The 66,351-nt window shown below is 39.9% G+C and overlaps 4 protein-coding genes across 11 annotated transcripts; 2 read left to right on the top strand and 2 right to left on the bottom strand.

Annotated features, from left to right (window-relative positions):
• Positions 1-6,155: 6,155 nt before the first annotated feature.
• On the top strand, positions 6,156-16,699 carry LOC127349830 (phospholipase A2 inhibitor and Ly6/PLAUR domain-containing protein). 7 transcript variants are annotated; one of them, XM_051375794.1, is made up of 7 exons: positions 7,321-7,393; positions 8,172-8,287; positions 8,521-8,607; positions 8,711-8,819; positions 14,803-14,861; positions 15,449-15,562; positions 15,708-16,699. In XM_051375794.1, the coding sequence occupies exons 2-7, from the start codon at positions 8,236-8,238 to the stop codon at positions 15,869-15,871; spliced, it is 585 nt and encodes a 194-aa protein (XP_051231754.1). In that variant the 5' UTR covers positions 7,321-7,393; positions 8,172-8,235; the 3' UTR covers positions 15,872-16,699. The 7 variants fall into 7 exon arrangements, 5 of the variants coding, with proteins under 5 accessions (XP_051231754.1, XP_051231755.1, XP_051231751.1 ...); XM_051375795.1 differs by lacking the exon at positions 14,803-14,861 and adding an exon at positions 9,463-9,476 and having other exon boundaries at positions 8,711-8,878; positions 15,463-15,562; XM_051375791.1 differs by lacking the exons at positions 8,521-8,607; positions 8,711-8,819 and adding an exon at positions 14,478-14,567 and having other exon boundaries at positions 14,688-14,861.
• A 469-nt stretch (positions 16,700-17,168) lies between these two features.
• Positions 17,169-19,714, bottom strand: LOC127349819 (interferon-induced protein with tetratricopeptide repeats 5-like). Its single transcript, XM_051375770.1, has 2 exons — positions 19,696-19,714; positions 17,169-18,696 (listed from the first exon to the last, which is right to left on the bottom strand). Exons 1-2 carry the CDS (start codon positions 19,698-19,700, stop codon positions 17,388-17,390), a joined length of 1,314 nt encoding a protein of 437 aa, XP_051231730.1. The 5' UTR covers positions 19,701-19,714; the 3' UTR covers positions 17,169-17,387.
• Positions 19,715-20,826: 1,112 nt separating this feature from the next.
• On the top strand, positions 20,827-33,716 carry pomgnt1 (protein O-linked mannose N-acetylglucosaminyltransferase 1 (beta 1,2-)). The gene is made up of 21 exons (XM_051375756.1): positions 20,827-21,298; positions 21,557-21,659; positions 21,882-21,997; positions 22,404-22,469; positions 22,616-22,729; positions 22,846-22,963; positions 23,885-23,983; positions 24,138-24,265; positions 24,689-24,759; positions 25,251-25,326; positions 25,766-25,849; positions 26,063-26,104; positions 26,343-26,401; positions 27,638-27,710; positions 28,245-28,373; positions 28,889-29,014; positions 29,459-29,523; positions 29,645-29,689; positions 29,790-29,925; positions 30,125-30,234; positions 30,550-33,716. The coding sequence occupies exons 1-21, from the start codon at positions 21,179-21,181 to the stop codon at positions 30,629-30,631; spliced, it is 1,962 nt and encodes a 653-aa protein (XP_051231716.1). The 5' UTR covers positions 20,827-21,178; the 3' UTR covers positions 30,632-33,716.
• A 6,730-nt stretch (positions 33,717-40,446) lies between these two features.
• On the bottom strand, positions 40,447-59,128 carry LOC127349827 (tetraspanin-1). Of its 2 annotated transcripts, XM_051375786.1 has the most exons (8): positions 58,879-59,128; positions 58,470-58,533; positions 53,806-54,012; positions 50,783-50,857; positions 43,657-43,755; positions 42,293-42,436; positions 41,296-41,379; positions 40,447-40,745 (listed from the first exon to the last, which is right to left on the bottom strand). In XM_051375786.1, exons 2-8 carry the CDS (start codon positions 58,524-58,526, stop codon positions 40,686-40,688), a joined length of 726 nt encoding a protein of 241 aa, XP_051231746.1. In that variant the 5' UTR covers positions 58,527-58,533; positions 58,879-59,128; the 3' UTR covers positions 40,447-40,685. The 2 variants fall into 2 exon arrangements, with proteins under 2 accessions (XP_051231746.1, XP_051231747.1); XM_051375787.1 differs by lacking the exon at positions 50,783-50,857.
• Positions 59,129-66,351: the final 7,223 nt, after the last annotated feature.

Raw genomic sequence — 66,351 nt, 5'->3', positions numbered from 1 at the left:
CTAAGAAAATAATATTCAACTTATGCCAATAGATACACTGGACACTAGATACAATAGAACACTGGACCTTGTTAAGTGTTAACAACTCTTTTTGTTGGTCAAACGTTGGAGCCTTAGAAGAGAAAACCCATCCTGTTTACCCACATCTTCAACAGACAAAATTTTGTCTTCCACCAGTTTACGTTTTAGGAAAGTCTTTATATTTTGTTTCAAATGTTTATATGTCACCTCAATATCAAAGCACATAGCAATCTTCAGTAATTGGCCCTTCCTACTGATCCAATAACTAAAGGAGGTAAAATCCTCCATAACAGATCCTGTAATACCCCAACTTACCACACTAAATACTACCTAGCTCAACCCTAGGCTTTGAGTGGTTGATTGTGGGGGTACTTTTACACTCTAAATCAGTGGGGTGGGAAGACAACTGGTTATACCAGCGGAATAGAACTCCAAAAAATGAACTACCAGGGACTGACCAAGCTCTCTCTCCACCAATTAAGACACAAAACAAATACCTGTGTGAACCTCCCACAACAATGTACACTAGTGAAATAATTTCACAATCAAATGTGGCATGTTACTTACTAGGAAAGTCACAAATCAACTGCCACTACTATCAACTATAGGCAAAAAAAGTTTTTTAGTCAAGCCCCAATTTTGTCACAACCCAGCTCAAAGTCCAGACAAAACAAGGGAGACCACAAAGATAAGATAAGATTATTATAAAACTAATTTATTTAACCAATACTGAAGTATAAAAAAATACAGTTAAACACAAAAATCTGTATTATCAGTGGTGTGATGAGTGCATTGATGTGGACAAGTATAGTGCAGGCAAAGTGTTTTGTTGAAATGCAAATGTAAGAGAACCCAAAACACAAGCAGATAAAACCCTGCCAGCTGGGGGGAGAGAGAGGTATAACTGGCATATCCAGTCCTCTTAACAATCAGAAGGAGCAATCAGAGTTGATTCAGGTGTGGCTCATGCTCTTCAAAAACGTTACCACTCCCACTGCCTCCATCACAAGAACAGGAAGAACACACACCAGGAACTATCAACTTAAAAAAAAACATATATGGCACCAAACCACTGTGCTGGAGCTGTCAAAGTGCTTCACTTTGCCAATCAATCAATCAGACTTTATTTATATAGCACTTCTCACACAATAAAAATGTAAGTGAAAGTGCTTTACACATTAAAAATCCCAAATTGATAAACAGTGTTGGCTTCTTGCAATGTAGGATTTTTATTTATTTTGATCACTCTGATTAAATACTACTATTAATTTTCCTCATGCAGATCAGGCTGAAGAGCAGCAAATGTGTGATGATGATGTTCTGAACCGAAAAGCGCTGCAAACTCAGAATAAAAAAAAACAGTGTCGTGAAAAAATGCCTGGTCACCACATTCATTTCCCACTTCTCAGTGCCTGCACAAATAACAATAACCCTCCCTGTTGTATGTACACATGAATACATATAATGAGTTATAATGACATGGGTGATCAGACTGAGTAGACCATGTTTAATGACTTCACATGTTTGATAACATAGAGTAAGCATTTTGTCTGTTCAGTGAACGATTTACTATTTTGTGTATAAGTCTTAGATAATTGATAAGTAAAACTAAACTTTTTGAAAAAATATTAGTTAACTTGAATCCCAAACTGCATTTTGGTTCCTGTTCTTGACTGAATATTGTCAGATATTTGATTGATATTATGGAACCCTTTAAACAGATCAGGTTGAAAAGGGGAAATTGTAATGATACATATTTGCATGATACAGGTCATGTTACTTAACTAAAACTGTGCAAGTGTTGTTCTGTTCTGTTCGTTTTCCAGATCAAGGCTACTTGTTCTCACTTCCACAGATTTAGTACTTTTAACATTTGTATTGCAAATTCATTAATGTTTGCTCAGATCCAAACTAACATGTTGAATGTTATGACGCGTCTAGTGGCGGCGGCTGAGGTTAAAGGCTAAAGAGGCGGGGCCAATACGTCATCGTTTCAGAAAAAAATCCGTTATCGCCGTCCCGACGACTCCTGACAATCTGGCGTTTTCGAATTTTCCCACTCTGGGACCCGTTTTAAAAAAATACCGTTTTCACACCCCGAAAACGCCGTATCCGTCTGGACCCGAGGCCGATACGACAAAGTATTTATCCGGATTCGAGAAAAACGTATTTGTGAGGACATGCCCTGTGTTGAATGCTGAGACTGTAACCCTACAAGATAAAAAATACCAAAACTCATAAATGCACCATGTTAATATAGTAAATGTATTACATATAGCAGCTTAACTCGCAGTCTGTCACCTCTGCTGGCTCTGACAAACTGTCTTGGACCATAATTCCAAACTCGAGGCTTCAAAACGGTGCTCCACAAACCATCACAATAGGCTCAAACTTGAGATACGCAAGTCAGCTGACCGATCATTTTATTCACTGCTACAGATACCTGATTTTATTTCATTTATTTATTTCAGTCGAGATGTAAAGAGAATTTCAACAAATATAACAAAAATGCTTCTGAAATACATTACCTATACTAAGATATATATCAGGTTATGGTGCACAGTGCCTGCGTCATTAAATCAAAAGGAAACCATAAGTAAGTAGTTTCTGATTTGCATTTACGTGCAAACAACGTTCACGCTTTCAGAAATACAGGTTTTTGGACAATGAGTCACAGATGTCTTGTTTTGGATCTGACGGCTCAATTTGCATTTCACATCAGATAATGTTTATGCAGAGACAGTCTGGCATTAACCTGGTATACTTTTGGTTTCTGATGATACCATGGTGCACATAAAAAGCTGTATTATTTCCCAAGCTGTAATATAAGTCATTCATGCAATTAAACTTGCATTGGTACACAGCAACAACATGAAGTGAAATAGTGCTGGTGCATGGGCAACCACTCTTAGCCCTCAAATAAGAAAAAAAGGGAAGAGGTGCAACAGAAAAAGTGTTACATTATGGTTCCTCTCTATGAACAATTTCTATGTTGTGCATGTATGGAAGAAGAAGAGACTTTTCCCTTAAATGACAAGTTTTTAGTTTAAATCAACAGTACAGAATGAGCTGGGGAAACATTTCACAACAAATTTCTTTGTAAAGATTTTTTGTAAAAAATAAAGTGAGTTTACAATAATTGCTGAGACTATATTGTTATAAGACATTGTACACATCACCTATGGCAACCTTCAAAGCCACAACCAACATATTTCCACAGAACAGAAGGGCACAAGGCCTCTCTCTCCCTATTTGCCATATTCATTCAAATGAAAATGAAATCTATCCAGGATTTCTTTCCAAGCAGGTTATGTTTTGTATATTTCACTGTATGAACACCAGTAAGTACAATCAATGACGAGTCTTATTGCCATGTCTCCATCTGATAACCACACTGTCTTGTCTAGTCAACACCGACTCCATTATGTCAACATCAAAAGTCAACTTATGCAAAACTATGAGGAAAAATAGCCACAGTAAAATAAGCTGCCAAGAACTGTGTAAACAAACAAGTGCACACTGTGTTATAAGTTTAATCAATGACTCACACGAAGAGAAGCAAGTTAAATATAGGAAAATCATTTTGGTCAGCTGTGAGTTGATGTATATTTGCATCGATTCAGCATATACATTTAGTTTAAAGGGGACATATTATGCAAAACCAACTTTTTAATCATTTGATTATGTACATTTGGGACTCTGGAGGGCCTATCAGCAGCAAAGTGTGAAAAAAAATGACTCAGTCATGTTTTTGTGGGCTGCCTCAGTCAGAATACAGGAGAGAAATCACGCAGGTTCAGAAGTGTGTAGTTTGTGACGTCACATGCTCTCCCTGTTGCCACCCACCTCTCTTTACTTCCTGTTGACTATCGGAGCTCCGCCATTGCTACTATAAAAGGCAAGCTAGCTGAGAACAAGCAAGTCCAGCCTGCAGCCTGCAGCCTGCAGCCTGATGTCTGGGCAAAGGCCTCAGCAGACAAACTGTTCAGTCATTGGCTGCACAGCCCAACACTAATTTACATATGTAAATTTATGTAAATCTATGTAAATTATTTTTGACGGCAATGTTCGGCTAGAGTCAGAAAAACCAGAAGGTGTGTGAACAACCTCGGTCAGTACAACAGTGGACTGGCTGACAGACTGTTCCTGAAAGAGGGATTGTACCAACTGTCTGTGGAGAGACGGCAGAGGAAGTCACTGGAAGGATTTTTAAGAATTTATGCTGTTTTTCATTGTTCGTGTAGTGCTAGCACATGCTAACCGCTGTTAGCTACAGGAGCCTCAGTGATGCTAACGTAGTTATTGTTTGTTATTGTTTGTTATTGTTTGTTAAATGTTTGTTAAATGTTAAAAGATGAACATGAAACTTATAAGGTGAAGTTAATGTATTAACCAGCTGGTGCAGATGTCTCCATATTCTCCCCTGCTGATATTTTTATAGAGATTCACACGAAGTTTAAAGCGCCCAGTATACTCGACGCACTCGAGCTGTCGCGCGACACCGTGGCGTCAAAATGACGTAGAGATTTTATCCCGGTTGCGCCGTGTCGTGCACCACTTTTTTTTTTTCAGCTTCGCGCGACAAACCGGAAACAGGAAGATGGACGATCTGTACGATCCTTCAATAAAGGAGCACAGAGACGCCGGAATTCATGGCGAGAAATCGGCATGAATGTTGGAATAGAGGAGGACATATTCTGGAAAATTTGTTTTGTTTCAGGTCAGACTCCCGCTCTAACATGTCCGGTGGTGAAGTTTTGGGTTTAGAAGCAGTTATTGAATTAATATTGATAAACTCAGTAACAGTGAGGAGCTACCTGCCGGCGCCGAAGGGGAGGGGCCAGAGCGTCATCCGCATGAGCCGCGTCATCCGCGTGAGCCGCGTCATAATGCCGACCAATCAGAGCAGACTGGGCTTTTCGGGAGGGGGGTCTTAAAGAGACAAGCCTAAAACCGAGCGATTCAGACAGAGGCTGAAAAGAGGTGCTCAGTTATAGGCAGTATGAGGAAAAATAATGTGTTTTTTGAACATTAAAACATCTAAACCTATTGTAGGAGAGCCATAATAATATGACTCCTTTAAGCTATCAAGTACCTGGATAATAAAGTGAATTATGTTTCTGGAAATCTCAATCCAAAACAATTCTTTGGTACCACCTGATAAAACCTGAGGTGTGTTTAAAAAGAAAAGTATTTTCCCTGCCTAGCAGCAGGGTGTGACAGTGACCATCAACTGTGTTGGTTTTCTCCTCCAGCCCAAAACGTTGGTCCAGAACATCTACTGCCCCGATATGGCCCCTGATGATGCTGTCTGTGTGTTAAACAAGATTAACCAATTTTTACTTCACATTCAAAATGCAGATTTTTAAAGTCATGGGAAACTATCCAGTGCCTCGTCAATGGGAGCTGAATGTATATCCTTCTGGGACTCCCCACCACTCCAGAAAAAGACTTTTGGGTGAGAAGTGAAACGTCTGGAAAGAATCTAAAACAGGTTTGGTTGCCGTTGACATAGCACCTCTAGACATACCATGACCTGGACAACTGAGAATCTTCACAGACTCTTTACAGAAATTGTGTGGAGTAAAATGCTAAGTATTTATAGTTCCAGAAAGTTCACTGCTTTTCCTTCCTTGGACCGCTTTTGATAGGTACTGACCTCTGCAGACCAGGAACACCCCACAAGAGCTGCAGTTTTGGAGATCTGCTAGCCATCCCAATTTGTCCTTGCTGCCTAATATATCCCACCATATTACTCATTCATAGATACTACAAACCCCAGGAGAAAAGAGTCCATCCTTGAAGATCTTTCTCTTGTAAAAAATTGGAATTACAGTTATACTTTTAAAACATAATCTCTCCTGTCAGGGTTGTCATTTTGTGACTGGTTCATTTGTGCAGTAGATACATCGAGATACGCTCTATCGAGATATCGAGAAACTGATTCTGTCCCTCACTCTCATCTGGATACTCTCCAGCACAGGTAACTCTACCCACTCCTTAATGCAGATATTATCAATTTAAGGCTCCTTAGAGTTTAATTGAAAATGGAGTCAAAGTAATTTGAGGAACAAAATCAGGAAAGAAACATGAAGTAGTTTATAGTGGCAGAGAGAGTTTGATAAATCACCAAATGGATGCTCTCCAGCACAGGTAACTCTACTCCTTAATGCTTAAATCACCAAATGACTCAAAGATGCAGAACTCTGCACACTTTTCAGAAGTTGTTTTTACTTTATCTAAAATATGAGCCTCAATTTTCACCTGAAGACTTAAATACTTCTGTTTCTGTTTCATTTGATGATTTAATGACAGCAGAGTGATTTCAATTACATTTGTCCGGATCAATATTTTTTTTCAATAACTATTATTATATATATTCATATATTTTTCTTTTTCCCCTCATTGCAGCTGAAGCTCTTCAGTGTCTGCACAATGACAGAAATTACACAGTCCTAAAGTCATGTACATCTGCTGACGAGATGTTACACCTGTAATAGTGTTTTCAAATCCCTCTTGGATGTCTCCATTCTCTGCCTAAGCAAATCTGCCATTTAGAAACCATGTAAAAAAATTAAATAAAATGGAGATTGACAATTACACATTCTGAATAGTGTGTGAAACGTGTGTGTTATTAGATGCAGTGCTGAAAGAGGAATTAAGTTTAATTATGTTATAAAATGCAAATGGCACTGATTTGGTGGAAAAAAAATAATTTTAGTAACAAAATATAACAAATAATAGAAAGTAAATTAACTTAGAATTAATTAGTGAAAATATTGCTTGAATAGTGAATAACTTCATGTTAACTCATAAGTAAGTTGATTATTGTTGGTAAGAACAGTCTCTGCAATAATATAAGCAGCTGATCAGTTGATCTCCTTTATTATACAGACTACGTGAATCCATTGTTGTCTATGTCAGTGCTTTGTCGCCAAACTGTCTGCTTGTTTAGTAAAAACTTTAGTAAATGCTATTCTTTATGTTCATTCTAATAAAGTGTTTGTGATAAATGAGAATAAAATGGTTTGTATGTGCTGTTATTAAACACTGTGGTGGTGTATGAGGCTTGTTGACGGCCTGTTAATTTAATAAAAGTATGAGGAACTTCAAATGAGCCACAGTACAATAAGCTCCCAGGAACTCTGATGTTATTTGTTTAAAGAACTCCTCCTGACAAAGAGAAGGAAGTTAATACAGGAAAATCAAAGAGAAATAATAAATTCAATACCAAAAACAGGAACAGAGTGTATCTCAACTTCTCCATTTGGAGGCATATCGTGACTTCTTTAATCTATAGTATAGTATAAAGGAGGAGGGGGGACTGGTAGACTTCCATCTAGTTAGAATTAGTCGTCGTGCTAACAGTGAGGTAAGTGCTATAACATTTGACTGATATGAAGTGATATTATATTCTGTTGATGGGGCACCAAATACCGCCATGTATGAGTTGGGATCTATTGTTTTGTTACAGATATGTGAGTATACTTGAAATATAGAGGTCTTGAAATTTTTTAAAAGAATTACATTACCTGAACATATGACCCATTGTCGCTTGTGATTGGTGACATTTTCGAAAGTTTAGCTTAAGTAAGGTAGAGATAACGTGTAACTTTGAACTGTAGCAAGCAGTCATGGATGCAGATAGATGAGGAATGAGTGCGACTAATGATGAGTTGATGATTCCAAATTGTTAAGACGGTTATTTAGATTCAGAGACAAGGGTGAGCAGATCAAGGATATGGGTGAGACTGGTAAACTTGAGTGTACTTCCATAGTAGACCAGACAGGGCCTTTACCTGTTTGTAATTTGGAAAACCAGATTGACAATTTACTGATATTTGCTACCCAGTAATAGTATAAAAAATTGTGTAGAGCTAAACGCCCGGATGCTTTCTGGCTCTGAAAGGTATGTTTCATGGATCTGTGCAGTTTTCTTGGTCCAGATGAAAGTTAAAATCATCTTATCCAATTTTTTTAAAAAAGACTGAAAAAAATGATTCTATATATAAAATATATTATATATACGGACATTAAGATTTCCTGCTTGCTTTGCTTTGCAGAATATGCTGTTTTCACAGCACTGTATAAAGTTCTTTTTTTCTTCTTCATGTCTATCTCTTCAAGTAGCTTTCTCTTTTTGATCACAGGTTTACATACAATATTTAAGGCCTATTACTGCAGTTCAACCAGCAGTCTGCACATTTCCTCATCATGATGAAGCTGATTCGGTGCCTCATTCTCATCTGGATGCTCTCCAGCACAGGTAACTCTACTCACTCCTTAATGTTTAAATCACCAAATGACTTATAGATGCAGAACTCTGCACATTTTTCAGAAGTTGTTTTTACTTAAATAAAATATGAGCCTCAATTTAAGACTTAAATACTTTTAAATTTCATTTGATGATTTATTGACAGCAGAGTGATTTCAGATAATTATATTTGTCCAGTTCAGTTAATTTTATATTCATATATTTTGTTTCCCCCCTCATTGCAGCTGAAGCTCTTCAGTGTCTCCACAGTCAGACAGTCCTAAAGTCGTGTGAATCTGCTAATGAGATGTGTGCAACAATTGCATTTGAGAGTAAGTAAAAAAAGTAAAAATGCATTTTAAAGTCCTTTAATTTTAGATTAAATGTCTGCTTTATTGGTCTGTGTGTTTTTAACATTAAATAAATTTTGCTTAGGTCAGTTTGAAAGTGCAACGATTGTAAAGAGCATCATCAGAACCTGTGCACCGCCCTTTCTCTGTGCTAAAACCGACCAGATATTTTCATTCAGTGATTCTATCGAAAGGTTGGCTGCATCGGTTCATTGCTGCAACACAGATCGCTGCAACAATCAACCTCTACCTTGTAAGTATTTTTAAATTGTATTAAACACCCTAAATATTCAGCAGCCTGTTGATGGTATTGAACATGTGATGCAGCTTCTGTTGCACACATCTGAACTCATCTGGTGTGAATTAATCTTCAAAGGTGTGGGAGAAATATTTCACTGGGGGAGGGTGGGATGCATTCCTACCTCTCCAAAGAGACTTCTCCTACACTGAAGCCCTGGGGCCTCATTTATAAAGTCTGCTGTGCACAAAAAAGTTGCCTAAATGACGATAAAATGTTGGTACAGATATTTCCCCACTCAGTCCTCATGAAAAAAACACATATGAAATATAAAATGCACACAGATTAAATATAAAACACACTTCAATACATTTCAGTATGCAAAATGTACGTATGATAGTCCAACAAAGGTTCCTTAAACAGGTCGGTATATTCATGATTGACCATTTGGTGGCATCCAACTAAAACCTGATCCACTCTGTTACTCAGCTCCTCCTTATTTTGTCACCAACCCCACATCTCCCACCATCTTTCCAACAGACAGTTCTTGGTTTCTCAGTAACTTCTGTGTTTCATACATGTCTCCTGTTCTGTTTCAGACCCTGATTTACAGGTGAAAAATGGCCTGGAGTGTGTCAGCTGTGCTAATCCAAGCTGTAATGAGACAGTAAACATACAGTGTGTGGGAGCCCAGGACCGCTGCATTAAAACAAATGGCAAGACATACTGCTGCATATTGACCATAGACTGGCTCACAGAATCTGTCACAGCTGCTTTCAGGTGTTTCTTGTGGCATTTAAAAAAAAATTGTTTCAAAATTGTGGTCTTGTAAAACTGTGACTTTGTCATCCACAGTGACATTTAATGATGACACCTTGATCTTCCTCGGCTGTGCGTCTGTGGACCTATGTGAAGAAACTGCTTCTTCTCTCTCCGGTATTCCTAACGTAACAATTGCATCAAAATGTTGTGGAAGCAGCTTCTGTAATTCAGCCTGGACTGTCAAACTGAGTGTGGCTCCTTTGCTGCTTGGTCTCGTTGCCCTCGTTGTCTATTAGATCCAAGACCAGAGTGTAATAGAGCTGAGAGGTAAACTGAAAGATGAACAAATGAATATCCTTCAGAGCAGGGCCAGTTAACTTACCCAATTTGTGTGGTTTGAGATGTGTGGTGGTCAGCACTCAGTTTGATTCCTAAATTATTTCTTATGTTCTGTTTTGATGCTATTTTCGGTAATATCAGCTCTGATGCCACAAGAGTACATTTAATGTATTTAAAAGAAAATCTGCTTAAAACTCAGCAGTTTTTCTTAACAGGACTGAACGTAACAGTCCTGTTAAGAAAAATGCAAATCTTCCATTTAAAAACCATGTAGAAATAAATAAAATGGCCTGAGCCTGACACTTAAATACTATATACATATATTTTAAATACTTACTATACTTACTTACTACTGTGTTATTATATACAGTGCTGCAAAAAGATAAATCATTTAACTTAATTAATAAAATCACAGTAATTAGGCAGAAAAATATCAAAAACTTTTTTACTTTATAATTGAGTGAGTAAGAAATAATACAATTAAGTAAAATAACTTAAGTCAGTCAAAGGATTCTAATAAGTGAAAAGACTGCTTGAATAGTGAATAACTTCATGCTAACTCATAATAAACTGTCAGCTGATCAGTTTCTCTCCTTTATTATACAGACTACATGAATCCATTGTTTTCTATTTCAGTGCTTTGTTGCTAAACTGTCTGTTAGTTCAGTAAAAACTTTAGTAAATGCTATTCTTTAATGTTCATTCTAATGAAGTGTTTGTGATAAATGAGAATAAAATGTTGTGTGTGTGTGTGTGTGTGTGCTGTTATTAAACACTGTGGTGGTGTATGAGGCTTGTTGATGGCTGTTCATTCCACTTCATTTTCCTTCATTTAAAGTAACAAAATGTAAACAGTATGTTTAATGCTAAAAGATATTCAGGGAAAGAATGAATAATTCTGTGAGTACAAATCACTAATTTCAGAAATAGGATTTATTAATTGATGTGCATGAATTAGGCTTCCAGAGATAACAATTACAGGTATGTGAGAAGGTGAGGTAGTATTTCATTGTGATTGTAGTTAAACTTTATATCTGTGGTTTTATGATCAAATCATTGATGCTCATTGTTCAGCTCACCGTCATCATTCAACTGAAATATATTTTACTTGCAGCAGATGGAGCTGTTCAGTGTGGCAGCAACATTAACTGTTAATCCAGTGAACATTGTGCTATTATACAGGGTACGAGTAGAAAGTGTAAAGAAATCTCTTTCAAATTGTCTAAATAGTTTCCTGAGGTGAGCCCTCCATGTAAATCAATCCAAAAATCAATGAATTCAGGTTTAAAATGTTTCTTTTATTCCTTGCTGCCTCTGTTAATAAGTTCCCCCTGTCAACACTGTCATCTCTCACGGTGCTGAAACAGTTTTAACCACAACTGCAGCATCACAATCAGGAAGAATACACTGAGTTCAGGTTACAGTGTTAGGTTCACCAGGCTAAAATGAATGCAGTCTAATACAACAGTTCTGCAATAAATCCTCCTCATGAAGGTTATAATGTTTGTTGAGTGTTGATTTAACTGTATGATCTTTTTGGTGGCTGCAGTTTGTGGTGCTGTTGAACTGTTGAACTGCTGAACTGATGAATAAAAAACATACTTAACCCTCCTGTGAAAATGACATGGATGGTTCCCTGCTATGCTCTTTGCAAGTCAAATTAATTGTGACTATATTTGTTGAATTATGTGTATTATATTAAAATTTGTAACACCTGTGGTCTTCCCGGGTCAATTTGACCCGGCCACATTTAGTGGTGCAATAGGTCACAGTTTGCGCTTTCCAGCACAACAAACACACACAGAGACACACACACACACACACACACACACACACACACACACACAACACACACACACACACACACACACACACACACACACACACACACACACACACACACACACACACACACACACACACACACACACACACACACACACACACACACACACACACACACAAACAATTCAAAGCAACTTCCAACTCTCAGATGTGCATCACTTTGGATAGCAGAATTTGTAAATTTGTAAAATATACAAACTCTGATGTGCATTCGGCCACCAGACAACACACAATTGCAAAGCTACACATTTGTAAACATGTTCATTTGACACCTTTATATAGAACTATATATATATATATATATATATATATATATATATATACTATATTTGTTGAATTATGTGTGTTTTATTAAAATTTTTAGCACCTGTGGTCTTCCCGGGTCAATTAGACCTGGCCACATTTAGTGGTGCAACGGGTCACACTATTACGCTTTCCAGCACAACACACACACACACACGCAGACACACACACACACTCAAAACAACTTCCAACTCTCAGATGTGCATCACTTTGGATAGCAGAATTTGTAAATTTGTAAATACAACCTCTGATGTGCATTCGGCCTCCAGACAACACACGATTGCAAAGCTACACATTTGTAAACACGTTCATTTGACACCTTTTATGTGGTACATCTTCAAGGAACTACACCACATCCAGTTGCCTTTAGACTCAGCTGACTCTGACATCCTTGATATGCCTTTCTCAGATTGGGGACAAGATAAAACTGAGCTGATAAGTACAGCATCCTCGGAGCATTTCACATTTCACTCTGAGACAGCACAATGAAGAGGACCTTGCTTTGCAAATCATATATGTTTACTGAACTTACTGATTTATAAATACAATTGCATCAGTCAATATTGACCTGGTGATATCCTGGCTAATATTTGACACATACCTGTCAGTGGTTATTCAAAATAACTAAACATTTCTGCTTATTTTGTTCAAAAACATGGTATAATTTCATATAAATTAGGTTTGTTGTCCATAAATAGAGGTGAAAAAGAAGTTTAAAACTTGTGGTAATGAGTTGGAATGAAGTTGGCTAAAAATATGGAACACAGAATGGTGTGATCATTTTACACTTTATGGTTTATAAACAGTCGAACTAGATGGGTCAATTTGACCCGGGAGGACAACAGGTGTTATACTATTTGCTGCCATTAAAAAAATTGAAATGGTTTCAAAACAATATCCTGACTAAACTTTGACAAATACCAGTCTGTGATAATGCATCAACATATGTGCCTCTGTTCATAACCATCGTGAAAAAAATTCACAATTTGTGCTTTTTTTACTCAAAAATGATTTGTAATTTTATGTAAATTGGGTCTATCATACCATAAATTACAAAAATAAGTGTAAAATATATCTTAATGTGTTGGAAACAAGTTCACTAAAAAGGTCAAAAAAATGGTGATCATTTTATACCTCATGCTTTATAAGCAGTCAAAACAGACCAGGTCAATTTGACCCGGGAGGACAAAAGGTGCATAGTAAACGGGAAGACAATACAAGGCTTAATATCAAACATTTTTACTGCACCAATTTGAAAAATACAACAATAAAAGTCCATATTTGTACAACCAACAACCGACATTAGCTCACCTTACCTTCTCTGTAGCTGAGAGTTTGATTGACAGCCTGGTGGTAGCAATGAGGGGTGTTGTGGGAATCAACACATGGCTCATTTGAATATTTAAATTAGCCATGTGTTGATAGGTCACTACACGAAACTGTAACCAATGAAACTCTTTATTTTGACACACATTTTTAGCCAATAAGTATTAAACTAACAAGGTAATGTGTCAAAAGGCGACCTTTTTTGAGGACAAATGAGTGTGGGCTTAAGGCTGATTTATTATTTATTTTTTCACCATGTCCCTTTAGGGGCTCCGTACGTTACCCTTCACAAATAAAGTTTTAAAAAACAAACAAAAAAAATCTGTTACCGTTCACTTCTGTTGTGGCTCACTTCCGTTTTGACTTTTGTATTCGTGTTGTGACTTTTGTATTCCGCGTGACACCTCCGGGCCAACGTACATCGAGCTGAAGGGAACTGTGACATTGGGTAATAATTAAACTGGTTCATCACCATGACCATCACCATGAGCGACTCCTTTTACAACTCGAACCATAAATTATTATCAAGTTCAGACAAAGGTTTGAAAATGAAGTCATTTTATTAACTGTAATAACTATACATTGACATTTTAACAGTCAAAAACTATCTGCATTTAACTGATAGGTAGCTGGCAAAGTGAGCAAACAACCACAAATCTCTCATCTGGTTCAACTTAAAGCATTTCCCCTTTTTTTGGGGGGGGTTATCGTCCTCCTCTTGTTTCACTATATAAGGTCCACAGTACAACCACTGATCTGCACATTTCCTCATCAGGATGAAGCTGATTCTGTCTCTCGCTCTCATCTGGATGCTCTCCAGCACAGGTAACTCTACTCCTTAATGCTTAAATCACCAAATGACTCAAAGATGCAGAACTCTGCACACTTTACAGAAGTTGTTTTAACTTTATATAAAATATGAGCCTCAATTTTCACCCGGAGACTTAAACACTTCTGTTTCATTTGATGATTTGATGACAGCAGAGTGTCCTGATCAATCATTTTATATTCACTTGTTTTAATTTTTCCCTCATTGCAGCTGAAGCTCTTCAGTGTCTGCACAAAGACACATCAGTCCTACAGTCGTGTAGATCTGCTGATGAGATGTGTGCAACAATTGCATATCAGAGTAAGCCCTTTCCACATGAAAGTAAAACATGTAAAAATACATTTTAAAGTCCTTTTCTTTTAGATGAAATGTCTGCTTTATTGGTCTGTGTGTTCTTAACATTAAATAAATTCTGCTTAGGTCAGTATGGAAATGCAACTCCAACAACTGAAAAGAACATCGACAGATCCTGTGTGCCGTCCTTTCTCTGCGCTGGAAACAATCCGATATTTTCATTCAGTGATTCTGACAAAAGGTTGGCTGCATCGTTTCATTGCTGCAACACAGATGGCTGCAACAATCAACATCTACCTTGTAAGTCTTTTTAAATTGTATTAAACACCCCAAATATTCAGCAGCCTGTTGATGGTATTGAACATGTGATGCAGCTTCTGTTGTACACATCTGAACTCATCTGGTGTGAATTAATCTTCAAAGGTGTGGGAGAAATACTTCACTGGGGGAGGGTGGGCCGCATTCCTACCTCTCCAAAGAGACCTCTCCTACACTGAAGCCCAGGGGCCTCATTTATAAAGTCTGCTGTGCACAAACAAGTTGCCTAAATGGCGGTAAATTGTTGGTACAGATATTCAGTCCTCATGTAAAAAACACATATGAAATATAAAATGCACACAGATTAAATATAAAACACACTTTAATACATTTCAGTATGCGAAATGTACGTATGATAGTCCAACAAAGGTTCCTTAAACAGGTCGGTATATTCATGATTGACCATTTTACAGATAATTGGTGGCATCCAACTAAAACCTGATCCACTCTGTTACTCAGCTCCTCTTTATTTTGTCACCAACCCCACATCTCCCACCATCTTTCCAACAGTCAGTTCTTGGTTTCTCAGTAACTTCTGTGTTTCATACATGTCTCCTGTTCTGTTTCAGATCCTGATATACAGGTGAAAAATGGCCTGGAGTGTGTCAGCTGTGTTAATTCTAGCTGTAATGAGACAGTAAACGTACAGTGTGTGGGAGCCCAGGACCGCTGCATTAAAGCTGGTGAGCCATACTGCTGCATATTGACCATAGACTGACTCACAGAATCTGTCACTGCTGCCTTCAGGTGTTTCTTGTGGCACTTTCATTTTTTTGTAATGGTAAGAAAAACTCTGTTCTTATAGAACTGTGACTTTGTCATCCACAGTGAGACAGGATGATGACACCTTGATCTTCATTGGCTGTGCGTCTGTGGACGTGTGTGAGGTTTTTTCTCAGCAGGATGTCCATGCTGCTTCTTTTTTCTTTGGTATTCCAGTGTCCAACAGTTCATCAAAATGTTGTGGAAGCAGCTTCTGTAATTCAGCCTGAACTGTCAAACTGAGTGTGGTTCCTTTGCTGCTTGGTCTCGTTGCCCTCATTGTCTATTAGATCCAAGACCAGAGTGTAATAGAGCTGAGAGGTAAATTGAAAAATGAACAAATGAATGTCCTTCAGAGCAGGGCCAGTTAACTTACCCAATTTGTGTGGTTTGAGATGTGTGGTGGTCAGCATTCAGTTTGATTCCTAAATTATTTCTTATGTTGTGTTTAGCACTGATGTTAGGAGGCTACATTTAATGTATTTAAAAGAAAAGATGCTAAAAACTTAGCAGTGTTACGTTCAGTTCTGTTCAGAAAAATGAAAATCTTCCATTTAAAAACCATGTAGAAATAAATAAAATGGCCTGAGACTGACACTTACACATTTTAAATACTTACTATACTTACTTACTACTGTGTTATTATATACAGTGCTGCAAAAAGATAAATCATTTAACTTAATTAATCAAATCACAGTGATTAGACAGAAAAACATGCAATATATTTTTACTTTAAAATTGAGTGAGTAACAAATAATAAAATGAAGTAAAATAACTTCAGTCAATGTAAGAATTCTTCCAAGTGAAAAGATTGCTTGAATAGTGAATAACTTCATGCTAACTCATAATAAACTGTCAGCTGATCAGTTTCTCTCCTTTATTATACAGACTACATGAATCCATTGTTTTCTATTTCAGTGCTTTGTTGCTAAACTGTCTGTTAGTTCAGTAAAAACTTTAGTTAATGCTATTCTTTAATGTTCATTCTAATAAAGTGTTTGTGATAAATGAGAATAAAATGGTGTGTGTGTGCTGTTATTAAACACTGTGGTGGTGTATGAAGCTTGTTGATGCCTCTGGATTTTAAGGGGTGTAAGAAATCATCTAATAGAATAAACAAGTGTCAAGAACAAAAACACACAATTTGTCAGAAAATATATTAAGTATGCATAATTGTATAAACGCAAACTTCTTGCCTTGCATTTACTGAATTTGCTGTTTGAGTTCATCAGTTTTTAATATAATATGAAACATCAATAGAATATGTGACATATGGTCATCAGTCCCTTCAGGAAAAAGGTCGGGAACCACCGTCACACACAGCAAAAGACAAAATCCAGTTGAGTAAACAGGTGTGACTTTCCAGAACTGTCTAAAATGTAAGAGGATGTACAGACACATTTTCAGGACAACAACTTATATATTTAATAATCATAATAATAATCCATTTAATGTATAGAGCGCTTTTCCAAAAACTCAAACACGAGTTAAAGGGAAAAGAAAAAGATAATAAAAACAACACACTACAACACTCAACAATAATTTATTATGAAAATCATTAAAAGCAGTTCTGATAAGGTGAGTTTTGATCAGTGATCTGAAGTTGGATGGATCAGTACAGTCTCGGATTTGTTTGGGGAGAGAGTTTAATTTAATTATTATTTAACTACAATAATTATTCTTGATTTAGACCTGATGTTGTTCCAAACACAGTACAGGGAGACGCTCTCTCTGTATTACAGGCTCTTAGTTTTGCAGGTTATCCAGGAACTCCTCTATTTCTCCACACATTCGGTTTCTGTTCCTTTCTCTAATCTTCTCCAGTATTCTGATGCTGTTCTCACGAAAGTAAGATTGAAACGGTATCTTTGCTGCCCTCATGTGATATTCTATGGACCTGTAGCTCTCCTTTCGAATGAAATGTACATACTTTGCATAGTAGTTGAAAAGCATCTGTGACCCTTCAGGATCCAGATCACTTCCTAGCAGTTCTTCGTATATCTGGTCAGCTTCATCTTGGTGATTCGAGTGTCCGTATATGTTTGCAAGAGATATTTTTCTTTTAAGTGAAGACTGAGGGTAAAGAGAGATCACTTCCCGACAGAGACTGATTGCTCTGTTGATCAAGCTGTGCTCCAGGGGATTGTCCTTGTGTAGAAGGATCCTCCTCTTGTAGCAGATTGCAGTGCACCTTTTCAGATAACGCTCATCTGGATGTCTTTCCAGAATCTCCTCTGCCAGATCAATAGCCTCATCCATAGATACATGGATTCTGTACAGCCTCAGTAATGGTTTGATGCCACTATAGCTGCTGACGGGCTTTCTTAAAACTCTTCTGGCCAACTCACGTGCTTCAGCTTGTACTTTTTTCCCTTTCTTAGCGCAGGCCTCAATGTGAAGAGCAGCAAGGTACAAGTTCTCTGGATCATGTTCCCTGGCGACTTTCATTTTCCCCAAGATGTCAGCCTCCAGCTCTTTGTTGTGGTGGTCATAAGCACTCACTAACGCTAAGACATGGCTGGTGTGCCACTCCACCATGTCCGGCTGCATCCTGATGGCTCTCTGGAAGTAATCTGCAGCCAGCAGCTTTTTGTCCGCGCTGAACTTCATCAGGGTCCAGGCTTTTTCAGCGTAGATCTCTGGATGGAGCTCGTCCTGGGATGGAGATGGATATTCATTCATCAGTGTGTCGATCTTTGACAGGTACGCCTGACTCTCTGCTTGTTCTCCCTCGTGGTAGTGCAGCCAAGCTAGGTTCCCGTAGTTCACCACTAACCAGGGACCCTCGTCTGAGACGGTGTTTTTCACCTGGCGGAAGGCCTCTGCAGCCCTGCCGAAGAAGCGTTGGGCATCCTCAGTGAGCCTCAGCTGGTAGTGGGTGTACCCCTGCAGGTTGTAAATGTGACCCAGCCAGCTGTATCCCTCCTCGGTGCCGATGTCCTCCAGTTTGTCTCTGAGACGGAAAAGTTTGGACCTGCTGGGATCCAGATCCCAGGTGAAGTGACACTGCAGGGCCTCCAGTCGGGCCTCCAGTGTCGACTGACTCTGATCCGCACTGATGGAGATTAAAAAATGAGAAATATTCCATCAAAAACGCAGTACACTTCTTTCTGTGGCATGTTATGTTAAGATAATCACTGTTCATCTCATTGAGGAAAGAAGGAAGAAAGGAAGGAAGGAAGGAAGGAAGGAACGTAATCAAGAATATGTCATTAGCAGAGGGCGTTGCACAACATTTTAGGAAATCAACATTTTAGGTTCTGAGGCTATTTAATTTAGCTCAAAATGCTTCAACGGTGCCGGTTCCCTGTTGGTGGCAGTTCATAGGAGCAACAAAGATAAAGTCTAATCTCAGGTAACCCAATACTCTAACATTCATTGACAGTCTGTGACTTTTTGAAAGGGTTTCATATTATTTCAAATATTTGTTGAGAAGTTGCAAAAGACACATTATCGATAGTGCCACAGTAATGTAGCATAGGTCTGTCTGTCCTATATCTCAGCATTTCATTCATTTCTGTGAAGAAAAGTAAATGATATTTTTAAAGTTTAGATTATTATTTATGATCTAAACTTTGAAGACCTGAACTCTCTCTGAAAAACAGCCTCATCCTGCATTAAAAACAGTCTGCAGTTAAAACAACCAAAGCACTAGCAGTTAATGGAGGTAAATAAGGTGGGAAATACAGAGGCAGAGGAGGAAATAAGGGAGCAGGAGAGGAGGAACTTAAGTGCAAAGAAATTGAGCAAGAAAACCGAAGCGGAGACAGGAGGGGAGGAAGAACAGATGGAAGAGTAAGTCATAATGAGGTGAAAAAATAAGAAATAAAAGACTGAATTGGGAAGAAAATGGATAATGAGCAAGGAGGGAAAGAAGAAAGAAGGCTGAAAGGGACAGAGGAGGGAGGAGGGAGGAAGGAAGAAGGGCGATACTGTTATAAAAGCAAAGAAGGAAAGTAGAAAGAATTGAGGATAAAAATCAACTCAGTGATCTTTTACATTTAAAGGTTATTGATTACAGATAAAAATATGATATGCAGAAGCAGATACACACCTCATCCTCCAGCTGTTACCTGTAGTTATCTAAATATGAGTCTGTGGTTTCTGTTCTATATGTAGCTGCTTTGGGTGCGGCACAATAAAACCAGTAATGTTCAACTTCTATGGCGTTGTAAATTATGTCATGTTGAGCATTGTATGTGGACCCAGTGGACTTTCTGTTCCCTGTAATAGAAACCTACGGCCACGTGTCTGTCGAGGCGCTGCATTCTATTTATTATTCATGCATCTTTTATTATATAACTATATATGTTCTTATAACTATATCAATTTCACACGGGCCAAGACTTTTTGGTCCTTGAAAATCCTTTAACACTGACATTAGAAAACTCAAATATCACGCTTCATACAAATGGAACAATCTGCAGAAGTTTTGTAAAACTGGACGATATAATCAATATAAATTCCTTAGAATATAGATAAGAGAAGATACAAAGAACCGTTATTCCCAGTAGGGGAAATTCAAATTGAGACAGCAGCAGGGAAATGTATGCAAATAATAAAGGAAAGAGAATAAAAATAAAATAAATGCAATTATAAAAAAGATAAATAAATACACTTCTGAGTAACACAGAGCCGTGTTAATGAGTGTGTTTTCTTTGAACTGATACCGTCCCTTGTGTTGATGTCCATGGCCTGTTTGATTTATAATTTGTCCATTTGTTTATTATTTTATATGTAGGCTACTGTAATCAGGGGGTCACTTGTATCAGTGGTTGCTTGGAAAGATATTTTACCTCAAAATCATCTAATGTGACACCTAGTAAAGCACTGAACAGAAATATTGAAAGGTGACATCAGAAATCAATGAGTTGTTTTATTTTGAAATCTTCAGAAATATTATGGCCACACAACCACGTGATTAAATGAATTTCCATTACATTTTACATTTTTCATCCACTCTTAATGAGCCTGCCTGTTTAAATAAAGGTTAATAATTTAACAATGAATCCCTCAGCTCTTCAAAGATCGATGCAATGGTGTATCTGTCAAACAGCAGATGTTTACAGTCTGCAGCTACCAGACAATAATCAATAATCAATAATGCAGTTTATTTTTTGTCCAGTTGGGGTCAGTAAAGAAATTTTTTTTTTTTTTTTTTTTAAAACGAAGAAGAAGAATCTGGATGACGCCGGTTGCCCTGCGACAGAGACACGGTGCATGTAGCATGTAGCATGTAGCACGCAGCTAGAAGCCACTTTAACAGGATATCGCTGCTGTCTGCGACATAAAAGCGACAACGCGAGTTCCTCTGCGAGCAACTGAGTTACCGCCTCCACAGAAAGGCGCCCAGTGGCGGCACTGTGGGCCAGAAGCTCCCGGTTACCGAGCTGGTGTCCGCCGGTTAGCCGTCGGTAGCTGCTGTCGCTGTTTCCAGGTAACCAGGTGACCAGGTGACTATGTGACAGCCAGCGCGTGGGTCGGTGGCTGTTGTGTGGAGCAGTGCATGACCGCAGGTGGAGGAGGGCAGGTGGAGGATGGAGACCTGGACCCCCAATCCCCGAGCCAAGCCCTTCATCCCCCGCCAGCAGAGGAGCCTCTACCTCACCTGGAAGTACAAGCTGACCAACAAGAGGACGATCCGCAGGTTGTGTCAGGTGAGACACCTTCCTCTATCTCCTCCACCTGGGAGCGTTTCCTGTCTCACCTCTGGATGTATTTGGGAGTTTTTTTTGGGGGGCCTTTTTTCATTTTAAAGCTTCAGCCCTGAGGAGGGATCACTACACACGTGTCCCTGTACAAATAAACAATCCTTAAATGAATGAATGAATGAATGAATGAATGAAGGTTGAAGACATTGTCATTGGAAACAGGTGAATGTGTTTGTGTCTCTCTGATCTTCTCTCCCACCACAGGCTGGCGCTGTCCTCTTTCTGCTGATTACGGTCATAGTCAACATTAAACTCATCTTGGACACCAGGAGAGTAGCGAATGAAGACGCAGCAGCTCAAGAATACGGTGAGAAACACGTCCAGCGTTACATTATTTCTTTCACTTTCAGACGAACCAGTCAAAGTGTAACCTCCTCGAAACTCCAGTAATACAGATTGTGGCATTATAATTAGACTGAGTGTTGGGAAATGTACTATTACTTTGGGTAGGCAAGGTTTCCAGAGCAAAACTATACATCTGATCTTTAGGAGGAACTAATCTTGGTCTCACGCTCCTTTCTTTTTTTAGAGGACGCAGTACCCAACATGGAGACGCCACGCAGGCCGCCTAATGGACGCAAGGTTCTGGACATCGAGGTGTACTCCAGCCGGTCCAAGGTCTACGTGGCGGTGGACGGCACCACTGTGAGTTCATCTGATTGTCCCATAAATAATCCCGACCATATATATATATATCATGATACAGCTAACTTTCTGTAAATTCATAAATAGTTTAGATAAAATGGCAACAGATTAAAAGTTAGCTCTTCATATTTGATTGTTATTCTCCTTTTATTTATTTATTTATTATATTTATATATTCAGTTTAGCATGTAACAGAATAAAATATTAACGTCTCAGTGTCTCCCACATAAGACTTTACGTGAGTGGGACACTCGGGTATATTAACGTCCAGCGTTTAAGCATTTTGCAGAGAAACACAGAGCGACGCAGACGGACAGATGTTTGTTTATAATCGGTCTGACTCTCCTAGAAACCGTACAATATTCTCCAGCGTACAGGTAAAATACAGATCTTTATCATCCTGCAGGTGTTGGAGGATGACATACGGGAGCAGGGACGAGGCATCCACGTGATAGTTCTGAACCAGGCAACTGTAAGGATTCACTTTATATTCCTTATGTTCAACGTTAACAACTTAAGTTCATTCCCATTTTTATAGGTTTTATTTGTAATTCTAATTGTTTGGCTGTGCTGGTAATATTTCTGACTGTGGTGTGTGTGTGTGTGTGTGTGTCTCAGGGTCATGTGATGGCCAAGAGGATATTTGACACCTACTCTCCCCATGAAGATGAAGCCATGATCCTCTTCCTCAACATGGTGACCCGGGGTCGAGTCCTCATCTTCACCATAAAGGTCAGCCACTCGTCCGATATGAGTTATTCACGATGCATTCATGCGTCATACAGACAGGTGACACATTTAAAGAAAAATCTGAATGTGGAGAAACATGTTTTTTTTTGGTCCCGCAGGACGAAGGTACGTTCCACCTGAAGGATGCTGCTAAGAACCTGCTGAAGAGTCTGGGCAGCCAGGTGTCTCTCAACCTCAGCTGGAGGGACATGTGGACCCTGGTGGTGAAGAAAGGAGGTAGAGCGGCAAAGTTTCACTTTTAAGTAGACGTAATTCTGTCGAATGGCTTTATGTTCAGCCATAACAGTCACTCACTCAAGTGGTGTCTTGTCATTTTATTCCCTGATGTTTTGGGCTCTGCAACTCCTGCTTCTACAATGGAGGTGAACAGAAGTTTGTTTGTGGTCCCCAGTGCATTGAACAGTAACATTTAAATAACTCAACAGTGATATGTTTGTCTAGAAACTGTCCCTAAACAGCTTTCTTGACCCACAGCTTATTTAAAATCAGGCTGTAGCTTTCAGATCTTTTTGTCGATACAAGAGTAAATCAAAGTTCAATTTAAGTTTACCTCGTTTTCAATTTTATCTAAATGATGTCTTCAATGCCTTCACATTTTTTTAAATAAAGTTTTCATAAACAGTGGAGCAAGAGGAGCAGCATTTTTTTAGCTTTGTCTTCCTGCAGTTGTGCTTTTTATTACAAAATTGCATTTAATTATTTATCAGTTTTCAGCATTAAAGCAGGCAAATAGAATGACTCATGCAGTTTTATGATCGGGCAATTGAAAAATAAATATAGATATATCAATAGTTAGTTAAGGATAGATATCTTCTGTATCTAGATGTCTTTTTCCATTGTTAGACATTTATCCAGGTTTTCCCCTGCCTGTCTAACTCAGTGGTTGTGTATTATTGGCTGCAGCCTTTGTTGGGAATTCTGACGTTAACAACAAGCCTCCTCCACTTTACACTGCTCTCTGTTTACATACTTCATGCGTAGTTGACAATAAAAAAAAAAAGAATAAGAGCTCAGGGAAGGAACGTGGGCTAGGAATTAGTTCAAATGTATTCTAAGTTTAATCATTTAATCAAGCTTGATTTATGAGATCACCTGATCACCTGCTGGCTGTATGTTTTTGTGTGTTCGGGGGTTCAGGTCAGGTGTATGGAGAGAAGCACTCAAAGTCTCCAGCTCTGTCCACCTGGGGAGACCCGGTCCTGCTGAAGACTGAGGTGCAGCTCACCGCCTCTGAAGGTAAAGTACATTTCTGTTAGGCTTGGACAAGTGTACAATATGTGTAATCACCCAAATCACTTATAAGAAAGCACACACCTTCCCAGCTGCTAGCACTTGGTGGAGATTTCTTTATAAACGGCTAACAAACTGAACGCGGTCGTCCGTCCTGCAGAGGCAGAGTGCCACTGGGCAGACACCGAGCTGAACAGGAGGAGGAAGATCTTCTGCGGCAAAGTGGAAGGATACGGCAGCATCTGCAGCTGCAAAGACCCGGCGCCCATCGAGTTCAACCCGGACCCCGTAAGACACAGCAGCATTCTTTTAGATCAGACTTTGTTTTATTGATCTGCACGTAATAGAGAAGGACTGAAGAGCCTGAAAAGTAAATAGGGATCTAAACATGACTCAAGCATCTTGGTTTCTTTTTGGTATGATATTTTATAGCCGCACAGTAAATGTAGTTGGAAGTTTAAAGGAATAGTTAATAGACATTTTCCTTTCATTCAGTGTTCTGATGATGACGCCAAGCAAAACCTGTTGCAGTATTCATATGACTGATGTTTATTAGTGTTCATTTTTTTCCCTGAGTAAGATGAGGTGACGAGGCGACACAGACGCATTTGAAGCATGTGTAGAAAATAAATTGAAATCTACATTTTAGCATCAAAATTAAACTTGAGGACATCACATTGTGAAACTGACAGTGATATTTTGTTTGTCCAGCTGCCCGTCAATAACGTCTTCAGTGTCCCTGTGGCCGTCATAGCAGGGAACAGACCCAACTATCTCTACAGGTAAGATCTGAAAAACTAATGTTCAGTGTATAAAGTATAATGGAGGCCTGAGGTTGTATTTTTTTATTTTATTGTCATCTTTAAAAATATTGGTTGCTATTTCATAGATAAACTGCATTACAGCATCTGAGTTTTACCTTCAAACTAATGAAGATAAATGAGGCGTACAGACGGTAAATATTCCGAGAAGTAAATGACTCACTGCTTTACTTGTCATTTTAAATTGATTGTATGGAAAATAACCTCGGTTTATAAACGGGGTGACTGCCGTAATGAGCTGCTATTGCGAATGTGGGATGAAGAAAGATGGCAGCCCCTCCCTTAGAAATACATTTGGTAATTATATGAAGGGAAATTACAGTCTAGCTGTCCACCTTTTTGTTAAATAGGAACAAATCAGTCATCCAGCGATACAGAACCAAACAGGAAATTGCGCTCATTTGTTTCTTGTGCCTAAAGTAAATTTATGACCACTTGTCGTCTGTTTTCAGGATGCTGCGGTCACTCCTTTCAGCTCACGGCGTCAACCCGCAGATGATCACAGTCTTCATTGATGGATATTATGAGGTACCAGGTTTATTGTCCTCGTTCTCTTTCCTTACATCCTATCTGGTTGGTCAGAGCTCCTCTTACACTAACACTATAGCACTATGGTGGTAAATACTCTGTACTTTAGATATAAATATATGTTATTTTTAATACTTAGCCACAAGGAACTTTCATTTTGTGTTGATTCTGGTGGCCCCTGTGGACAAAAGTGGTAGCGTTTCTATTGCCTTTTTTCATTGATTTCAAGGGGAAATGCGACTGAATCCGACCTGGTGATGGGCATTAAGAATAGCTATATAGAAATAGTCTTCTCATTCTTAGTTTATGTAGGTCATATAAAGGCATCAGTATTAAAGGTTGCATATACAAAATTCATTTTGATGTTTGCTTTACATTATATTCCCCTGGTGGCTTAATAAACCCCTCATACATTTTTGTGTGTGTGTTCTCGACCCAGGAGCCTATGGATGTCGTAGAGCTGTTTGGACTGAAGGGAGTTCAGCACACACCCATCAGCATCAAGAACGCCAGAGTGTCCCAGGTAAAAGGCACTTAGCTCCTCATTTAAGGGTTAACACACAGAGTTATTATTCATTCTCACTGATTTGTAAAAGCTAAAGCCATTTTTACAGTTTCCACCGAACTGTAAATGTTTTTTTTTTCAAGCCAGTAAAGTAACTTGAGGCCTCCAGCAGTTCCACCTTTGTTAGTCTGTGTTTGAGAATCAATGGTCTGTCTCTGCTCTCTGTCGCAGCACTACAAGGCGAGTCTGACTGCGACCTTCAACCTTCACCCAGTGAGTACTTTGGTTTCCTTTTTGTCAAGACAAACTACAAAAAGTTATTCTTTCATGTCATTAAAGAGTGGCAGTAAGATGTGTGGTTTTACACAGGCTGTAAAAGAAGGGTGGCTTTTTCCTCTTAAGACCAACTACTTTTTTACTTTATTTACAATATTATTTTATTATAACTGTCAGTTATAGCTGGGCTTGTGAGTTGCACTGAATGGACACTGTTATTTTTGGTTTTCATCAGGAGGCCAGCTTTGCCATCGTCCTAGAAGAAGACCTGGACATCTCCATCGACTTCTTCAGGTACGTCATCCAGAATACACAACAGCTACTTAAGAGGCTGATAAGGTTCCACCGTTGCTATGGTAATCAACATCCAAAGCAGTATTCCCCACAGACTTGCAGAGAGACACACAAAGAGAGAGAAACGGTATCTGGTGTTATGTTAATAATGTCATCAAAGACATTAGATGAAGCATTTCTATTGTCATTAATATGGATTATTTTTCATGATCCTAAAGAGAAGTTTGTGTTTATATTGAGCCCATTATTCTAGACTTCACAGCATCAGGCCCATAAACCCTCCCAGCTGTCAGAACCCCCACTAGGTGGCAGTAGATCCTCAGTGATACAGCTGCTATCAGCTCTGTGAGGAACTCCAGCCTCCCTTTGTTGGACAGACTCTCCTTTGAACTGTGTGTTTTGCTGCTATAAAAGCTCCAGCTCCCCTGCTGCGCGGACCGGCCTGTTTTTGAAGCGCAGACTTCAAATAATGCAGAAGCACTCGCAGACTTTATCTCGCTCCGTTTTAATGTCAGTTAGCTCTCACTTAGAGAGCTCTTAAAACCAAAGCCTCCTGCTGACATAAACAAGTTGTTATTGTTTGTTTACTCCTATAAACACAGCTCTTCCAAGTTGCCTGGTGGTCCTTATGAAGTCCTGAATTCAATTTTACAAATAGAATATGAGTTTATCTTACATTTATTGATTGATTTTAGGAAACTTCCCAGTGGAAGGAGAAACTTGACTTTCTTTCTGAACTTTCTTGAATGGGTAAAAACGTGTTAATATCTTGTAGAGCCCAGTGTGTTGGTTGGCCAATATTGGCCTAGAAACATCAATATTGGTGTCACTGCAACATTTATCCAGCAGAGTGCACTGAGATTTCCAACACTGGAACAAGCGGCACAGAGTAAGCGAGAAGAAACAGCTCTCATCAATGTCAACTAGAATCAATTGACAATGTATATGTTAAATTATTTTAGTTAAATATTCCTGTAGGAAGATATTTAACTTAAATAGTCTTTAATACAGTTATTTGTTTAAGACAGCAGCATTCTTGGTACCTTTTGTATAGATATATCAGTGATAAATTGGTGCACAATCCTCATAGAAAGTATTAAATGTCTCACAAAGGTCTTTATAAAGTATTAAGAAGTACGCTGTGATCACTTTACTGCCCAATTTTGTATCGCGGTATTGTCGTTATTAATACAGATGTAGCTGCTTTTGTCTGTACTGATGTTGCTTTGTCTGCAGTTTTCTGAGTCAGACCGTCCACCTGTTGAATGAGGACGAGAGCCTTTACTGTATCTCCGCCTGGAACGACCAGGTGAGCGCCAACTGCTTCACCCACCTCCTCCCAAAGCCTCCACTCTCCCCCCTGTCTATCTCTTTAATGTGACTTCTCTGTCCACTCTTTTGACCTTCTCTTTTACACGTAGTTCAGACAGCAACAAGCCTGACGACTTACAGGATATTGTCATCCTGTTGAGATACAGGGGGGGTGTCTGTGGCTGTTTACAGTTGCGTAACTGTCGTCTAAATGTCTGGGATCCTTTTTTATACATTTCAGGATTGTTTGGAGTGACCTTAACAAAAGAACATGTGATGAGGTGATCTATCTGTTTTCTAACCCGAGGGTGTAATGTAACATTGTACACAGTGGGGTGGGGGGAGCACCACAGGATCTGCTGCTAAACATAGAACACATCTCCCATTCTCTGGTTTCTCTCCCAGTTTAATATTCCTCCTGCCTCAGTGGGGTTTCATTCATTTCCTACCCACTGATGACCCACGGGAAGACTTGATGCCCACAGAAACGCTGCGTGTGTCACTGACAGCTGTCGTTGTTGTTGTTGTACAGGGCTACGAGCACACAGCGGAGGACCCGGCCCTGCTGTACAGAGTGGAGAGTATGCCCGGCCTGGGCTGGGTGCTGAAGAAGACCCTCTACAAGGACGAACTGGAGCCAAAGTGGCCGACACCTGAGAAGGTGCAGGAGTTTTCCTTTCTGAATTTACAGAACTCAAACCTGTGATTCTGAGTGTTTTCCTACACTAGTTAAAGGTCGCGTATATATTACATCCTTGCTGACGAGTTTTCAAATCAAACCAGATAGATTTCCAACCTTCCCGTCAGGAAGGCGGACTAAATTACTCGGATTTAGTTATCATTGTTATTTATGTATTCCTGTATTGACTAGAGCTATAAGATGTGATGTTTATACAGCATGTTGTGCTGCTTTCAAGTGGCCAAATGAATGCAGCTTTAAGTATATCACATGTGACCAACACTTACACTACGCTCTATTGTTAGAAGTAAAACAACACACAACACAACAAGGAATATAAGGAAGGAAATCAGTCTAGAAATGATGGTATAATTTGGTAAATAGGCCACAACAATGCAAAAAGTATACACGAGGAGTTCAGTGAAAAACCACCTGCATGGTACTTTTAAATGTGTGTGAGACTGAAGATGTAATGAACTGTGTTTTATGTCTCGTAGCTATGGGACTGGGACATGTGGATGCGAATGCCGGAGCAGCGGAAAGGCCGAGAGTGCATCATCCCCGACGTGTCGCGATCTTACCACTTCGGCATCATCGGCCTTAACATGAACGGCTACTTCCATGTAAGAGCTCAAAGAAAAATGTTTTTTTTAAAAATGTTTTAATGTTGCCTGTCCCATTCTCGTACAGTAAATGTGATAGCGTCCACTTGGACTTAAGGATGGACTGAATCGAAAGCTCAAGGTCACTGCAACCTCACAAAACACGTTTTGGCCATAACCCACAAATTCACATGCTAGTTATAATAATTTCAAACGTGTCTAAAAGGCTCCGGTACAAGTTGTAATGATAAAACATGATTTGCATTAAAACCATAAAGGTGTATAGCACCTAGACTACAGCTAACCACTATAATTTGGTTTAAGCTTACAAAGGAGATCTATCAGCACTGTCGCAGACAACATATAACTTTGTGATGTTTTTCTTCATTTTCAAGGTGAAACTCAACCTGACAGTATATAGCTTTTTTAGTCAGTCTGATTCATCCTGTCTTTTCTGTCTCATAGGAGGTATATTTCAAGAAGCACAAGTTCAACACTGTTCCCAATGTGCAGCTAAAGAATGTTGACAGGTGTGTACAAGCAGGTTGTTTGATTTCTGTTCCCTAATATGCTGTTTTCCATACTATGAGCTCTTGGACTGTTTGTGGAAAAGGATTTGGCAACACTGTGACAGTCTTCTGTTCTTCACAGCTTAAAGAAGGATGCTTATGAAGTGGAGATCCAGAACCTGCTGAAGTGAGTGAGACACAGACGAGACACTGAGCCTGCAGGTGATTTAGACATGAGAAAGTTTAGATGGATTATTGTGTGTGTGTGTGTGTGTGTGTGATCCCAGGGAAGCGGAGGTGCTGGACCACACTAAGAACCCGTGTGACGACTCGTTCCTGCCGGACTCTGAGGGGAAGACCTACGTCATGTTCATTAAGATGGAGACAGAGACGGACACATCCACCTGGACAGAGCTCGCCAAGGTACGGAAGTCAGAGCAGGAGCACTGGTTGGTGGACTTTTTAAGAGGTCCAAGTCAGGTCACTTCCATTTTTGTCTTTTTTGTTGTTCATATTGTATCTTAAACTTCTCACCATCACAAGAAGCTAATGAAATGAACCCTAGCCTGCCATCAGGAACAGGCTCATTCAAAGCATTCTCGTCCCTCTGTCGTCTGCTCAGTGCCTCCATGTTTGGGACCTGGATGTTCGGGGAAACCACAGAGGCCTGTGGAGGCTCTTCAGAAAAAGGAATCAGGTCCTGGTGGTGGCGGTGCCAATCTCCCCATACTCGTAAGTAAAGCTTGAATTGTACACATCCAGCTACGCAGACAGACACCCAATGGCAGTTAAAGCAGCACTTTCATCTGATAGTAACGGTTGCTGACCCCTAATCTACTTAAATAAGCTTCCTAGTGTCTTTTTTTTGTCTTCTGTATCTTACTTCAGTTTAATTAATTTGTAGTAAAGCAGCAACAATTCTTCATCTTTGTTTCTGTCTCTGAACCTTTTTTTATTTACCTGAAGTATAGAAAAGATAACAATCCCCATTCCACATGTCACTACTGTCCCTTTCTTATCTTGTCCATCTCTTTGTCTCATGACCAGGGTGAAGAAACCAGCCGCTGTCACTCCCATTCACTTAGAGCCTCCGCCCAAAGAAGAGGGAGCCCCGGTGGAGCAGATGTAGACCTGATGTTACACCCACGAACAACCAGCCCAGGCCTTATCTCTTGTCCTCTCTCCACCAACAACCACTAATAATCCAGCCTGGGACCCACAACTACAACACTGACTTTTCCTAGATGTTGAAGGTACGAGAGGATACCTGGGAAATGGAGTCCTGACTTTTTTTTTCTTCCTTTTTCTTTTTCAAACTAAAGAGGGATTAACACTACAAACAAACTGAACTACGAAATCCGTCCAACAGCTCGAGGAGGAGCGGCGACACTAAAACCAGTTTCGGTTAAAACGCGAAAAACAACCAAAACCGTACGTGACGGTAGACAGCTGCCTTTTTCCGTTTCCATGACGACTGGGTTGATCCGCAGCCTGTTGAGTTTCAGTTCGAGCTGCGACTTCTCAACAAGAACGGTAGAAAAATGACACAAACACACGTTTTCTGCTTGGTTTGTTGTGTTTTTTCACTACTGAGTGCTTTGACCATTTTGTACATACGTTTTAACTTATCTCTATTTATTTTACATCTGTCAATCAAAATGGTGGTTTGGTGGTTTGCATTTTGTTTTTTTTAAAAGATCCACTTTTATCAAGATAAATGCATTTTTTAAGAGCCTAACGTTTACAGATACTGAAATAATAATGTATATACACGCGTATATATTTTTTGATGAAAAATCTAAAGGGTCAGCATATTTTTCGGCATTAGATATTGAGTTTGAGTGAAAGAGTTGATAACAGCCCTGTGGGTTTTTACTATTATTGACTGCTTGGGTCAGTTGCCTCGTATCAGGTTTTATGAGGGAAATTCAATGGTGGCTGAAAGGGACAAAAATGTAAACATATTCACAGATTTAGCAGCAAACTCTGCGATTAGAAACATGGTAAACACCGTAATGTGTACTCTGATTGTACCGCAGTGATTCTTTCCACTGACAGAAAAAACTATCCATCTTTGTTCAGATACTTCCTGATTTAAATTAGTTTAAATCCAGTTTGTGGCTAGCTTTATGTCATAAAAAGTTATTTCTTAAAGTTAGGTACCAGGAAGAGTAAAACAAGTATTTTTTGTGCCCGTATTGAAAGTCCTCAAAATCAGCATTGAAAATTTTTACATTTACAAAATAAGTGGAAAATCAAAGTTTTATACTAAATTCAGTTTGTAATTTTATTATTTTCTTCAAATGTTGCTTTTATTCTTAAAAAAAAAAAAACCCAAGACTCACTCACTGCAGCGTCGTACTTTCTACGTTCCTGAATGCAGCGTTTGTGTCAAACCTGTGAACAATGAGCTCGTTCTCTCAGTGTGCAGTTTTGGCTTCTCTCAGCCACCATAGAGCTGGAGGCTCTATCACTTGAACAGAAAGCAGCGACTTTAGCCGCGTTGCACGCTCGTCATAGAGGCAGAATACACAAAGCCCATCTGGGTGTTTGCAGGCTACAGCTAACTGTCAGACTGCTTCATGTGTGACTTTAATCCACAGCTGTCACTGACCAGAAAACAACAGCGGTAACTCGTCTTTGTTGCGTCTAACGATGTGAGCAATGTGTTTGTTATTTGCCTTATTGTTTCGTTGTGTCCTTCATCGTGCTGGAAGTGTTGGGAGGTTTGTTCTAACATATCACCTGCTAGTTGAACAACCAGACCGATACTCTGAGACGATGAAATGGTGAAAATCTTTCCACAGAAACGAAGTGTGATTGCTGCTATTGTATTCGGTCCATTGTTTCAAGATCAACTTAGATACCTTTTCAAAATAAGAGTTTTTCTCATTGTCTAGACGTAAGAGATACATTATGATTCTGTGGTTCTCATTGAATTTTGAAACAATTGAATTATCTTGTTATCTGGAGATTAAAGACTAGTCATTCTAATAATTAATCCAGATTTCCTAATTAAGAGATAAGGTCTTAGTTACTTGACAACATCTCCTCTGTATTCTTTGATGAATGCAGAATGTTCTCTACAACTGACCTCAAACACTAAAATCATGGATGAATTATTTCCTACCACAGTTAATTTAAAAGGGACTGATAATCAGTAATAAGCTGTTTATAAAGACTTAATAACACCATTATATAACAGACAGAAGTGTTTAATAATGTCAGTAAAAAAAACCTGAAGCATCTGTCCATTTTTCTTTACATAAAAACAATCAGTTTGACCTTTTTGTCTTCAGTATTTGTTTATACAGTGGTTACAGATGCTTCATTGATTAGTAATGTATTTGACAATAACTAAACACTTATTGAAAGTTCTGCTTCCAAGGAAATTACAGTGTTACAGATATCCATCAATGGTTAATATACTGCTTAATATATAGGTATTAATTGGGGGATTATATCTGCGCCCATCCCATCTGTGTTCTGACCATTTCAAAGTGTTTTTATGTGAGGAGGAGAGTCCGTTTCACCTACTTCACCCTGGCTTTTAATTGATTTCCAGCTGACGTTACACTGTACCGACTAAATGAATGAGTGTGTGTGCATCACGTTTCAATGCAGCTCGATCAGTATTTGCAGAGTGGTTCGGTTTCAATGTTTGTGAAAAACCACACATGTGCATTCAGATAACCCTGGCTGAGAGAACCGCTTATTCAGCAGTATTACAACCCGTGTCGTGACTGAAATAACATCCGTTTGTGTCCTGGAAATTTCTGTTTGGTTTTAAGAAAATGAAGATGTAGAATCTGCCCATTTTTAAAAAAAACTACTGATTCATTTCAGTCTGGTTTTTGTACGCGTGCTTGTCTGTGAAATCGAAAGAGTAAAACTAAACCACTGTCCCCGAGCAATACAGTTGATTTTATTGAATGCTGTGAGATCATTCTGAAAATCCTGGTGTGTGTGTGTGTGTGTGTGTGTGTGTGTGTGTGTGTGTGTGTGTGTGTGTGTGTGTGTGTGTGTGTGTGTGTGTGTGTGTGTGTGTGTGTGTGTGTGTGTTTTTTTTTTTGTGTGTGTGTGTGTGTGTGTGTGTGTGTGTGTGTGTGTGTGTGTGTGTGTGTGACAATGAGAATCTGTGGACATACTGTAAGTTTTTGAGTTTCTTTATCTTTTGTCATGGAAATGAATAAAGATGATTTTTTTCCTGAGAATTCATGTGGTGCTCCTTTTTTTGAGGCAGTATGTCGTTGAAAATATTTCATACAGTAGGAATTATTGTTATTCATGGAATAAACTTGGAGCGATTGTTATTCTTAGCTCAGGCTCTTGGACTCGTGTAGCCTTGTGCTTCCTGCAGATTTCCCAAGAGAGCTCCAGGCAAAGCAACGGTGAGAAGAAACGTATGCAGCGAGGGAAATGTATGCAAATCCTCGGGGCTCGGTGGGTTGCTGGAGCCGCTGCGGTCTACCAAGGGCAAATGTGGCTTCCTGCCCTCTGAGCTCGGACTTTCACAGCCTTTGACTACGGCTCTGCAGAGACTTGAGTTCAGTAATCATCACAGTCAGCTTTTACTACTGCCAAACATCTACTGTTTGGTAATCCACTGCAGAGGTTTTAAAAGTTATAATTGAATCGGAAAACATGAAAATGAATATGTATATTATTTTGGGACACAAGCTCCCAGGACGCCCTGACGTTGGGGCTGTAGTTCGGACAGTGTGAGCTCCTCTCCGTGGATAAGTCAAGTCCAAGTTAAGTCATTTGATGAGTCTAAAGTAAAAAATAAAAAGTTCTCGGAGCATTACGCAGAAACGATCCCATGGCAGTGCATTTCAATGATCCTCGCCACGATGTGTCCTCATTACGTTTCTGGTATCGAACAGGTCACCCTACCACCGAGGGGCGGTGATCATGACAAACTACTCAAACAGCAGGAGGCTAACTGGATCCACACTCTTCAAACGCTGGCGCCGAAGGGACTGAATGATGAATTACTTCCTGTGATCTTTTATATGGATTTTTTTTCCCTGAATATATTTTTCTGTATATATATATATATTTATTTTCCCTTTGCTCGAGACAGGATACATGGAGATGTGTACAAAGACTCTCAGGGTCATTTAGAAATGTCACCTCCTGTTTATGGCCATTTACATGTTTGTTGAGGTTTATTGAGGCTCATGCGTTCAGTGCATACTTGGAGCCTATGAGATATGTTAATGAATGTTGATCTGACAGAGAAATGTGATTATTGTTATTTAACATACAGAGATTTTTACATTCTATTTTTTTTATAGTGGCTGTGCCCACTCTGTGTGTACTGGTGGTAGTATGGTCTATTCAGCTCCATACATGTGTTTTGGAGGCTGTCACATGGAGAACTGATGTCATTAATGCCTTCCTACTGCAGTGGGGAATGACTGTTTGCAGGTGTGTAGCCGCTCCCTATTTTAAGATGGGACCGTGCGTTTGCTGTGTCAACTCCTAAATTATGGAATGATCTGCCTCTGCACGTTAAACAGGCTTCCTCTCTGTCTGTTTTTAAATCCCGTCTTAAAACCCATCTCTTCTCTGTGGCCTTTGACACCTAGCAAGATGTCGACTTTATTTACTTGATTTAATTTCTTATTGTGATTGCTTTTATTGCGTGGTTATTATTTTTACTCATGTTTTATGTCTTTTCATTTATTGTATGTTATATGTAATTTTGCGCCTTATGTGAGCTGTTATGTCTTTTATTTACGATGTCTTATTTATTCTTCTGTACAGCACTTTGGTCAACTTTGGTTGTTTTAAAGTGCTTAACAAATAAAGTTGGATTGGATTGGATGGCTTATTATAATGTTGCAAATGAATGTTTGTATTGCATGAACATTAATATGACACAGCAACTAAAATGTTCCTGTCAAAACTGTCAAAATGTTTGCATTATTTGAGACCGAGTCCTTTCCTAGTGGTTAAATATTCAAACCAGTCAGTGACTGTCTTATTTTATTGTTTATTTATATGGTTACCGGTCTCAAATCTAATGCACATCAAGTCTTAACTTCACATTTGCAACTTTAAAGGTTATATTTATGAAATTCACTTGCCACTGGATGTCACACTGGAGCAGCAGCCTCTCAGAAAAATCCAGACTCCATTGACAAAACCGGTAATTTTACCTACCTAACTTAAGATTTGTCCACTGTAAAACTTAAAGGCAGAGTCTCAATGAGACGCAGGTCCCCTTTAGTAGCCTGCTGTGGCAATGTGTTACGACAAATAAACACAAGTCTCAATTAAACCTTTTAAAGCTCACCAGGTCACCCACACCTGAGTATATGTAATGGAAATGGTATTCAGTGTGATATGTTACACAATTAATATGCATACTGGTACAAATACACAATTTGATTGTATTTCCCATTTTTGCTGAGCCAGAGTTTTGTGCAAAAGGAATTAAAAGCCTGCCCCATATAGAGGCCTGTCCCAAATAAAAGCCCAGGCTATTCATTTAAAATGTGGTTGTCTTTTCAACATAGATTAGCCGAAAGAAGGAAGTTGACCGAGTTTTGACCGAAGCTTGCTCAACTGTTATTGGAGCACATGGCAAAAAGGGGCGGGGCTTAGGAAAAGTCAATTCATCTGATATAACAGCTCAGGGGGGCATAAACACTCCGTCCGTTATCCGTCTCATCATGAGGTAACACGCTGCTGTTTCTGAAGCCCGTCACGTGTCTGTGAGCTGATGTCACTGTTTGTGTTTATGAACCTGTCCGCTGGAAATAAATTTGCATCAGAGGTCTAATTAAGATGGATTTTCTGACTGAGCGTAGAGTAATAACAGATGTGTGTGTTACTGTGTGTGTGTGCGTGTGTGTGTGTTATACACTAACTGACAGAGCCAACAGGGTCATGTGGCTTTTTTTTTTTAACAATGCATTTGTTTGATTGTCTACACATACACACACACACACACACACACACACACACACACACTTGTCCGTCATCACTGGCTCCAGCTCCAAACCCGGTCATTTGTGCCTGTCAGTCAGAAGTCGCTGGTTCGTATCAGGTGTGTGTGTGTGTGTGTGTGTGTGTGTGTGTGTGTGTTTGTGTTGTGTGTGTGTGTGTGTGTGTGTGTGTGTGTGTGTGTGTGTGTGTGTGTGCGTTTGCCGCCTTTTAAATGTCATTTTTGACCTATTGAGCATTCTGATGAGCCGAGCTCAGAGGCTGATGGCTGAGATGTAGATGGAATATTGATTTTGCGGTTGTGTGTGTGTGTGTGTGTGTGTGTGTGTGTGTGTGTGTGAGAGAGAGAGAGCTGGGGGTTATTGTTAAACATTGAGCTCAGCAGGACTGAGATGATGACAGATTTAACTCTAAATACCTCACAGGTTTATAATTGGATGGAAGAAGGAACACGGTTTGTCTCCGTGCTCCCTTTCTCTCCATTTCAGCGAGCCAGGACACACATTAGTGGACAGTCACAGCAGAATATATTATACAACAAGGGCTATTTTGTGTTATTGTATAATAAACACATATATAAAAAAAGAACAATCATGGAAAAAGATCAAATTAAATGAGCCACAACAGAAAGGTAGTTGTGTGCACATGTTCCTGCAGATGTTTCACATTAAAAGTCTAGTGGGAATTTTGCAGGGAATCTCCCATTATTGCTAAGATTTTTATTACTTTTTATTATCCTTATTTATTATCTTTATTATCGTTTACTTATTTCTTTTCTGGAACTTATGTTTCCTTCCCTTCATTCCTTCACACATGGGGACTCCCTAAAAACCCGGTACATGGCCTGGGGTGGTGCCCTACGTTCTGTGTCACAGAGCCTTCGTCACCTCGTATTGGGTCATTTCGCCACTTTTTGGATAAGTTAGCATGGAAGCGTCTCTCCAGATCGCACTGGCAGAAAGTCAGACACATAAACGGCATAAAGAATTTGGTCAGTTTTCAAAATAAAATACCTTGTGCAGGCTCCAGATCAAATCAACATTGTGGCACCAGACCAGAAGTCTGAGCTAGGACAGGAGATTTAACACCAACGACGACAAGAAGTTCATCTTAGAAGTGGAGACACACACCGTTTTGTATCCCTTTAAGGACAAAATACACCAGTCAGCAACATCGGAACATTCTGAAAGGCTCTCGATGAGTGAATCACGAAGCTACACCGCGTTGCAGACTCGACATCATAAAGCCGTGCTAGGTTAGATGTTTGCGCCTTGTGCTGCTGGCACAGCTTGAACTCGAGGTCCGTGGTTAATGTTAGACTTCCCAGCCGATTTTCTCTCTATGATTTTTTAACTCTACTCAGATGGAGTGTCTGTATTCTAATATCATGTAGTACTCAGGTTTACAGGCAGACTATTGATTACATAGGTGTTAGCAGATATACAAATTATAGGAAAACAGAATAGTGTATTCTGTATGCCTTCATACATGGCATGCATCTGATAAACTGATCTTATATTATATTGCATGTGAGTATTTCAGTGATTTAATATGAGTTCTGCTTACAGACAAGTGATGGCGCAGGTAGGTAAACAGATGTAACTCCAGGGTGAACTGACAGAAACAAGGGAACACAAAGACTAAACACACAGATGAGGGGAAGGATGAGCTGAAAGATGCTAAAAGGCTCAGGGGAGTTGAGGCGGGCTGCAGAGTTGGGTGATAATAATTCCCAGTGGGTTCTTCACTACGAGCAACACCTTTCACATTATGCACTGACATTTCATTCATTGTTAATATACATGTATTGATTAGTTCAGCGTTCAGAGTGACATTTACTGAACATTTTAAGCATCTCCTCTCAGAAACCTTTGAAATATAAATTATGGCTACCAGAATCATGTTTGACATTTTTGTCCTTGGAAGAATCAGTCTTGTACTTTTAGCATCATCCCCTTTGTGTGTTTTTATTCTCTTTCTGTTCATTTCTCTCTCTCGTCCTCTTCCTGCCAATCTGTTTCTCTCTCTCTCTCAAATGTCAGATTGGAATGAGCTTTATTGCCCCTACTCTCTCTCTCTCTCGTTGCAGTTTTCTCTTCCATCGTTTGAACAAAGCATCCGGTTGCTGGTTGAGCATTTGTGAATAAAGCACTAATTGAGGAGCGCTGCTGCTGCACGGCCAAACAACACTCCACCTCCTGTCTATTGACAAGCCTTTTATTGGTCAATATTCACTCAGCCTTGTCTCACAATGTGTGCAATCTTCAAGTGCAGGAGATGGCATATGAATAGTATATATACAGGACATAAGATGTACTGAGCTCCGCTGCTTCCTTTCACATGCATGGCCAATGAGGAAAAGGGCTTTAGATACATGTTTTTTACAGTCTTGTTCGTATTGAAAACGAGGTTAAAGTGTGGATTATAAGACGATTATGATCCTACATAGTGTAACAGTTCCCCTCATTTATTTATCCATTCATTCATTCTGCTATTCGGTTTTTCATTTCATTTTGTATCAATTGGAAACGTTCCTCTAGGTTGATTAGAGGTTCTTTTAGTTCATCTGTTGCATAGGGGGTGGGGACTGACTCATCAACAATGATGGAGAGCAGCTTGGTGGATCCCCTCTTGGCCAATCCGGGTGTGACAACGCCTATAAGAGAGATTGGGAACTGCTCACCCAGGGCCATTCTGATCTCTATTCAGAGTTGAACTATGAGACATAGTCAGCCTCTTTGCTGTCTCTTTTGTTGCCATGAAGTGTTTGCAATTTGTCACTAAACCCAGAGAGAATGTTGTGCCATTAGTGCCTGTACCAGGGCGGTCTGGTGTAATGTGTGCAAGAATTCTTTGCCACCCAATCACCTGCTGCCTTCAGGCTTACTTGTTTGTTTATGGTTTTGTTTTTATTAAACCACCTATCTATTTATTTACAATTATTATTATTAACTCATTATTTTATTTATTTAATCATTGAAGAGTACATTTTTTCATTGTTAAAATAAAGTCTGAGTGGGTTTTTTTATTTTTATTATGCGGCTGGGAACTGCTTCTCAGGCTCCTTTTCTTTGAGTTGAGACTTGGGGAATCAGTGCCGCCACAATAGGAGCAAGACACCCAAACCTTTTGTTTTTGTTCTTCTCTGGGGCCGTTTAGTGTCGCTTTGTGGTAATTTGATGTCACTTTGTGGACGTTAAGCATTGCTTTGTGGTCATTTTGTCTCACTTTATAGTAATTTACATCTTTGTGTCCTTTTGCATCTCTTTGTTCAGTCAGCAGGACCTAATTTCAATCATAATACCAAGAAAATATTCACTCTTGTAGAAAATGACTCTAGATACCCAAAATAACTCCTTATTTGCAACTTTATTTACACACATTTACACAAGGTATGGCTGCGGTTCAGGAGGTAGAGCGGTAGAAAACGTAACACGTGGTTTCGTTGCTCTCTCAGCTTGGAAAGTCGCTCACTGCTATCCGTATGTCAATGATATTGGACAATGTGAAGTGCTTTGGATGTAAGCGCTATGTATATAAATGCATCCACCTGATCAATGTAATATTCTCTATGTTCTCTCTCCTTTTTTAGCTCTGATTTGGTCTCCACCTACTCCTGAGAAAAATAAACAGCCCTTTAGCTGCTAAATGCTCCACTTTCTAAACAAACTAGTCTCTAACTCTCTCTTTGCTGATGGGCAGGTAGTGTACACTGGGTTTATCACAGCTTGTCTGATAGAAACAGAGTCCTGCTGCGGCTGAAAAACATCCAGAATGAACTAGACAGGAAGTGTACTTCAAAATATAACTGGGAGCTAAAAAGAAAAGGTGAGAAGTTTGTGCGGATTCAGAGCTACAAGCGAAACCTTTCATAATAAATGTAGTCATTTGATCCATTGTTAATATAAAATATATAAAAAAATATAAAAATTACTATTGATGAAAAGACTGAATAGTCTCAAGATCCCAAAAAAGAAAAATTACCAATGCTATCTGATATATTTTATTGGCAAATATGAAATATTTACACTCTGCCTGTGATTATAAACCTTTTTTTTACTATATATAAAATACAATCACTGGATTCTTTTCACCATAAACATGCCTTTATATTAAAGCTAAACATTTCCCTGTAAAAAGGGGGAACCAAAAAGAAAGAACACTACCCTGTGATTGTTAAATAATGCAGGTTAAAAATCCCACGGGATCTTTTCCCTGAAGGAGTCTCAGCTGACGCTCTTGTCCAGGTGGCAGTACAGGTACATGGACACTATCATGGCAGCAATCTGAGGAAACAACATAATACAAATGTTCATCTCTTTTTGGATAACATTCACTAAAACCAGGATGACTATTCAGTTAACCCATTCATGTCCACAGTGGAATTGTACAATTCCCTTTAGAGCACTTTAGAGTACCAGCTGAGCTAAGCACAGATCCATTGACATTGTCGCAGTGTACAGTGCAAGTTTTCTTAACACTATTTATTTTCATATAGCCATATTACAAATAACATATAAATTCATAAACACAATGATATTAATCAGTATTTATACATGGCTGAGAAAGCAAGGCACTAGCAGCAGCTCACATGGTGTGTTTGTTAATTAGTAATTTGTTAATTAGACTCATGCTGAGGAAATTTGCCTCCAGGATGTCTGAGGTTCTAATCCTCTCTTGCCAACATGCATGTTGGATAATAAAGTTATTACTAACCCTGACTTCATCCAAAACTCTGGTTTTACATTTAGAGTTTGTTGACCGGGATTTTTACTGGAGTGCACCAAAGTGAGCACACTTTCAAAAGGTTTGTCTTTTCTTTTCACATTATTTTACCTCCAAGACTCCTATTCCTGCTGCGATGCCTCCCACAATGTTGGCGTGTTCTTTGAGGGTCTCCAGGATTTGTTCGAAACAGCCCTGAGGAGTAAAGTGTTAGTCTAAATATCATTATCAGTTCTTGACAAATGTACAACAAATGAGGCATCAGTGGCCAAAAATGAGACATTCACTATATTGCAAACTAATAAATGTTCAGAGCATAGAAATTGCATTCAGAAGACATTCATGTCCCTCCTATATATGTCCATTACTCTGAGAGAGGTGTCTAATAGTTTGTCCATCCCATTTATACAAATGAGGGTTTATTAAATAGTAGGAGTGTAAAGATTTACCAACACTCGTCGAGAAATCGGTTTAACAATACAGATGCGACTACATCAGTATGCGGACCCTTAGATCAATCTAAATGTACCATGAAGTAGTTGATAGTCCGATTCTAAAGTTGTGAATCGGTTGACTGAAGCTTTGCTGCGAACAGCGTCTCCACTAGTGAAATGTGTGAGTGAAGTGTGGCTGAAGAAGTCGGTACATAAACAAACATGTCAGACAACGCTGATACGATTTACAGTGTACCGTCAAATCTAAAGTTTGGAAGACATTTGGATTCTATAAAAAGGAAGGAAAGTTGGACAAAAGTCTTTCCAGTGGTAACACAACAAATCTTAACACTCATGATGAGAAGTCTGTGGATGCTAATACAGCTAGCACAAGCAAGAACATGCAAATAAAGAAAAAAAATAGTTGGGTTCCCTGGCGTTTTATAAAATATATGTATTTAAAAGTAAGCAGTGTCACTTTTATAGAATTAGCTAGTTTAATTTAGAATGGAAACTGTTAGGAACTGTATCAGATGCATCCTATCGTATGAAATCACACTGTATTGTTCCGTATTAAAATGCATCGTCCCAAGCCCATGTATCTGGATACGTATCGGGATGTCTTAGAAAAGATGCACACTCCTACTAAATTGTAGTGGAGTTTTCCATCTCACCTGCACACCGCTGCGCTCTGCCTCGGCTGAGCTGCAGGGGGCGCTGTTGGTCCAGCAGCAGCTGGGCGGCAGACTGCCTCCGTTCTCCTTTTCAAACTTAGAGCCCACAAAGTCTGTGTAGTTGGTGAAACCACAGCACTTCAGCTGGGAGAGAGGAGGAAAACACGCTGTCAACACACAGCAGGAAAACTTTTGAGAAGAGTGTTCAGTGGGTTTTTATCCATCGCCGGTGTGCATTATTGTGAGTAAACTTTTGTCAGTGAAAGTTTACTAAGAGCCTTGCTGCTGCGTGAGTTCATGTTGGCATACAACATTCAAACAGATTCACTGTGTTGTATCTACAGAAAGTATTCAACTATTGCCAACAGTGTTATCTCAAGTAACCATGACACTGTTGCTGGGGCACCATATTGTAAAATAGCAAATAAAGCAAAAACGATTCGCTTGGCCCGATACAAAAAGGTGTAAGTGGGAATATGTGTTTTTTGTATAACGCAAGGTGAGACATTGTTTGTCAGTTTTATTAACGATGTAATAACCATTGTTAAACTGTCACACTATTGAGAATAAAAGGTTCTTTGTCAGCAAGATGGAAGTTCCCTGAGTTACCTTGACTGAAGCTATTGTGTGCAGGTGAGCTGAGGTAAACTAACACACAAAAGTAGACATATTATGCACAGCGAGTAGAGAAGAAATTCTGTTACTGCTTTTGTTGGATTTCAATTCATAAATTTTAACTTTGCCCTTAAGCCACAGGCAGTTTATCTCTTCTGTTTCATTAGTTCAGCTCAGTGAAGGACACAGCAGCACAGAGAGTACATTGAATTATTCTGTTAAATTAAGCCAGTTAAACCCTGCATGTTCCATTCCTTTCCAAGATACTGTGGTAATTTTAAAGTATTTACTATGCTGACAATAACTATAAAATGGCATAGGCAGCATGCAGACTGAAATGTAATGCTGGATGTAATGAATATGCACCACTATCTTATATTGTGCACACATGAATTATGGAATTATTTTATTGGAATTATTAATGGAGGTGCATTCAACAAAAACTCATATTGTTTGTTGCTATTTGTAGATTTAAAAAATGATAAACTGGCAGTAGTTTTGGTTGGAGCACATGTTGTGTAACTTTATGATTCTAATATAATAACTGATAAAAACACTGCCAACATTATACTGTAAGTTAATTAAACTATAAGTTTTAATATTTGTTGGAGAGTCCTTCAAGGCACCACAGATAAGACACAAAACACTTCCTGCATGCAACTAGTTAAGACCTAAGACGTGCAAAACCAGTTCTGAACATGTTGAAAACAAACAGTATGATAAAGTGCAGGTCTTGAGAGATGTTGTACCTCTGTCATGGTGGTGTTCCAGATCTTAGTTACCACAGGCTCACTGCCATAATCTTTCTGTAGAGCGGGGGTCGCCCACGCTTTGAGGATCCCCTCAGCCTGAGGAAAACACACACACACACACACACACACACACACACACACACACACACACACACACACACACACACACACGCATAAGGACTCTCATTGACCTGTATTGCCTGGCCTCTAACTTCAGTGTGAACTCAATTGGAACTTAAGGACAGACCTAGAAGTCTTCACTTTTCAAAAATGTCCTCAGTTGCCAAAAATATCCTCACTTTCCAAAATGTTCGTATTTTACAAAAAAACTATAATTAAAAACAAATAAATCATAAATAATATCAAAAGTTTGCCAAAAATGTCCCCACTTAAAAAAAATCCCAATTTTCCCAATTTGTCCTCATTGTCCTTTATATTGCCAATTTCTATCAAATTTGTCCTGGCTTTCCAAAACTTGTTTTCATCTGTTTAAATTGTCTAAATCTCACCATAATATTTTTACTTTGCTAAAATGTTGCATACCCAAATAATTTCCTAAGTTTTGTTTTCCAAAATATTCTCCCTTTCAAATTACTTAGCCTGGCTCCATCAAAGGTTTTTAAAAAAAAAAAAAATCAACAGTGTTTATTCACAAATATTTTGTTTGCACACACCCTGGCATTTAGGAGAATACGGGACCTGCGGAGGCCCCCGCCACAGTGTCTCACGCGAGCACAAGCTTTACTGTGCTGTGTACTGATAAACCCATGGCGCTTTCCGTGGTGCTGAAGTAGCAGCCGATTTGTATTGACCTTCTCTCTAACGCCCTGCTGTCAGTTTATCTTTGAGCAACCTTTTTGGTGGCAATGACCCCCATATTGATAGACATCAGCCCGCGGACATATATTTGAAGAAATGTGGTCTCAAGGATCCCCATCTGACAATAAGTCTGTACTGTCGATTAGCAGATTTTCGGCAAAGAGTGTGAAACCTATGAACAGAAAAGTAATTCTTACACATTCTCTCATTGGGTTATCTTCTAGCCATTGAAATAATAGGCTGAGAGCCACTGCTCTAAACTATAAATGCTATATTGTAGCCTATATACTCTATAGACCAGTGTCACTTTCATGATCAAAGTGACAAGTAGCAATGTATACAGGCTCCCATCGGGCCATTCTTTAAAAATGACCAAATCTCCGACTAGCACTTCACACTGTCTCTGTTAGAGTCCTGTATGTAGATGAGAGGCCTTATGATGCAAATACGCTTCCATGGATGGATGTAAAAGCACATAACTGCACTGGGGAGCTCTTAGCATCAAAGTCCAACAGTCTCACACATACGCACACACTTAAGTATACACACACAGCACTGTGAAAGCCCCTGAAAATAAAACACTGCAGCTGATTTCACGGGCAGGAAAGGTAATTCTCTTGGAGTCACCTATTCATCAGAAATTAAATAAATCTTCTCTCACACAAAGCACTGGGGAAATAAACAGCCCCGGCTTGGCACCTGGAAAAAAATGAAAATAAATCAAAAATTGACCGGGCCATTATTCTCCATTCTTCTTCTCTTTTTTTATGGTCGTAAACTGGGGGGCATTTACATATATATTGATGCCCCTGATGGCTTTGGTCAGGACACATTTTGTCTGCTATTTGTGTTTATCTAGTGTGCAAAAAAGGCAGGTTGTATTTCAGGCAGGTGGAGAGTCTTTTGTTGTGAAAGAATTCCTTCACGAACACACAGGTTAGCCTCCCCCTTCCTTACCCTCCTCCCTTCCTCAGTCTGTTTTTTCCATTTTGATTAATAATCCCATCGCGTACAGTCACACAAAGACCCATTTGATGAGGAGGGCGAGTGTGTAGTTTACTCTATGTGCACGTGTCTATTAGCTTTATGTGTCTGAAAGTGCGATTTTTTTTTTTCCTCTGTGTGTGTACGCGTGTGTGTACAGTGAAGGGGGCAGGCGTGCGAGATGCCCAAGGGGATGCTGGGATACATGCCACAATTAAAAGTGCCCCCCAAGAAGCTGGGAGAGCGGCTGAGATCAGAGAGGGTTATTACCAGCCGGCTAATTCATCACTGTCACTCGGCCCTGCACCTCACCACATCCCGTTAAACACACACTCGCACATGCTTACACACTGATATGGGCCCCTACAAACACACACGCGCGCACACACACACACACACATATGGGGGACAGACAGGACAAAGCCAGTAGTAACACACAGCACAGTGAGGCGATAACACATCTATCAATACAGTGAACGCCTTCTACACACACGTGATAAAATCTTCAGCTCGTTATTGATCTCTTGTTGCTTTACAGAGCATTGTTGTTTTTGAAATAATTATCAATATCGTTTACTGCGGTGACTCGCCGGCTGCTAATTGGTTATTGTTCTTTAGAGGAAAAGCAATAAATGAAAACCTTATTACATTCAGCTGAGAGTTGCTTTGTTATAAGACAAGGACATGCTTGGAGGCATCCACCTGTTTGTGTGCTTACATACAATTTGAAAAATAATTCAAAAAGCAACTCTGCAGAAACATGAGGGAAAAAAGATGCAATAAAGGGTGACAGAAATAAATATTTTGAAAACACCTTGACATAAATGTTTCTGCTTCATCTACTGTGGACAAAGCCCCAGTTTGTGCCCCTCATTTCTTATCATTCCATTCAAGTCACAGAGCGAAGCATCAGTTGAAGAATCCCTCAAAGACTCTTCTGGCCATCTGGATGAAGAAAGATTCCAACTCCTGCACAATATAAAGGAAAAATATGTCTTTGTTCATATTAGATCTGTAACTTGCAGCTGAGGGAGTATGTGTCACTTTCAACAGCCAGTTGAAAGTTGCCAGGCAGCATGTGTAGCCATCGGCATACCTCCTGCAGACAGTGTTTCTTTTGTCCACCCGACGAATACCCTCGAGGCATCTTGGGGGACCAAACGTGTACATTCTGCTTATTTGACTTGTTTGATTCTCAATATATCCGTCAGTTATGTTTATGTTTAAAATTCCATGATCCCCTTTATTGTAAGGTGTATCAGGACTTTTTTTCCTATAAAACTATGTCCCAATATGAGGACACAGGGTTGTAGGAGGCTATACTAAAACCAGGTTCCAGGTGCCCTGCAGCTCGGAGGAGGAAGAAGAGGAGGAGGAGGAAGAAGAGGAAGAGGCAATGGAGGATGACACCTCTACATGGAGAAAAAAAAAAGGGGGAAATCCTGTCTCCCACACATGAAGAGTCCCTGCCATTTGCCCAGAGGACCGTCTGCAGCCAGCCTGGTCCTACAAGCCTGGGGCCAGGTCTATGGTCAGGAGGAGGAAGAGGAGGAGGAGGAGCCATAGCCAGGGCCCTCCAGAAAGCAGAGGCAGTGTGTCTTGTGCCCACAGCGCAGAAGGGTGTGGACAAAAGTGTGCCAAATGTGGAGCACATGCATGTAAAATGCACCTCAAATCTGTGGTTTATGCCTTGAATTGTGAACACACGACAGTACATATGACATGTTATGACAAAAAGGGCATAGAAACATAAAAAAATATAAAAAAAATAAAAACTTTATATCTATGGTTAGGTCTCAATTTGTTGAAAAGATTTGATGCTGTGAAAGTGAAGAAATATTTATATATGACATTTTTATTACACTTTTATGAGGGAACATTTTGGGACCCAAGGTTAAAAAGTGTATCTTCATTTTAAAGGTGCCTCAAGGGTTAAGTCTTATATTCCAACACAGTATCACACCAAAGGTGGTCCACTGTGGCAATGTCACATTTTGTCACATAAAGGTGTAGCAATGTCACGTTTTCAACATTTCAACAATATGCAACATCTTTTCTCACAGTGGTCTCCTGGGTGAGAGTCTGGATGGACTCTTCCACCCCATTACCCTCCCTACACTGACTATCACTGGTGACTGTCACCTTTTACACTGCTCCTTCATACACTGATAGTTTATTCTAATGGATTGGCTTGTCTATTACACACTTTGGTGTGATTCACATTTATTTCAGCTCTGTTTTTGTCCTCCAACAACTCATGAGAAAAACATCTGGCTCATCTAATTGGCATTAAAGGAACCACACGAAGCTGGTTTAAGTCCTGTTTCTGAGATCAATCTTAGTTTGTACATGTTAACGGTGAACCCTCCATGCATGCCAAAGTTAGTCATGGAGTTCCACAAGGTTCTGTGCTCAGACCAATTCAATTAACCTTATACCGTATATGCTTCCGTTAGGCAACATTATTAGGAATCACTCCATTAACTTTCATTGATATGCAGATGATACCCAATTATATCTATCGATTTGGTGTCATACGAATAAAATTGAATTAAATTTAGCTGCTATAATTATTGTGTGTCCATGTTCACCAGCTGCTGCTGCTGGAAAGACTGAGACTGAAACAGAAACAAAACAGCAAAACCAAAACAATGAGCTGAAAGATGTTAAAATGCTCCATTTAGATGAGGGAAGTACAGCATTGATGATAATTCTCTGTGGGTTCGTTATGCATGACCCCTTTCACACACACAATCATTTTATCCATTTTTGGTGGTATTGATTGGTGCAGCTTTGAAGCAAAAGTAATTGGAGTTAATCATCTCACATTATGAGATATTAGAGCAAACAGCAGTCTGTATTGATTACGTTTTGGGAAAACATTCCTTTACTGTGCATGGAGGTCGGTGTGATTCATTAAACGCCATATCACATCTCATTCATCCACTATGAAGTCCATATCAGTCCCAGTAATAAATCTCCACCCTGGCCACTTCCGATTCACTTGGCGGAGAAAGAACAACCATGACCACTGACGGCCTCTCATAATGCCTGCTGGAATTGCTTATTAAATCTCAGTTATTCCGACCACCTGAAGGGTTATTGGCTCTTTGGTTAGATGAGCTGCGGGGGCCGGTGGCCAAAAGGCAGATTTATGCTGCAGATAAGAAGAGCAGAATAGATCAATGCTTTATTTATTGTCTCCTTTCATTGTCTATGCCTCTGTCTCTTGCTTATTGACACAGGCAGCTATATATATGCATATTAGATGTATATTGCCCATATTCATTATTCTTATGCTATTGTGTTTACTGTGTCTTATCAAAAGCAGGAGATGGACAGCTGCTCTCACACACTCATATCCGTGATGGAACTGACGGTGTCCTTTGTGTTTGAAATGAACAGATGATGCTTAAGCTAACAAACAGAGCGTTAAATTGACTCTAAACCATATCTATGATCTCCTTAAGGAAGACAAATATATGAGTTATGTCTTGCATTTCATTGAGCTTTAGACAATAGCTCTCTCTCTCTCTCTCTCTCTCTCTCTCTCTCTCTCTGGCTGTTGTCGATTCACCTCTCACCAGCTGCCGTTTACATCACTTGCCTTGGTTAGCTCTGCTTTTGTAAATGAAAGGCAAGAGATGGGGCAGATTTATCTCAACAAAACTGCCTCAGCAGCAGCAGCGCTCCAAACTCAGTGTCCAAGGACACACACACACAAAAACACACACACACACACACACACACACACACACACACACACACACACACACACACACACACATCCTTGTGTTAGTATATTTGTGGGGACCAATCATTGACATAATGCATACAATTTGAGCTTCTCTTACCCTAACCTTAACCACCACAACCAGTACGTAACAGGGCAGCAGTAGCTCAGTCCATAGGGACTTGTCTTGGGATACGGTGCCAGCAACCAGAGGGTCATCTCTCCACATTTGTATGTCCATGAGCCCTGTTTGTGCATGTGTGGTTTTAAGGATTTTGTTATTGTTTATATGTGTGTGAAAATTCAACGGGGGAAAAAACCAGCTAAAACAGCCTTTTAAACTTCTGGGTCCAGCATTTTGGTCCCCACAAAGCTGTTGGACCCAACAAGTATAGTGGCCCCACGAATATAGTAAAACAAGTCCCAAGGATTGGACAGAACCAGATTTAATTTGATTACTGAGAGAAAGAATAACTTAGAAACACACAGGTGTTTTTCCACCAAATTGCACAATGCACAACAACCTGTAGAATATGACACACCCCCTTTGGTTCCCAAGGAAAACCAGCTATTTTTTGGTTCCAGCTGGGAAACAACTTTTTGGTTTCTGAACCAATTTATTTTTGGTCGAAATGCTCCACAACGGTTAGGTAAGCAAACTAGGGACCTGTACACGTTACAAAAAAACATAATTCTTGTTGTTTCTGTCTATAACTGAGTACTAAAAACTTGCAGTGAAATTATTTTAAACTGTCTCCAACAAAAATCAACAAGAATTTTCTAGTAACAGTTTATAGAAAAGTAGGGCTGAACACCGAATTGATGCTCCCACAGAAGATTTGGGGCAGGTTGAATGTTTGTGCAGAGTGCAGCTGCTGCTCAAACTGGTTTACCAACAGTATCAGCGCAGACAAACAAAATTGCCAGGCAGTGCAGTCTGCTCTCCTCTGTTCATCAGCTTCTCCTTGCAGATGGATGCTTGTTAGATTACCTCTCTTGCTCCCGGGGACTCTGATACAACCTCTGATTGGATAAAAAACTCCACTTTCTACGTTCTTTATTAGGATCCCAGTCTCCACTAACCTCCTTTTACATAGCTCATTTGAAATCCTTGTAATTATTATATGTGGCACTAAATGGAAATGGAGCACATGTGTGTGCATGTGTGTGTGAGAGAGAAGGAGGGGGGCACATATGTAAATAGGCTGTTTTGCATATAAAATGCTTTAGCTTCAATATTCCAGAATAATAAATTGCTCAAAGTTAGAGACAGCGCACACGGCCCCGGGCTATTCCAGAGTCATTAAGTAGCCGAATGTAGTGAGGCGGACATAAAGCCAGTAATTCAATGATGGCCGCAGCTATAATGGAGAATTTACATGGAGATAAAATCCAGAGAGTGGGACGAGGAGGTGAGAGGGTGACAGAGAAAGACAGGGAGGGACGAGAAGCATTAGGAGACAAAGGAAAGGGAGTAAAGAGGAGGAGTGGTGGAAGAGAAAGAGGCATGGGAGATTGGTGGGAGGAGGGCAGTGCGATGAGGCAGTGAATGAAAAGAAAGAGGATAAGGTGAAGTGGGGAACTTACAAATGAGGAGTAGGCCAGAGCCACGACTCCGGCTGCTACTTCAGCGATGAATATGATGAGGATGATGGAGAAGAACTGCAGGGAGGGAAGAAGAGGAGAGAGTTTTTTTCTTAATATGAGAATCTTTTATCTTTTATCAAGTAGTTTTCCAAAAGTGTAAAAAAGGTCAAAAAGTCTGATTGAAAAATATTTTTTTATTTTGTAATTTGTCAAGCAAAAGTGCCAAATATTCGATGGTTGCACCTTAATTGTGAAGAGTTGATGCTTTCTTGTTTGTCATTTCCAATAGTAAACTGAATATATTTAACCACTATTTGTCACTACTAATAATATGAAATAAAATATAATGTAATAATAATACGAAAAAAGCTTTTTGTTTACTCAAATCAAATCATAAAAAGACAAATTAAACAAAAAGGTTTACTCTCTTAGAACTCATAGGTCATATTAAGCATCAGTTGTGACAACATTGTGCTCGCCAAGTTAAATGTTCACATCTGGAAACAGGATGTAACAGTATAATGAAGTCAGATGGGTCAAGAAACACGAGCAGTCAAACAATAAAACAGGTTGGAAACAAGCCACTTTACTCAGATTATCCAAACCACTTATTTGGAGGTCAAAATAAAAGTGAGCACACCTAAAATATTTGTAATAATCCCTATTCTGGAAAACTGTTATAACTTTACTACAGTAAGCAGGCTTAAGTAAATCAAAGTTAAAGCAGGAAGTTGGTCTGTAAACTGTGATGTTTACCGCAGACATTTTGGGTAATAATTTGACTTTCACCTTGGTGATCTGTGTGGTTGTATGCTCCTGTTTTGATGTTGTTCAAGAGACACATCACATGTTCCCAGATCTCAACTATATATAAGTATAATGTTTTTATTACTGAACAATGGCCAAAGTGAGAAAATCAATATGTAAATAAAATACATGAAACTGGACCAGTTTAGTTCTATTTCAGCTTCTCACATTTTTAATGACCTTTTATACATTAAACAACTGATCTAACGATATAAATAATACAAATAATTTTAGGTTGCAGCCCTAGCTCAGAATAAAAATAGATTTAGGTAAACCAACATCTTGTGGTGTACACACAATTGACATCCTGTTTTCTGTATAAATAACATTTCATTATATCTTTTTTTTAATCTCTGGAGTTTCTTGTTTATTTGGAAATTGGGAACACACCTTATGCATTTATATTTGCATGAAAAGACACAGGTGTGCGTTGCTTAATGTCATTAAGAGCAGATTCCCTTTTGTCAACATTTGCTCTTATTAAGACTCCAGTACCAAGGATTGGCTTCTTTATTAAAGATTGCATTTGACCTAACAGTCCAGAGCCTTTCTCAAAAACCAAACTCTGAACAAATAAATAACTTAAACTTCAAACTCAAAAAAGCTTATTCTGAGGTTTGTAACCCATCTGAATATCCAGGGTCCGGTTAAACAGCTATTGTTGTACCTAACAATCACACACTGTTGATAAAGCTTGGCAGATTACACAGAGGGACAATAAGGACAGCCGGAATGACCTGTTCTATCAGCTCATCCGTTCTTTTTATTCAGTCCATTACAGCTGTTTCTCCCGTGAGCCAGCGTCCTGCGCTGTCAGTTGCAGGATCGGCTGCACCGTCATCATTCAACTCAATGGGAGATGTGGACATGATCGGGGCTCTATGGGGGGAAATGAGTTGTCTGTGCTCCTCATTAGACTCACTGCAGTGGACTAAGAGGTAGTTAGCGCCGTCGTTAATGAGCATAATAATGTACACTGTAGTGTTCGGGGGTTGGTGGCGTTGCTGATACGAATGAGGCGGGAGGGGAAGATGTGAATATTAGCTGAGTTGTTGATGAGCTCAGTGTAAATGCAATGATGGGTGAGATATTGAATGTGGAGCAACTAGATGTGAAAGCATCTCCTGAAGCCATGCTTGATCATCTGTGTTGTTTTACATTGTCAGTGGTTGAACTCTTTTTAAGGGCATCAAGTCACAATACACAAGTAGATGACTGAAATGTACCAGCCTTACTACATGGTAGTTTTACTGTATACACACCTTGAGAAATCATCCGTGTTAAAATACATGGAGCACAATTGCCTACTTGAACATCCAGCAGACACATTATCATCATCATTTGTGTCCACCTGATGAATGTAAGTCTTATATTTGCACTCATCGTAGTCTGATCTCCACTTACTCCTGAGGGAAATGTCTGGCTCTTTAGATGTTCCACTTTCTTTACCAGCTAGTCTCTAACTGTGTTTGCTGTTTGGTGATGGGCAGGCAGTCTACAGTGAGTTTACTGGAGCTTGTTTGATGTAGACAGCTGCTTCTTCTGAACCAGACAGAAAATATCCTGCAAAACTAGAAGCTACAAGACACTAGAAAGCTCAGTAGAGCTGCAGATTTGAAGATAATTCTGAGTTTGTCATTAAACATGGTCATTTAATTTATTGTTAAGAAATATGGAGTAGTGAAGCTTTGTACTCAAGCTCAAGATGGATTTTTCAATGTCATTGTTTCGAACATTGCGGTGTGGCTGCTTATTAAAAGTATGTTGTTAACGCAGCTAGCTAACGCACTATTTTTGTATGGGGTTCAAACTGACATCAGAACTGACCAGTTCTAGTTACACCATATATCTATTATTAAATATACAGTTGTGCACTATTGAGCTAAAACTTGAAAAAAGGTGTCCGGAATCAATGCCAGGCAGAACTCAAAGGTGTTGTCAGTAATTCTGGAGAAAGATAGTTGAGTTTAATTCCCATTGTTGTTGTTGGGTTCCAAGCCTCTTTGTTTCCTATTTACCACCAAACCAAAGCGTTGGTATTTGACAAACTGGGAAACTCAACAATCAATCATTATTGCTCAGAATTTACATTGCATTGCTGCACACGACCCAATTTCTGCTATCTTGGGCATGTTGGTGTAGTAAACCTCAACCGCACGAACAACTTGTCTCTGCACCAGTCTTGACACATTCTCAACCAGGTCTCTTACACCTACCGTGAGCAGCAGACACTTGCTCTCTTTGTGGGCCCCACAACAGCCAAGAAGCCCCAGCAGCACCAGCACGACCCCGATGGCGATGCAGAAAAAGCCCACGTTGACGAACTGCATGGCTTGGCTAGAGAACGGCCCCAGCAGATGGAGGAAGGAGCCCCCGTCTACGCTCACCCAGATCCCCATGGCCAACAGGGTCAGGCCGCCCAGCTGCAGGAGGATCCAGGAAAACATCAACATACATTTTATGCAAGAGCATGTTGGCGGCACACAAATCCCCGGCATTTATGGAAGTGGGACATTGACCAGTCAGCTTTACCGGGGATGTAATCCACACTTAACAACGGCGAGTAAAATGTCAATCATTTGTTTGACTGGCAGTCCTTCAGGTGGGGTCAACAGCTCTCGGGAGGTAATAGGTTTTGAAAATGAGAGGCCATCTTACATCACTAACCCTCTCTTACTATTACCTTTTAGTGACACCATGACACACCTCAATATCGTTCTCTCCATTCAGAGAGCACGATTCCTTTTGCGAGGCAGGGAGAGGTGCTGCCCCAGGCTTCCCATTACGTATCGAGGCCAAGCAAGAACCTGGCCTCTTTCTACCTTTCTGAACGAAATGAATGCCCTTTTCCATGACGGCCGCTACCTCCCCACTCATGTCAGACAGGCATAATGGACACAAATCCATTTAGGGATCATCTTGTGCCAGTGGATAAAGTCAGCCTTGGGGTGTATACAAGCAGACTATGGGATTATAGCATGGACAGTCAAGAGGGAAGATGTCCTCTAAAGACACAGGAAGCTTTCTTTTGTCAGCTCGGCAACTAAATTCTGCAGGTTTAAGTGGGGACATAGTGACAAGGACTAGACAACCCATATTGAAAATCATGGTATAAAATATTTTAAAAAAGGAGGAAAATATAACCCTTTTATAATATAACACTTTTCAGAATAAAGGCTCCACTGCAGTTAAGGCTGACAAAGGCCACAAATTGATCATTTACAGTGATTAAACTTGCTTGGTGATCTCTGTCTCTTCGCCTTTTTGGTTTTCAATCATTTCATTAGGGGACACTGAAGTGCATTCATAGAAATCTATTGAGTCAAAACCTGTAAGACCTGCTCATAGCTGACAAAATCAGAACTATGTTACATGTTTCACATTACAGTCTGGAAATCACCTGATCCCACTGTCATTATCTCTCTCTGCCTCCTCGTCTGTCCACCTCCGACCCTCACTTCTTTTTCTTTTCCACCCTTTTATCCTCCTCTGTCCCCTCTGTGTATTTCACCCTGCACTCGTACTGAGTGATTTCTTCTTTCCTCCGACTCTGCAGAAACCATGTTTGAAACCTGATATTGTCTGTCAGGCTCCATCAGACTCATTGCAGTCGGGGGCCCCACTCTGCTCCACATCAGGCCCCTGACACTCCACATCTCCCGTCAGACGCTGACGTCTCCCACGTGGGATCCTTCTCCCCCCTCTTTTCTTTGTCTCTACCTTTCCCTGCCTTGGTCTTATCTATTTTTTATTCTTCATTCTTTCTGGGGTTTCCTTGTTCTCATCTCTTGAACCTGTTCAGTGCCATCACTTCACTGTTAGCTAAATGTGATACGACAAGCATATTCCCCCTCTAACTCCATGTGTGCCACCATCATCCCTCACCAGGTGTAATTATAGCTGGCACACTGTCTTTCCTTTTTTTTTAAGACTGCTAATCCCTTTAATGTTGTGCCATATGCAGGTGGATGTCAGTGGAACATCCACATGGAAAAAGGACTGGAAGTAAATCGGGTTTTGAAAGAGTAGGGGGAAAAGAAGAAACATCGTCCCATCTATGGAGATGGGAAATATAACCTATTATGGTTAGAGGGGAGGGAATGAATAACATGCTGCAGAATAGGAGGCCATGGCCTCCAGAGAGGGGGAGGTGAATGGAGAGAAGAGATAGAAAGATACAGAGGGAGCAGAAAAGAGAACGGGCCCGTCCCACCCCAATTGAAATGGAATTGGTTCTCTTTGAAAGGGCTGGAATGAGAAAGACGTCAGTTGAGTATAAAACCCATCTTCATGGGTCATATTACTGGGAGCAGACAATCTGATTAAGTCCTGACACTCGACCATGGATCTGCAGAGCATACATGGAGACACTTATAATTTCCAATGCATTTAGATCGGTTCCAAGGAAACGGCAAACCAAAGCCTCCCAAAAGAGGAAGGATGTACACAAAATCACAAGGTACCTTTTTGCATACTTACATACTACTGTTACAGTCCAGCCTCTAATGGGCTACATTTTAGTTTCAGATATTAAAAGATAAAATGATTAAAGAATTGAGAACAATCAATAACAGTGCATGCTTAAAATGACTACAGCTTCCTCAGCTTGTTTAGATAAAATTTGCGTGCTTTACTGAAAAATAAATCAAAAGTCATCTTAATTGCCAGTTTATACTGCAGTTTGGACAGCCCCCTCTAAAGGCACCTACTGTACAAGCTCATCACATCACTCGCCACACCAACTGAGTCTTGGTTGCAACCTGTGTGATGAATGCATGGGGAATTGTAAGACATGTTATTATGAAAAAACACGTCATCAAAAATTCTACACCCTCAAATTTAGGCTTTTATCCCATGTCTCACTTTCCACGTGTTGAGCCAATGTCCCACATTGTGATCAGTTCTAGTTTTCAAAAGTCAAATCACTGCAGGACAGATGCTTTTCTAAAATCTGGCTTCCATCCAATGGCTGTGAAGAAAGCATGGAAGGCTGTCATCACAGGGTTGAGTTTGATGTCAAACTGCACACACGTGGGTCAAGTGCAGGTTAATCTTTCACTGTCTTTGCTAAACTATGCCCAGCAGGGAAAATTGTGATCACCACAAACTCACAAGCTATGCAGATTTAAGCGGAATGTGATGGAAACTACCACAAAGGAAAGGACATGCATCTACAACAAAGACGTTATAAATAGAGATAATGATATAAAGGTTTTAGACCTCTCAGCATTGGTAACGTGTCCCACATTGTCCCACACAAACATACCCTTTGTCTCACAATTTGTTTGTTGAAGTCTGGTCACCCTACTGTTTGATTGAAATCTTTGTTGCCAATCAAGAATCGTTTCTCTCACTTTTCTCAGTCGGGGTCTTTTGTCGGGGACAGCTCAAAATCCGACAGTGTAAAGGTAGTTTCAACGTGACTTCCTGGCCTTTAACTGCAGGAGCGTGAAGCTTTAGTGAATGGTCATTAGGGAGAATTCAGTTCACCTGCTCTGACTGTTACCAATTCTCACCTTCCTTTAGCTTCCACCCTTTTGGCTTGGTTTGGTTCTCCTTTTTGCTTTTCTATTTTACTGAAGTAAACACATCTTACTGACAGTTTACGTGTGGTCTCCTCTCTTACATCCCAGAACAGACAAACCAACAGAGTATTCACCAAATGTACATATATTTATTACATATAAAAAAGAGAAAAGAATGATCTATAAAAAGTACTGATGCAAATGTGGAAATGGAAAAAATGTTACCATCAAAAATGTAATCCTATTAAATAATCTCTATTTTGTCTATTATATGTCTTTTTTTTCTGGAACTGTAATGGATTATAGTTACCTGTTTTTGTATCCTGATTATCCTGATTGTATCCTCAAGCCTGCAAACCTGCCTCTAGCAACGCCCGTAGCATTTTTCACAAGTTTTGCAGCCACCATAGCTTCTCCTACTCGCTTGAAAGGCTGAGCTGTATTCATCTGATTGCAATCTGCAGCTTCACTGCTAGATGCCACCAAATACTACCCACTGGTCCTTTAAGTACAACACTCAAGTAAACATACTTTGTTACTGTCCACCCATGGGGAATCAAGTTTCACATTCACATAAGAATATTGATTCTTACTTACTAAATAGATTTTTCTCCCCTGGCCCTATAGACAACACAGGTTATTTCCTCAAAAGATAACTCGTCTAAATGCAGATCTACGATGGTAACGTTGCAACACCAAACTTTAAAATGCAGCTGTGGTGGCTTTTAAAGTGTTTTAGCGTCCACATTAAAGCATCGTCTTTATGAGCTGAAGAGAGTCATTTTATCATGGGGGGGGGGGGTTTGGGGGAGCATCATAATCAGTGTGCTGCTGTGACTTTTAGAGCTGTCGCACCAGATTTATCAAGCAGCGGCACTCAGGCAGAAATGGGAAATGTGAGGAAAATGATGACATGTGCTGGGAGCTTCATCTGTGACAGCGGGAGCCCAGGTGGCCCGACTCGGCAGGCAAATTCAGCTTACCCTTGCCAAAGTTTCTCTCCATTTCACAAACCACATTAGATATCAACATTAAGCGGACAATGTAGGTGGCAAAATTAGAGCCTTTGAAGTTAATGAGATGAAAATTGCCGCGGTGGGGAGAAAGTGGAGGAGAGAGGAGCATCATTTAGGTCTTCTGGCTCAGTGATCTGAAATGTTTATGTAATGTCTGTTTGCATTGAAAGGCAGCGTGAAATAATTTTCTATGTGTTGAAAGCTATTGTTTGTTGTTTTTAATTCACACACGACTTTTCATGTAAAGCTTTCACACATTCAGTAACCGCCCCACCCTCACCCAAGACCCCAACCCCCTCTTCATATATGAGCGTGCAATCAAATCGGAAACATACTCACAAAGATAAGCAAGTTGAACAAGAACATCATCAATTTGACGAATGTGAAGCAGCCCATTTTTAATCTGTAATAAAAGGAGAAGATAAATTATAGCATTTCTTCTTTCATCAGCTTCTATCTCTCATTCACACACACACACACACACACACACACACACACACACACAGGGCAACAGAGTCTACGTGGCCAATCTTCACACGCATGCTGTGCTATTACATCCAGCTCACATCCCAGCGAAATTACTGTGAAAATTACATCGCTGACAATGAGTCTTAATGATAACACACACAGCTGTGAGAAACAGTAAAGATATCTGTTAATGGGAGATCTATAGGGGAAGGAAAGCCATTTCACAAAGCAGTGTTTACTTGTGGCAGAGACATTAAAGCACAGAGAATACAAATCTTACCCTGCTAGTCTTTCTTTATGTCCAAAGTAGAGCAGATTTAAACCAGTTCGTGCCCTGGGTTTTGGAAAGAAAAACTGACCAAAAAAAGCAACTTAAAAAAAGATCCTGCAGCTCAGGTGTTTCCAGGAGAGCCGAAGAGAGTGCAAAGATGACTAAATATATCTGTACAGTGCTTATGTCCACGCAGGTAAAAGCCTGTGGCGGAGATCAGAAATCTGATGAGTGCTTTTCCTCAGGCTTGCTGGTGGAGTGAGCCCAGGACTGGGTGTGGTCCCGGTGGATACAGGTGAATGTTGTTCAGGCACAGGTACAGAGGCTCGAGTGGCAGCTCTGACCCCTGCAGGTACACAGTGACACAGATTCACAGCACAGGGCCTCTTCAGGGGATTTGAGGGGTGGAAAGATGGACATCTAGAGTGTCTCTGCTATAGAGCTGTCAGATTCTGAAAGGACAAAAATAATCCTCAAAACTTGAGACAGGGGAGTCATATGAAGAGTGAGAGGTGAAGTGATATGTTGCACAGTATTTGTGAAGATGTAGTCATAACCTCTTAGTCTCTGAGTCTGTCAAGTTTGTCATTTCTTACAATGGTGTCATAATGTATGAAACAAGGACAGTAAGTACTCTTCAGTGTAGCTCTTTGAATTGTTCTCTTACAAGCCACGTGTTGTCACACTGGCTTGCATTTTGATAAGAAAATAATTAATTAAACTATCATTGGCAAAACCCCTCCATATCTCCACTCACTACTCAATATCTCCAACAGGGTTCCCACTCCAATCCTTTTCCAGAACCTTTCCAGGACATTTTACAGGAACTTACTTGACAATACAGGACAGCACTTGCTTCGTCATAACCTTGAGTCCTAGAATAATTTACCAACTGTGGTAGGCCAGGTATTGACACATTTAACTCCAGTTGTATTCCTCCTTCTTAAACGATGCAGGGTTCATGCTTTAGTGTCTCAGGTTCAGTACAGTTAAGTGGTCAACATGTGTGGGACACTCCGCCGTTCTCACAGCACAGCTGATATTTCTGCAGCATCTCCGGGGAAAACAACAATTATTTCCAGGATATTTGTTCATTTTAATTGGCCTACTGTATATATTGTCTATAGTGTATTATTGTTTTCTTACATCTTGTAATGCAAGAAAACAACATGTTTCTATGTTTTTAATTGCTTGTATTGCCTCCAGCCACTGCCTCTTGGCCTCATTGTAAATGAGAATTTGTTCTAAAAAAAACTAAACATATTACCATAGTAAGTTGTTGTGGATGTTTTTAAGTTAGCAACAGTTGGATTAACACAGATTCAGCAGACAGAGAGCAACATTATCGTCCCAGCTGATTGTTCACTAAAGCCCTCTCCTACACAGCAATTGCCCGACATTACGCCTGTCCATGACTGTCACATCCACTGTATCATATTTCCCAACTGTATGGAAGCTGTCCTGGATGCTATAAGAGTTATATTAGCTCTGTCCTGATCTGTGTGGAGTTTCACACTCCAACAACCCAAGCCAACATTACTTGAGATAGCATTACTGTTTCCACATATATCAGTTATTCTGCATCCTAAGAGACTTGAAAACTTTTCTAACACAATAATTCACAGTGAAGTGCATATTCTAAAACCCTCTGTACAGGATTCTCATCATAAAACAATTGGCTGTGAAAAAGTCTGCTAATATAAAAAGCTAATATTCTCTTGGTTGGCAAACAATAAAATAAAAAAATAAAATCTATAAGTGACTGTTTCACTGTCGTTTCACTTGATTGCCAGCTGAGAATACTAAGCTTGCTTTTGTCTACTTCTGTCTAAAATCAGAAACACAGAGTTTTACTAGTGCGTGTGTGTTTAAAGGCAATTATGTCGTTAATATGCAAAATAAAAAACATGTACACAAATATCACACTTTTTTTGTGTTTTAAAAAAGTAAGATAATGACACGGACTGTGCGTAGTTGGCTGAACACATGCTTTACATGACAAAAGATGGAGGAAAGTGTTTGCTTTAGCTGATCAGCATTAGCTGCTTCATTCATGCTTCACAATCACTGACTCATTCTTCAGCAGCTTAGCTACCAGCTGACGAGTGACGTCCAAACATATTCATAACAGTGTATGTTTCCCACTATTTATACATCAGTACCATGACAATTATTCTACAGGCCTATATTCAAACCCCTCTAGTTGTTTGTTCAGGTTTTCAGTAGATTATTGTACTATCGTTATATAAAGTACAGCAGACTATTGTCCTGTATAGTCTCTAATTGCTGCCTTATAATTACTTTATATTTATGTGTGAGCTTGAGGTTTGACCACAATTATCATGCATCCTGATTGTCTATTGTTTTATTTTAAGTCATCAAAGGAATAATCATTGTAGACTGAAATGCTCCACAATAATCCATATTAGCCAATGTTTCTATAAATCTTATGTATGCTCATAAAAACTGTCCACTGGGGAAACAATACTGCAACAGCATCCACTCTGGACCTTTGCCTCTGGGTCTGTGACTGCTTTCTGCTGTCGACTCTATTGTTCATCTTTACTTCCTTTGTTCCTCTGGCTCCTGAACGCTGCAGTTGCCCCCGCTGACCACCAGAGGGGAGTAGTGAACTGCATAGGGAGCTGTCATGAGCCTCCTCTCTTCCTTGTTGTCCTGCAGCTTCAACTGGTGATCAGTGCTCCTCTGAGTGGAGGAATGTGCTCTTCTTTGTCCAGGAGCAAGGGAAAGAAAATAATTAAAAACTAAACTAAAATACAAATGAGTTGCTCTTTGTGGGTTTTTTTTGTCATCACCATCTCATGATGCTTTAGTCACATTTCTAAGCCAAGTAGATTGTCTAAATAACAACAATCTAAAGCTCGAAGTAAAAATTTGATTACAGATGTTGTTGTTGCATACCTTGCATCCTTACAGCAGTATTTTATGGGTGAGGGGAGCAGCAGGAGATCTTCCTTTGTCTCGTCACTCGTTTCTCCCAAAGATTCTTCTTGAGTTGAAGCCCATTTACACTGAGCTTCAGGCAAGAGAAGAAAAAACGCTTTGAAAAATGGCAGAAGCCCTCCGCCCAATGCCACCTTCTTGGAGAGTTGAGCCCATATCAGCTGAAGACTTTCCCAGTAATATCACTTTAATGGCCTTATTGTGAGTTATGACAATCACACCCACACCGTCATTAACCCACCGGTCCTTAATCTCAGCGAGAGGAGCACCTGTCAGGCTTCGTTAGCCATTAAACCGTTAATAATCTCAGCCAGCGTGCAGGCACACACACACACTATGGCCAGGGCGCGTGGAAAAAGAAATGATTAGACGGGTGCTTTTTCATCACCTCTGATGAAGGCAGTGACGGGCCGCGGAGATCTCGGGTGAGATGGAGAAGGTAAAAAACAAGGGTCCCTTAATGAGGTCTGTTAGATTGAGTATTATCAGTGGCCCTCCAGGGCAGCTGCCACAGTTATACATCTACTGCTGCCGGGCGCTTGCCATTACATGTATACCTTGTAAATCCCATGTGAGCACTGATTCATTCTTTAACTTGATTTTAAGGTTGATATAATATCACCCAGTATGTGCTCAGCAGCTTTAATGGTCCTAATGCTCATTAAAAGCTCTTTTATCCTTGGTAGAGTTTCTGTGACTCATAGTAATCAGCCGGGGGAATGAGGAATCACTTTAGTTCATCACTCAGCAGCTATAATTTGTTGACGACACATGAAAATCTCTTATAACTCACATGTTGTCTGAAGTTGTTTCAGTATCCTCCTGGAGCCACATCCTTCACATATATTTTATAATCTTCATGTGTCAGAAATTTCTATATAATGGAGAGTTCTGTCCATCTATTGCATGTCTGTCTGTCCTGGGAGAGGGATCCCTCTGTGGTTCTTCCTGTTAAATGTTTTTTTTGGGGGGAGTTTTTCCTTACCTAAATCAAGGGTTTAATTGTAAAGCCCCCCGAGGCAAACTGTGATTTTGTGGCTATATAAATAAAATTGGACTTGACTTGACATGCTTTTGTCACTGCAATCCATTTGTTTGAAACCTGAATTAATTATTCACATGAATAATTCATACCTGAAAACTGCAAATGATACCCTGAAACTGCAATCAATATACTTGCTTAGGTTTCATCCTTCAAAATTAGTGCCTTTGAATTTCTCATTAATTATTATTTTGCCTTTATTAGAACTGACAGTAGAGAGAGGGTGTAGATGGGGAATGACATGCAACACAGGTCCCCAGATGGACCAGATGGAGCCAGGGGTGTTGCTGTTCTTGGTTGGCACCTTACATCCATTAGCTACCAGGGTGCCTTTAAACTCATGAAGGGCATCATGTGTACACCGCTGGTGTATGATGCACATCTAAACACCCCAACCCATTGAAGCCCACACATCATAACTTGTCAGAATTCACAATTGTTGCTTCATCTCTCTAGTAAAATGAAAAGATAGTCACATTCTGAATACAACCCAACTACAACTTGTCCAGTTGTTTAGGGGGATGGTGGGCCTACAAAGAGCAGGACATCCACACGTGGTTAGGTTAAAGGAGGGTCATAAAAGGATTTTAAAGAATTCTGATTCACAAAATTATTTATTGCTGCGACTCTGAGAGGAGAAAGTCCCTATTCGATTAAATTACTGACACCTGACACCATAGACATGCATCCTATCATGAGGGGTCACATTAAGATGAGGGTGTCAAACTCAAACTGGCTTGGGGCCACTGCTGGTATTGTCATCTCATAGAAGGGCCACTTCAACCTTCAAGTACTACAAGAAAGCGTATTATTCTGAAAATAACAATTAATGAAAGCCTGAAACCTGCTCTCTTATCAACTGCGTGCATTTGCAGGCACCTCTGACTTTGCCATTATTTTGTGCCACACGAAAAGTTAATAATAATTTGCGGGAGACAAGTTCATCTAATCATCTTTCTTGTGGAATTTGTCAGTAAAAAACAACACAGCTGAGGGAAAGAACTGTGTAAGGAAAGCTCAGACTCATAATCTGTCAAAGATTTCCCCTGAGCTGTGTAGCAACCCTCTCACGTCCCCGTTATGTGCTTTGTGCTGAATGTAAAAATCACGGTTGTTTTTCTTCGTTAGCTCTGAAAAGTTGACACTGTGGAGATGAGAGGTTCTCACCTGACCACGATGATACAGTGTGTGTGCAGCGGGGCGCCGACAGGCCCTCTGTCAGACATTTTCTGATATAGACCGCAGAGTTCATGACCCCGTGAACTATAAACCAATACTATGGGGCCTCTTGACTTTGGACTGGTGTAAATAGCCTCTGGTCATAGACCGTGTTTGTTACAAAAGTCAGATGATGATGATGAGGGTGATGATGGTGATGTATACTTGCACCTATCCTGACCTCTCTCTGCGACCCCCACCCCCCGCAGGCAGGATGAGTCTCTAATCTCCGTGTTGTTGTCCTCGGTCAACAAAGGGAGATAAAATACGAGCTTATGAATCGCCTCCGAACGCTTCGCTCTGACAACCAATGATGCCTTTTGTTCTCTCAATAACAATCACTGGTCCCAATCTTTAAGAAGTGCCTAATTATTTCCACATGTCAAACGATACTGAGAGATTTCATCTAAACGGGCACAGCAGTCATTCTATTATTGTTCATAATCCATTATTTCGACATTACAAATTGATCATTTCTTTCAAGTGAGGGATGCAAATCAGGAGTGCAGATTTAAGCAGCGTCGGTATAGAAAGTGGTACCTCTGTGACCTCTATTGTGTCTCTTGCTCTTTAATTTATCACACACACACATAAGCATTGCATATTAATTCACAGCAATCCATTAGGCCATAGGAGGTCTGCGGTCTATAAATCAAAACTAAAGGGCTGGCTAATTGACTCACACACAAAGGAACAGGACGGCTTGAAAAAGATGGGAAGAGATAGGAGGGAGGGGGAGAGGAGATTAAGAAAACGGGGATGAGGAGGAAGGGGTTAATGGAAAATTAAGTGTAGGACAGGAAAAAGAGGAGGAAGAGAGGAAGAGCAGCAGCAGTGTGCAGCGGCGTATCGCTGCCTTTGACCCATGCGCCTCCTTTGTTCTATGACTGATGGTATTCGGCGATGACACACATTGCTTATGAGCCCCTGTGGCCACAGGCTCGATCTCACCACCTATAGGGCCGCTGTGCAGCGGCAGCATATAGGGCCCAATTCTCGTTGGGCTCTTAGCAGCACTGCTAATTAGCTAAAAGGGGTCACTTGTATGCAGCTTCTCTGTCTCTTTATCTCCCGCTCTTTCTCTGTCTATCTCTTGGTTTTTCTCTCTCGGTTATCAATCCATTTCCCCCCTCGTCCTTATCTCAATTTGTCTCCGCGACTGTAATTGTATCTGGTCTAATAATTAGCGTAACTCCAGTCTAATAAGTTGCCTGTTAGCGCTAACAGATTAGAGTTCAGAAACTTTCATTTCCTCTTCATCAGTGATTCTAATGTACTTACAGACGCCCACTGACGCCTTCTAATCTGTCAAATGTCTCTGAAGTTTCTAGGAGGAATCAACAGAACACGTGGTTCTGGTGCTATATGGCGCGGGTCTGTGTCAGTATGTTTAATACCCGAGTGGATCCAAGTAGACTCGTGATCACATGATACACAGACCTGTAACTACCAGTGAGTCCATGAGGTTTCTTAACCTCTGGGGTATCTGGGTAGTAGGTATGTTTGCAGTGTATAATCACGTGAGAATAAGAATTGTTGGGTCTTTGTTACCTTTGAATGAGCTGCTTCTCTCTTCTACGAAGTCCACCATCTTGAATTACCATGTTTCTACAGTAGCCCTGAACGGACAAACCAAGCACTGGCTCTTGATAACGCCTTTCACATTTTTCCCCACTGTGGTTTCTCCTACACTCCCTACACAGGAGGATGAGGTGGGGGTGTTGCAATCAGCAACTACACCACTAGACACACATTATACACACATTACAATACACACTATTTTATGGGTCCATTAATTCCCAGTGATTCCCTAATAATTTCTCAAGAATGTTTCCTGGAAAAAAAACTATGTAACTCATTATAGGCAGTTTATTGTTCAATTGATACATTCCCACTTAATTAACTCCAATTAAATGAGCCTAACCTATAGTCAGATCAGGTCAGCCAAACATGCAAAAATGGACAATTTGAGAATAAAGGCTAGCATTCAATTCAACATAAATGAAGAATACAGTCTCAGAACTTTGTCTCTTTTTCCCCTATAAGCACCAAATGATATTGTTTGTTTTTTTGTTTTTTTTTAAGAAAATTACTGGGAAATAATGCATCCTTAAAATAAAAAAAATAAATAAAAAAGAAGAGAGGTTAGACTTTGCTTACAGAAATCTAACCTCTTTATATTTTTGGATCGGATTGGGTGTTGCGGTCCTTGGATCCCTTTTGGGTTAAGGATCTTTTATTTCAGCATTTCAAGTTTG

Source organism: Dicentrarchus labrax, unplaced genomic scaffold (assembly GCF_905237075.1).
Source record: "Dicentrarchus labrax unplaced genomic scaffold, dlabrax2021, whole genome shotgun sequence".
Lineage (NCBI taxonomy): Eukaryota > Metazoa > Chordata > Actinopteri > Moronidae > Dicentrarchus > Dicentrarchus labrax.
Note: the sequence above shows the minus strand (reverse complement) of the source record. Positions and strands in the feature narration are given on the sequence as shown.

Bases quoted from the DNA above. Each gene is read 5' to 3' on its own strand.
- LOC127349830 (XM_051375791.1), top strand. From the start codon at position 8,236: ATGATGAAGCTGATTCGGTGCCTCATTCTCATCTGGATGCTCTCCAGC. The intron at 8,288-14,477 runs GTAACTCTACTC...CCCTCATTGCAG, and splicing joins CTGGATGCTCTCCAGCACAG to CTGAAGCTCTTCAGTGTCTG. The intron at 14,568-14,687 runs GTAAGCCCTTTC...AATTCTGCTTAG, and splicing joins TGCAACAATTGCATATCAGA to GTCAGTATGGAAATGCAACT.
- pomgnt1 (XM_051375756.1), top strand. From the start codon at position 21,179: ATGGAGACCTGGACCCCCAATCCCCGAGCCAAGCCCTTCATCCCCCGC. The intron at 25,327-25,765 runs GTACCAGGTTTA...TTCTCGACCCAG, and splicing joins TCATTGATGGATATTATGAG to GAGCCTATGGATGTCGTAGA. The intron at 29,690-29,789 runs GTGAGTGAGACA...GTGTGATCCCAG, and splicing joins GAGATCCAGAACCTGCTGAA to GGAAGCGGAGGTGCTGGACC.
- LOC127349827 (XM_051375786.1), bottom strand. From the start codon at position 58,526: ATGGGCTGCTTCACATTCGTCAAATTGATGATGTTCTTGTTCAACTTG. The intron at 43,756-50,782 runs GTAAGTTCCCCA...TGTTTTCCTCAG, and splicing joins CTCTGGCCTACTCCTCATTT to GCTGAGGGGATCCTCAAAGC. The intron at 40,746-41,295 runs GTAAAATAATGT...TTGTTTCCTCAG, and splicing joins CAGGAATAGGAGTCTTGGAG to ATTGCTGCCATGATAGTGTC.